Consider the following 72,089-nt stretch of genomic DNA (forward strand, 5'->3'; position numbering starts at 1 on the left):
CGGGGAAGGATTAGATACAGCTTTACTCCAGGTATCCATAACAACTGATCATAGGTTTTTCACTGATATCCAAAATGAAATACACACAATCACATGACGCTTATGGACCTACACACAAACCACATACAAAATACACCAGTGCAAAATTGGACATTTCTTATGGGGCCACTACACAAGCATAAAATGTAATATACCCGTGCGAAGCCGGGTCCTCCCTCTAGTCTCCCTATATTATAAAAATGAATTTCTGTCTGTCTGTCTGTCTGTCTGTCTGTCTGTGCTCTAATGCGAACCAAACGACTGGACCGATCTTCACCAAATTTGGTACAGAGATACTTCAGGTATCCGGGAAGGTTTAGGATGAGACTCCAACTCGCTCGGACGTACCGTTGCTGAGACACAGCATTCCAAACACAGTGCCCCCCCCCATAGCCAATACAAAACTGCAAGACTTTCAATCATATTCCAACTGCAATACACACGGTCACTCCACATGTACAATACAACACTGATATCCAAACTGAGATACACGCATCAGAGGATTAGATACACAGATCAGCACACAGTATCACACGCCAGAGGATTAGATACACACGTCTGCACACAGTCTCACAAACCAGAGGATTAAATACGCACTTCTGCACACAGTTCCACACACTGAAGGATTTGATACGTGCATCTGCACACGGTTCCACATGCCAAAGGATTAGATACAGGCGTCTACACACAGTTCCACACTCCAGAGGATTAGATACGCGCATCTGCACACATTTGTACACACCATAGGATTAGATACACGCGTCTGCACAGAGTACCACATGCCGTAGGATTAGATACACACAACTACACATAGTTCCACACTCCAGAGGATTAGATACGCGCATCTGCACACAGTTGTACACACCATAGGATTAGATACACGTGTCTGCACACAGTACCACATGCAGTAGGATTAGATACACGCGTCTACACATAGTTCCACACGCCAAAGGATTAGATACGCGCCTCTTCACACAATACCACACAAGGGAGTATTAGATACGTGTGTGCGCACACAGTACCACACTTTGGAGGATTAGATACATGCCTCTGCACACAGTACCACAAGCCAGAGAATTAGATACGCGTCTCCGCACACAGTATCACACGGGGGAGGATTAGATACGTGCGTGTGCACACAGTACCACACGGGGGAGGATTAGATACGCACGTCTGCACACAGTACCACACGGGGGAGGATTAGATACGCGCCTCTTCACACAATACCACACAGAGGAGGATTAGATACACGTGTCTTCACACAGTTGAACACGCCATAGGATTAGATACAAGCGTCTGCACACAGTAACACATGCCGTAGGATTAGATACGCGCATCTACACACAGTACCACATGTCGTAGCATTAGATACGCGTGTCTGCACACAGTACCACTTGCCATAGGATTAGATACGCGCATCTACACACAGTTCCACACTCCAGAGGATTAGATACGCGCATCTGCACACATTTGTACACGCCATAGGATTAGATACACACGTCTGCACAGAGTACCACATGCCGTAGGATTAGATACATGCGTCTACATACAGTTCCACACTCCAGAGGATTAGATACACGCGTCTGCACACAGTACCACATGCAGTAGGATTAGATACGCGCGTCTACACATAGTTCCAAACGTCGAAGGATTAGATACGCGTCTCTTCACACAATACCACACAAGGGAGGATTAGATACGTGTGTGTGCACACAGTACCACACTTTGGAGGATTAGATACATGCCTCTGCACACAGTACCACAAGCCAGAGAATTAGATATGCGTCTCCGCACACAGTATCACACGGGGGAGGATTAGATACACGCGTCTGCACACAGTACCACATGGGGGAGGATTAGATACGCGCATCTACACACAGTACCACATGCCATAGGATTAGATATACGCGTCTGCACACAGTACCACATGCCAGGGGCTTGGATACGTGCGTCTACACAAAGTTCCACATGCCATAGGATTAGATACGCGCCTCTTCACACAATACCACACAGGGGAGGATTAGTTACACGTGTCTTCACACAGTTGTACACACCATAGGATTAGATACAAGCGTCTGCACACAGTAACACATGCCGTAGGATTAGATATGCACGTCTACACACAGTACCACATGTCGTAGCATTAGATACGCGTGTCTGCACACAGTACCACTTGCCGTTGGATTAGATACGCGCATCTACACACAGTTACACACTCCAGAGGATTAGATACGCGCATCTGCACACATTTGTACACACTATAGGATTAGATACACACGTCTGCACAAAGTAACACATGCCGTAGGATTAGATACACGCATCTACATACAGTTCCACACTCCAGAGGATTAAATACGCGCGTCTGCACACAGTTGTCCACGCCATAGGATTAGATACACGCGTCTGCACACAGTACCACATGCAGTAGGATTAGATACGCGCGTCTACACATAGTTCCACACGCCGAAGGATTAGATACGCGCCTCTTCACACAATACCACACAGGGGAGGATTAGATACGTGTGTGCACACAGTATCACACTTTGGAGGATTAGATACATGCCTCTGCACACAGTACCACAAGGCAGAGAATTAGATATGCGTCTCAGCACACAGTACCACATGGGGGAGGATTAGATATGCGCGTCTACACACAGTACCACATCCCGGGGGATTGGATACGCGCGTCTACACACAGTTCCACACGCCGTAGGATTAGATACGCACCTCTTCACACAATACCACACAGGGGAGGATTAGATACACGTGTCTTCACACAGTTGTACACGCCATAGGATTAGAGACACGCGTCTGCACACAGTACCACATGCCGTAGGATTAGATACGCGCGTCTACACACAGTACCACATGCCGTAGGATTAGATACGCGTGTCTGCACACAGTACCACATGCCGTAGGATTAGATACGTGCGTCTACACACAATACCACACAGGGGAGTATTAAATACGCGCGTCTGCACACAGTACCACACGCAAGAGGATTAGATAAGCGCGTCTGCACACAGTACCCAATTCCGTAGGATTAGATACGCGCGTCTGCACACAGTTCCACATGCCGTAGGATTAGATACACGCCTCTTCACACAATACCACACAGGGGAGGATTAGATACGTGCATCTGCACACAGTACCACACGACCGAGGGTTAGATGTGCGCGTCTGCACACAGTTACACATGCTGAAGGATTAGATACGTGTGTCTGCTCTAAGTACCACACGGGGGAGGATTAGATACGCATATCTGCACACAGTTCAACACGCTGGAGGATTAGATACGCATGTCTTCACATAGTACCACCGCCAGAGGATTAGATACGCATTTCTACACACAGTATCACACGGGGAAGGATTAGATATGCGCATCTGCACACAGTACCACACGCCAAAGGATTGGATATGCACATCTGCACACAGTTCCATACGCCGGAGGATTAGAAACGCACGTCTGCACACTGTACCACATGCCATAATATTAGATACGTGCGTCTGCACACAGTTTGACACGCTGGAGGATTAGATACGCGCGTCTGCACACAGTACCATACGCCGGGGGATTGGATACATGCGTCTGCACACAATACCACATGCCAGAGGATTGGATACGTGCATCTGCACACAGTTCCACACACCAGAGGATTAGATAAGCAGGTCTGCACACAGTACCACATGCCGTAGGATTAGATACGTGCGCCTGCTTACAGATCTACATGCCAGAGAAATAAATACACGCATCTTCACACAGTTGTACACGCCATAGGGCCATAGGATTAGATACACACGTCTGCATACAGTACCACATGCTGTAGAATTAGATACGCGCGTCTACACACAGTTCTACACGCCGTAGGATTAGATACGCGCCTCTTCACACAATACCACACAGGGGAGGATTAGATACGTGCATCTGAACACAGTACCACACTTTGGAGGATTAGATACAGGCCTCTGCACACAGTACCACATGCCAGAGAATTAGATACACGTCTCAGCACACAGTTCCACATGGGGGAGGATTAGATACGCGCATCTGCATACAGTACCACACGCCAGAGTATTATATACGCACATCTGCACACAGTACCACACGCCAGAGTCATTAGATACGCGCGTCTGCACACAGTTTCACTTACTGGTGGATTAGATATGCGCCTCTTCACACAATATCACATGGGGAGGATTAGATATGTGCATCTGCACAAAGTACCACACCAACAAGGATTAGACACTTGCATCTAAACACAGTACTACACGGGGAAGGATTAGATACAGCTTTACTCCAGGTATCCATAACAACTGATCACAGGTTTTTCACTGACATCCAAAATGAGATACAAATAATCACATTACGCTTATGGACATACACACAAACCACATAAAAAATACACCAGTGCAAAATTGGACAATTCTTATGGGGCCACTACACAAACATAAATTGTAATATACCCGTGCGAAGCCGGGTCCTCCCTCTAATATATATATATATATATATATATATATATATATATATATAGGGGTTGGGTGTGTGGAGAAGTGAGTTGTCTGTGCTTCAAACTTTAGAGTCAAGTCACAGCTGAAAGAAGTGGTCATGGCGGTCCAATGGGAAGAGACAGAAGACAGGAAATGTGGTGAGACGTCTCCTGTGAGTATTACTGCATTGTATTTATTGTAATGTTACCCTCCAGTGTCTGTGACTATAGGTGATAGAATTAATAAGCTTTCTAATGCAGAAACATAGTTACAGTCATATATTTATTGTCAGTGCCTCAATTGGGTGGAACATATGGCCCAGATTTTGTTGGGCCATAACTATCAAGTGCAAATGTCCAAAAGTCCAAATTAGAAAAACCCTGCCCATTGTAAACAATAAAAGTCAAGACATGATTGATGTATTTAATATAACAACTAAAAGACTCTGAAACTTTTCACTCCTTATTTACTCCCAAGGTATAGGTGTCTGCTACAGACCTCTATGCAGAAGACCTGACCACTTATTTCCATGAAAAAAAAATGATAAGATCCGTCAGTAAATAATTGCTCAATCCACAGGCAGCATTGATCCCCTTGCAGCAACCCAGCAGGAGCTGCCGAACGTTTTGTGTTTGTCATTGGTACCTGCAGGTTGTCTTGTTTTTTATATATCTATGGTAAATGTAAAATGTCTGCCATTTCTCTGTAAAAATGCATTTTACTACAATTTGATAAATGCTGTACTACCTCATGACCAATCACAGGCCACTGGGTGGGGTTGAAGAAAAGGTTTATATTCTCTGGTAGCTGTTGTCAAGGTTAGTCCAGGATTAGCTCAAGTTCAAGTACAGGATTAGTGCAGATTCAGATGCACATCCAAGTCCAGGGCCAGGTTCAGGTCTAAGGCCAGTATTCAGTTGCAGAGTGCAGGGTTCAAAGTCAAGACAAGCCTCGTCTCGTTAGTGGAGAGTTGAAGCCATCTTATGCCAGGTATATCCAGAGGCTGCCCCAGCATTAGTGAGAGAACTTGGGGTGTCACCGAGCGACAACTGTGTCCGTGCCATTAGGAGCTACAGCAGAATCCGACAGGAGTATTGAACGTGGGCCTAACTTCCAGGTACCCAGGTTTCCCTAAGAGGACTCTTAGCCCCGCTACAGCCCCTATCTGCTGAGTTAGGGAGTGGTACGAGAGGAGGAGAGGAGTAAAGTACATCTAGTACTGCAGAGTCTACATTACCCTTGGCGAGTCTCTTAAGTCTAAGACATTGCATCTTGAACTATATGCTGTAAACCATCTTACAAAGCTGCTGGATAATCTGTTGGTGTTGTTAAATAAAGAGTTATTTGCTTTATCCTTCAATCCTGGACTCCTGAGTCCGGGGGAGAACAAGGACTCTACCATATCCAACAGGTAGAACTGCAGGACTCCCATATGGCTTCACAGCCCTGGAGAGGGTACGGAGTGTGTGAGTACCATACCAGGCCTAGCAGTCGGCACAGCCCGTGTCATTTTGATCTGCACTCTCTGATCTCCTCCACTGGGTTGCTGCACCCTCACCTATCGCACATCATCCTGTTCACTCTAATCTTTTCATCAAGTTACAGAAGAAGAAGTCTTTGATCTCTATTCTTTGCTCCACTACCTGCAGTAGTGACCATTTTCCCTCACATCTTTTCCAGTCTCTGTTGCCTTCTGTCACTACCTACCTTACTAAAATATTTAACCTCTCTCTCTCTTCTGGAATCTTTTCCCTCCTCTTTTAAACATGTTGTCATAACCCCAATACTAAAGAAATCCTCCCTTGATCTGTCCTATGTTGCTAACTACTGACTCATCTCTAACCTTCCATTCTTCTCTAAAATCTTGGAGCACTTGATCTATTGTCCTTTGATCTGCTATCTTTCCACTAACTCTCTTCTTGAACCCTTACAATCTGGCTTCTGCACTCTCCATTCTACTGAGACATGCTTTGCAAAAATCTCCAACAATCCCTTTACAGCTTTAATCTAATGGAGACTATTGTTCTGAATCTCTCAGCAGTGTTTGACACTGTTGACCACCAACTCCTCAGTATGCAGCACTCTGTTGGTCTCACAGACATAGGTCTCTCCTGGTTCTCCTCATATCTCCCAGACCGCACTTTCAGTATATTGTATGCAGGCTCTGTCTCTTTCCCTCTTCCCTCTTCCCCTTGCTGTTGCAGTTCCTCAGGGCTCGGTTCTAGGCCCCCTGCTCTTCTCTCTCACAGCCCCTATTGAACAAATCATCAGCAAATTTGGCCTTTGGTATCATCTTTATGTGGATGACACCTAACTGTAGCTCTTCTCATTACATCAATACTGCACTACTACAGAATACCAGTGACTCTCAGTCTATTTGCTTTATCTGAAGCTGAATCTCTCAAACACTACTACAGCTGTTTTCACCATCAACAAATCTATCCCTGATATTTCCATTTCTTTCTGCTGTCTTAACATAACTATTAGGCAATATGCCTTATGTTTGACTCAGAACTTTCCTTCACCGACCATATCCAATCACTCACACTCTCATGTTATCTCCAACTCAAAAACATCTCCAGAAATTGCCCTTTGCTTACCATGGAAACATTAATGACCCGTGTTGACGCCTTGATTAACTTTTGAGTTGACTACTGTAACTCCTTACTAATCGGTTTTCCCCTTATTAAAATTTCCCCTCTACAATATATTCTGAATGCAGCAGCCAGACTCATCTATCAAGTGTAACTGCTACATAATACTCTTGCTCTGTGCCAATCAATAATCAATTCAGGCATTCAATAACAAAGCTTTAGATGAATACTTCATTCTCTCACTTCAGTGTTATGCAATCGTACATCAAGGAAATACAATTCAATGAAATGTTGTTAATGTTTTCGGCCCACTAAGGACCTTCATGAGACCGGATTGCCAATGAACTTAGGAGAAGATACTTTGTATAGCGGTATCCCCACACATTTTCTTCATCTAGCTCCAATTTCTTCTCCTAAATTCATTGACAATCTGGTTTACGTTTACATAACAGTGAAGTGCGAGAATGAAGTATTCACCTAAAGCTGCGTTATCAAGTGCCTGAATTGATTATTGATTTGCATTTGGGGTGAAACCCTTTCAGAGCACCATTACCATATCCTTTCTTCTGGAGTATCGTGATTAATCTAACAACTTGCTCTGTGCCACTGTATTGGCTGCCTATTTATTATAGAATACAGTATAAACTTATCATAATAGTTTACAGTATAAACTTATCATAATTCTGCAGTTCCCTACAGCTGTCCTTCTTCATCACCCAACCCGTTCTTTCCGTTTGATCAATGACTTAAGACTAACATCCTCTATTATCAGAACCTTACACTCACAGACTTCTTCCAAGTTGCACCACTTCTTTGGAATGCTCTAACCTGGACTATCAAATTAACTCACAACTTCTACAGATTTAAACCCATCCTAAGGATACATTTCTTTAGACAGGTCAGACACAATTCCTAATCTAAATCCTTCCACAGTTATAATCCCTAAAAGTAACCCTCCACTGTTACCCCCCATATGATCTGCTATGTTTCCACTATCTCTCTTCTTGACTCCTTATAATCTTCTGCACTATCCATTCTACTGAAACATAATTTACAGAAGTCTCCAACAATCCCTTCACAGCTTTAATCTAATGGTGACTATTCACTTCTTATTCTTCTGAATCTCTCAGCAGCATTTGACACTGTGGACCACCAACTCCTCCTCACTATGCTGCAGTCTGTTGGCCTCACAGACATAGGGCTCTTCTGATTCTCCTCATATATCTCAGACTACACTTTCAGCATATTGTTTTGCATTTGGGGTGAAACCCTTTGAGAGCACCATTACCATTTCCATCATATCTGCATTGGCTGTCTGTTAATTATAAAATACAATGTAAACTTATCATAATATAATGCAATATAAACTTGTTTACCTCATAGATTGTAAACTCTTGTGAGCAGGGCCCTCAATTGTATTGTGTGAATTGAATGATTACCCTGTAATGTCTCATTTTGTTTGTACTTTAAGCCTACAATTTGGAAAGTGCTGCAGAATATATTGGCATTATAGAAATTAAATTTATTATTATTATTAGAGATGAGCGAGTAGTACTCGATCGAGTAGGTATTCGATCGAATACTACGATATTCAAAATACTCGTACTCGATCGAGTACCACTCGCTATTCGAATGGAAAAGTTCGATGCAGAACCAGCATTGATTGGCCGAATGCTATACAGTCGGCCAATTAACGCTGGTTCTTCTCCTACCTTTAGAAGTCTTCTCCGTGCAGCCAGGGGTGAACCTACCCCTTTCACCGCCCGAGGCGAACTACAGAAAGCCGCCCCCCCCCCCCCGGGAGGAGAGGGCGGAGCGAAGGGGCGTGGTCGAACGAAGGGGGCATGGCAGATTGATGGGGGCGGGGCTTAGCGCCGTTCGCAGGCAGAGAGCAGGCACGGAGAGGACTTGCTCTCTGCCTGAGCGTGAGGGGAGGCTGCTGGAGCAGCGCTGCTCCAGTGGCCTCCCCAAACCACCGCTCGGTGCTAAGCCAGTCCAGGACAGCTTGTCCTGGACTGGCTTAGGTAATCAAAAATGCCTCTCTCCCTGGGGTCCTGACATAGCGCCGCCTGAAGCACTCGCTTCAGGTCGCCTCATGGGAGGTGCGGCGCTGCGTGCAGCTTCCCCGCGGCGTCTTCCGGCTCTGAATTCACTCTGCCAGGCATCGGGCCTGTGCAGATCTGACTGCGCATGTCTGCTTGTTGTGCGGGCATGCGCAGTCGGCTCTGCCCAGGCCCGATGCCTGGCAGAATGAATTCAGAGCTGGAAGATGCCGTGGGACGCTGCAAGGAGAAGACTTCTCGGAGGATCCAGCCTCACTTGTGGACTTGGTAAGTATAATTTGATCGAATGTTGCCTACCCCTGAAACAAGCATTTTCCCCCCATAGACTATAATAGGGTTCGATACTCGATTTGAGTAGTGGAATATTGAGGGGCTACTCAAAACGAATATCGAACCTTGAACATTTTACTGTTCGCTCATCTCTAATTATTATTATTAGTAATAATAATAATAATAATAATAATAATAATAATAATAACATCATGTACAGGAAATCAATGATGTCTGTACGATGTCTGTACCATGCCCTTAGTGATAGTATAGACTATGACACACAAGTGCTGGCTTCATGGTCGTTCCTCTTAAAACTGCTCACAGCACAATAAAGAAGATGAAGAGAGCAGATAAAAATATGCATTGTGATGGTCATAAAATTACAAGTGCCCAGGAGACATCTTCTTCACTGGAACTGAAGTTTTCTCCAGCCCCTCCCCTGTGGGAGTAATGGCCCTAACATCCAACCGGAAGACTGCAATAACAATCACCTAAATTAGAGGAGATATGTGTGGGATTAGTTATTTAAATGGTTTCAATAATTTAAATTGCATTTTTTCTCCCTAACACGTAGGAATAGCCTTAAGAAAAGCTATTCTTCTCCTACCTTTAGTTGTCTTCTCTGCACTGCCGTTCGGTAGAAATCCTGGTTTTCTTCTGAATGCAAATGAGTTCTCTCACAGCACTGGGGGCGGGCCCCAGTGCTCAAACAGCTCTGGGGGCATTCTCAATGCTGCGAGAGAAATCTTCAGAGACACCTCTGTCTTCGTCTTGAATGCCTCTCTACGTGTCTTCTTTCGGCACTGGGCATCAAACTTCTACGCATGCACAGTTGGATCTGCCTTCGGCCATTTTTTGCGTAGTGCTGTACCTAGAAAGTTTGATGCCCAGCACCAGAAGAAGACGTGGAGAGAGGTGTTATTGGAGATTTGTCTTGCAGCATTGGAACCTATACATTTCTTTAGTTTGTAAAGTTTGCCTTACTTTGTAGTCATTAAGCATACTGTGCCATTGACTCAATGTGCCTTCAACACCCTCAAATGCTTAGTGACCACTAAGCTACCCTAGAAGACCTGAAAGCTTTAGAAGACTTTGTTTAAAGCATCTCATGACAAGTACACTTTAAAAATGTAATAAATATTAAATAAATGACAGAATCCTAACACAATTCGGTTTGCATTAAATGTACTGTCACCCTGAAGTGAAAAACATACATTATACAAGTTTCCTTTATGTCAAGCGAAGAGAATGAAAAAAGTAGTTCTATCCAATTAAAACCTTTGTGTTCTGTGTGTGCAATGTCCCTTTTATCATGTCGAGAATTTCCGCTGAAGTCTTTTTAATCACAAGCTTAGTCTTTCCAGCTTTATGAATATTAGGTTATATTTCAGTGATATGTCTGTGATCCTCCGAATCCTTCATTTTTTTAATTATATGTGCTATTACAAATGCTCTTAGGATATGTAAATACATGAGAGTATAGTCCAAGGGCAGAAAAACCTTGTAAAGTTAATGTATTAGTACCTGGCACATATTACACTTAATTCTTAAGCAATTTGATGAAAATAAACTGATCACTAATGACATTTCTATTATTATCTATAATTTGACTGGCTATCAGAAATGTTATTTGTGTATTACATTGTCCTACCCGCTGTGTATATGGTGTCAGGGTCTGGGGTTGCTAGGTGGGGTGGCATAGACACACAAGTCCAGTTTCTTTAGTCCAAAACAAAGGTAGAGTTTATTTCACTCAAAATGCAGCAACAAAAGGAAATAATACAAAAATAAATACCTGCCGGATAGGCTCTAACTGAACATAGAATAGGTTACCTAGAATAACAGAAATCCAAAAGCCAGTAGAATCATTCAGGACACAGCTCCAAAAAATATGACCTCTCTGTTGGCTCTCCAGCCAAGCTCTGCCCCCAGTCTGCTGCTAGAGCAACTTCTTAAGCTCCCTTGACGAGGAGACTCTCAACGAGGAGACTCTTGCTGCAACAACATCCACAAAGTGTGGACGGGAGGGGGGTGGAATGACAGGTCCCACTGCCAACCTACCTGCCATTCCTAAAAATCCAGCCCAGTAACCGGAACTCTGAAATAACCCTCAGCAGACAATAGTTATCTGCTGAGAAATATTCTTTCTGGTGTTTTCTCATCTCAATCACCTTATTAATATAGCACCATTAATTCCATGGTGCTTTACATTTGAGGGTTTACATACAATGCACAAAATATATAGGTAGATATAATACTAGCAATGACTGACTGGCACAATGGGGCAGAGGGCCCTGCCCGCGAGGGCTTACAATCTATGAGGGAAGGGGGTAGAGACAGAAGGAGAGGGGGAGACTTAGTAGTCTGGATGAGATGTACACCCCCTCCATTACCTGACCAGCAATCGGCTTACAGTGGCCATAATGAGTTTCTTAGTTAACATTTACCTGTAAAGTCAGATCCAGTTCAGTTAAGATTTCAGTCATAAGAGAAACCTATCACTTGATGTGAGGCCCCTTAAAACCATCACTTTTGCATTATACCGCTAAAGAGTAGCTTATATAAGTTCCTGTATTATGTATAAAATGAACTTATAACTAATAATGGCAAAAAGTTTATGCTAGCCGCTTGAATGTGCCGAATAAAGATCAAGTGTATACTAATAGGTCTATTTTTAAGAGACTATATTTTGTGATGGACTTTTAATTTTGGGATGATATTTTAATTTAACTTTAGATGTTAGGATTAGAGATGAGCGAACACTAAAATGTCTGAGGGTCGAAATCCAATTCGAACAGCCGCACACGGTTCGACTGTTCAAACGGATTTCAAACCCCATTATAGTCTATGGGGGGAAATGCTCGTTTCAGGGGTACACAAAATTCAATAAAATCATACTTACCAAGTCCACAAGTGACGGTCGGGCTGGATTCTGCTGGAAGTCTTCTCCCGGCGCAGGGTCCCCACGTCTTCTTCCAGGTGGAATTCACTCTGCCTAGGCATCCGGCCTAGGCAGAGTCAACTGCGCATGCGCGGGCATGCATGCGCAGTCGGCTCTGCCCAAGCCCGACGCCTGAGCAGAGCCGACTGTGTATGCGCGTGCATGCCCGTGCATGTGCAGTCGGCTCTGCCTAGGCCGGATGCCTAGGCAGAGTGAATTCCACCCGGTAAAAGACACGGGGACGCAGCGCAGAGAAGACTTCGGAAAGGTAGGAGAAGAACCAGCGTTGATTGGCAGAATGTATAGCATTCAGCCAATCAACGTTGGTTCTGCATCGAACCTTAAACTTTGAACAGCTAGTAGTGTTCGATCAAGTACGAGTATTTAGAATACCGTAGTATTCGATCGAACACCTACTCGATCGAACACTACTCGCTCATATCTAGTTAGGATGGATACATCAGGTAAGAGCTCCGTACCAAAGTCACATTAGACTGGTTTGGAAAGTACTTAGATATGCCAATAATAGATGCATGTAGGGCACTCAATCCAAGGGAAAAAGATTATAGATATTTGTCTCCACTTCACTGACATATAACCAAATTGATATTATTTTACTAGTTATCATATGTTGACATGGGAAGCATCTACTTTTATAGGTTAAAGGTTGTGGTCAGATCAAGCACCAGTATACAGGGTGTGTGGAAAGTAAGTACACAAAATCAAAGGGTGGACTTTAGCTGGTGTATGAAGCGTTTTGTATTAATGAACATGTGACCGGAAATGCAGCGTTGTGGTGCTGCAGGTAGACCGAGATGTCGGTTTCCTATCCCTCGCTGTGCTATGTGAAAGGAGAATCGAAGAAGGGAAAGTGCTTTAATGGGAAACCAGTTTAATTACTGTTACTTATTTACAAGAATTTCTTGAAGTGCTGGCCACCTGCCTCGATGCAAGCAGTGCAATGCTGGGAGATGGATCATGTTCATAGACTTCTGGCATGGCCCTAACTGCGACGAACACAGCCTGGGTTTGGTTCACAAGCGTTGTGTACACAATGGACTTGACATTTCCCCACAAGAAAAAATCAAGTGGGGTCAAATCTGACGAGCAAGAGGTCCACATCACAGGTCCGCTGCATCCAATTCACTGATTGGGCCATCAGTTGTTGATATGTTCATGGATGATGCAGCCAAAATGGGGAGGTGCTCCATCCTGCTGTAACCACATCCATGCCCTGATATTCAAAGGCACATCTTCGAGCAACACCGGCAAATAATCCTGCAGAAATGCCAAGTAGTTGTTTGCTTTGAGTCTCAGTGGGAGGAAAAAAGGTCCTAGGATGTTGTCTCCCAGAATTCATGCCCGTGATTTAACTGATTTCCCATTAAAGCGCTTTGTCTTCTACGTTTCTCCTTTCACATGGTACAGTGAGGGATAGGAAACTGACATCTCAGTCTACCTGCAGCGCCACAACGGTGCATTTCCGGTCACATGTTCATTAATAAAAAACGCTTCATATATTGCCTAAGTCCACCCTTTCATTTTGTGTACTTACTTTCCGGACACCCTGCATGTATTATTGACAGTTCTGGGGGTAAATAACTTGTTTCAAAAATGTAAACTTAGGGATAATTTACTGAATGAGAATGTTTGTGTAGAAAAGATTAAGGGAGCAATTGAGGGTTTTTATGGAAGTGCACAAACAGGATCAGACTCTGCTTCCTCTTCAATAGAGGCGCTTGAATGTGTATTGAGGGGAATTTTTTATTAAACATGGTTCTAATCTAAAAAGAGAAATAGAAGCTAATATTAAAAAGTTGTTAACCTAGATTAAATATTTGGAAATGGAACAGAAAAGATCTCAGTCAATTTCTGTACTGAATGAGCTCTCTGAAGCAAAAGACCTTCTTAATGGGTTAATGACAAAGGCATATAATCGAATTAAGAAAGTTTCTCAAAGGTCGATATATGAGTCAGCTAATAAATGTGATCGTTCCTTGGCTTGAAAGCTACAACCTAAGAATAAAGATACATTTATCCCCAAATTTAGATCCCCTACGTGGTGACTTAGGATATTTTGAAGAGTTTTTGGGAGTATTTTTCTTCCTTATATAATTTGGGTGAACAGTTTGGTTCGGTGCTGTAGATGTTTTTGCATGACAAATAAAAATACTATGTCCCTAGTACTGCTTTGTCCACATTGTGGAGGGAGAAAACTAATTCATTGAATATGAGCTTTACTCAATCTGAAATACAAAGAGCAATCAAGGATTTGCCAGTGGCAAAAGAGTCCAGGCCTGATAGCTTTAGTAACAGGTTTTATAGAGTCTTTTATGAACAACTTTGCACATTTTTGGCTAGGGGGTATAATGCAATTTCACAGATATATCATTGTGTTCTCAGTCCTTAGAGACACATATTTCACTACTATCTAAAGCAGGGAAATATCTTGCAGTTTGTTGGGCTATCGGCCTATTTTCATAATCAACATGGGTTTGAAAATAATTGCTAAAATGAAATGAAATTATGACATTTTCTGTCACCTTATCTCCCTTTTTTAGTTCATGATGACCTAGTAGGATTTGTAACAGGCTGGGAGAGTAGGGATAATACCAATAAAATCCTATTAATAATGTCATTTGCCCAGAGATTTTAAATTTCCATATGTCTATTTTCTGTTGATGCCAAGAAAACATTTGGCAGAGTACTTTGGGAGTTTCTTCATAGTACCTTAAAACATACAGGGCTTGGTTCAGGCTTGTTGGAGAAAATTATGTCATTTTACTCTAAGCCATCTGTCAAGTTGAGGGTTGATGGTTTATTTTGAAAACCCATTGAGATCTTTAATGGTATGCACCAGGGCTGTCCTCTACCCCCTTTACTGTATTTTTTAGTTATAGAGAACTTGTCTGCTGCATTGAGTAAGGATCTTTCACATTGTAAGCTTGTGCCATATGCAGATATGAGGGATCTCGCATTTGCCAAGCCCCTTGGCACACCTGCAATCACCCTTCTTTCCTTCCACATACGCCTTGTGAGTGTCGGAGTTCATAGGCTAATATGAAACTAGATTTATAAATGTTATATACTTATTAAACCGAGTGGGTCAGTATTAACCACTAACATAGACAGAGTATACATCAGAGGATAGTCAAGCAAATACAGGTAAAAAACACAGTAAAATACAGAAAATAAAAGACAGGTCTTGGTTTCAGAGCAGAAATATTGAATTCCTGAAGCCAAATGGGTATAAATGAAGAAGTGAGAATAGGGCAAATAAAAAATATATGGCTGGAAATGCATAACTGGGGCTCTCATCATCAAAGTTGGTGACTTATTACTTTACATTACAGATGCATTAAGATATTTTTCTGATATAGTCAATAAGTTTAAGCAATATGGTAAGTTGAGCAATTTTAAGCTCAACTACTCAAAAACTGAAGTTTTAAATGTGTCCTTTGAGGCTGTTCATGTGGTACAAAACACCCAGGGGGACTTGAAAAAGTTATATAGTTTGAATTTTATTCCCCTTGTTAAAAGTAACTTGTAGGATTATATTAGCAAAAATCTCTAGGTGCCATCTTGGTTTGGTATTTGGTATTTCTCCTCTGACATTTTTGTGGTGTTTGTTTCTTCTTACTACTTTATTATTTTTCAATAAAATTTGTATTTGTACTTCCTGGCGCCGCCTTGAGTGGCTGCCTCGATACAGAGCTCCAAGCTGGGAGCAACCTTTATCTTCCTTTTTCACTCTTTTTCTCTGTATCTTCAAGAATCCTCTAACTAAGCAAACTAGCACTATGAATTAGCAACTATAAATCGAATGGAAGATCCTGTGGAGAATTTTGTTCCTTTTGTTTCTATTTTTAAAGCATGGACAATGACTCAAGACCTGTGTGCACATGTGCCTGTTACCATCCCCCAGGAGCTAAGGACAGCATGTCTCACCATGCGGCATGGAGGAGAGACCTGCATGGAAGTGTGGACTTCTTCTTTTCAAGGAGATGATTTTTTTGTGTCTACTGCTGATGTGTGAAGATGCCTACAGCTGACTGGTATTTCTTTCTTTTACTGTGGACACGTGGGACTCTGTTACGACCTGGGAACCTACCATCATCCACCTACCCCATGTGTTTATGGAAGCTTGGCAAGAGAGCAGCACCCTGTCTACCTGGATGGCTTCAGACTTCTCTGGGCAGTAGAATACAATGGTAAGAAGAAAGGAGGAGGAGGGCTTGTGATGAAGGACATTTGGGTCATTTTTTTGTGGTTAATGGACAATAGTGCTGATACAAGATACCAAACTATCAGCTGTGAGCAGGAGATCTCACTACCTACCAAAGGAACTACCACATGTTATCATGATAGCTGCAAATGTCCCCCACCTCTGCAATAAAATGGTTTTTTTTGCCGGTTATATCTACATGCTGTGACCCCTCTCCTCATGTCCTCCAACCACATTTGGCTGTATTATTAACAACACTTCACACAGAGAACTAAATGATCCTGCAGTGTGTCTGTGTTTCTTTCTTTTTTAGTTGCTATGATTCCTAGGATTTCTCTATCTTCCATGAGCTTGTATGTGTTTTTCTCTCTTGTCATATACTACTGTGCCATATATGAAACTGTATCACTGAAATTTCCCCATTGTTGGGCTATTAACGGATTATCTTATTTTATTCCATATATTCTGAGTGCTATTGCTTCCTTTTCCTGGGTTTTCTATGCTGCTAAAAGATGCTACAGAAAAAAATGCGGCAAAAGTGCATCATAGTTTTTTCACAGAAAGTCCAAAGAGATTTCCTGTTATACCTATTTGGGAAATGCCAGCATTTCCGTATGTATAATTAACATGACGTGATTTTTCAAAAATGCAAGTATTTTTGAAACTGCAGCTTTGCCACTGTAGATTATTTTCTGCAATGTGTGGATGGGAAAAGCCAGATTCGTTTGTGAATTGAATTAAAAAGTAACGCTTTATTATGGGTACTTAACCCTAGAAATAGATATAAATTTTTAAAAAATGCTTGTGCTATGTAGTTTTTTAAAAAAATGCTGAGGTAGGGTAGTGGTAATTGTTACTTCCTCCACCTTAGATGTTCACACTTCCCACTCTACCCTCTACTCAGCTTGTCTCAATAGGGACAGAAAACCAGGTAAATATTTATTGAGTCAACAGAAAATTCCTCATAAAAAAGTTCAATGGCTCTTCAGTAATCCTGTGCTCATATAAATAGCCTGTTACAATGTACACTGCCTAATTAGTGTGTCGGCAGGAGAAACAAAACAAAACAAAAAGGGGTAGGTACAGGGGTGATCCTTCCCCTTTCGCCGCCCGAGGCGACCTACAGAAAGCCTCCCCCCCCCGCCGGGGAGGGGGCGGAGCGGGGGAGTGGCTTAGCGCATTGGGTGGGGTTTAGCGGAGGGGGCGTGGCTTAGCGTAAGGGGCGGGGTTTATCACCGTTCGCCGGCAGAGAGCAGGCCCGGAGACTGCCTGCGCTCTGTCTGAGCGTGAGGGGAGGCTGCTGGAGCAGCGCTGCTCCAGTGGCCTCCCCAAACACCGCTCGGTGCTAAGCCAGTCCAGGACAGCTTGTCCTGGACTGGCTTAGGTTAGCAAAAATGCCGCCCTCCCTGAGGCCCTGGCATAGTGGTCGCCTCATGGGAGGTGCGGCACTGGGTAGGTATATCAGCTAAAAATGTGGCTCAATGTTCAAAGAAAAAGCTAATTCCAGGTAAAACAAAGTGCTTGTCGGTCAGACTTGAGTTTAGTTACACCTGCAGGGACGAGGATCAAGATATCACCACTCCATCACATGCCAGGTCCTAACACAAATTAACCCTTGTAGCCCTTTTGACCAGATCCACTGCACCAGCCTGGCTGTAGTTTTTCTGACCAAATGTTGCTGTTACTGCTACCACATTGCTGCCTTCCCCGTACTGTACCTAGAGCCTGTTCCTACATCTATTAGACCCCCCCTATGCGTTTCACCGGCCCTCCGGTTGGTTCATCAGGGGTATATTGGGGTAAGTATATTTGTTTCAGACTATCAAGCTAGAAAGGAGACATCAGGCGGCCACCATCTAGCCACCATCTGATCCCCCGTTCGGTACTAGTGAGACCGCAACTCGCGGCCGAGAGGACAGTGCTTCAAATAGACAAGCACTTCGCTATAGGCCCGCCCACTGGGTGGAGTTTTGGGCCCGATCAATGTCCAATCTGTGCTTGCCAACACAGACAAGCCCTGCATCATTGGAATGGTACATCCCCCTATTTGGACCCATCTCCGGAGGGGGCATGGCTTGTAACATCATCGGCATCATCAATTTAAAGAATGAAAATTTATGGGGGTTTTCAATGGCTATGAGAGTAAATATTCCTAGACATTGGAAGTCAGTGATGGGTCCTTCCAAGTCGGAGTGGATTCATGAGTTTAAGCACCTGATGAGGATGGAAGAATTGCTGACTAAAGATGTGTGTGTGGGGGGGGAAGTATTGTAAGTTTTTCTAAATGTTTAATATAAAAGGTGGGAGAGGCGACATGGTATCCTACAGGGGCTAGTACCTGCACCAATAAAGGATATGGCATATCTTCCAACTGGGAAAGCTAGAGAGTTGAAAAAGACATCCTGAGGAAAAAACAAAACAAAACATCCATCCACTTTTTACTTAGACATTTAGAATTCATAATAACAATCTTGATTATTTTATTTCAGCTTGCCTTTAAAATAACTTTCTGAGAAAGTTTTCTTATCCTGGAAAAAGTCGAAAATCATAAAAGACATTTAAATACTGAATATACAAAAATGAATGCACTCTAGTTAATATATCGGGATTGGATAAGTGAGTCCAATTGGGAGTTTACATGAATAAATGACTACATATTCCTATTTTTGTATCCACTTAACTAAACCAGTAAAAAGCCAAAGAGGTGAACATCATTAGCACATCTAAAAATATGAACATTATTCGTATTGAAACAAAATGCATTTTTATTACATTATCAACATTAGAGAAAACCATAATCATTAAGAGTAATATGCTAGAGTGTGACCCAGTTATTTCCAACTTTTCCACTGGGTAAAACATTAAGAAATTTGGATGTTTAAGTGCATCAGCAAACAATGATAATGGTTTTCTATGAAAAACTTTCATTTAAGATAGGAAAGTGGATGTATATCAATATTTGCTGGAATTAGCATATAGCGGATTATAGTCAGCATTGTTCTGGGCCAATATTTACTTTAGAAATTGGTCTGCTTTGTAATGTCTTTGTACTGCCTTGAATGGCAAAACTACCAGTATTTTGCATGTTAATGAGGATTCCTGGAGTTTTTAAGATGTAATATTCAGCTTCAGAGGGTTAATGTTCTGAAGGTTAATAGTTTCCCTTTAATACAATGTGCATTTAATATATACACACATTTATTTATATTTCTCTTTAGTTGGCTTTTTCATTTAAGTCTGTACCTGATAGAAATCCATAAAATAATGCTTGACTTGCTTTTGGGAATCTGATATACTACTAATCGCACTTTCTGGAACTCTGGTCAGCATTTACATTTCTACGTTTTGAAGCCAAGGTCTTAGATTAATGTAATTCAATTGTGTCACAAAACTAAGAACCATTTGCTGATCTAGGGAACAATAACTATTTAATATAGTAAATTATGACGAAGGAAGGTCAGTATTTATATCTCCAATCTGCTATATTTCCTTTCTAATAGTTATCATGTTACTCGCTATTTTGTTGTACTTTAAAGTGTACTAGAAATACAATGCCTACTTATCTTGAATATAGATTCATCTTAGACACATTTTTGATGTATCTGGATACATCTGATTTGATCTAAAATTTTCCAACTTTCTAGACAGTTGACCAAAGCCTTTTAAAAAAGGGGGCATGGCTTTAAATGGTAAAATGCTTCCAAATTATGCCAACAATTTGGTGAAAAATTCCAGCTCAAAGTAACCAAACTTAGACTAGGCAGTTTAAATATGGATCAGATTTAAGATCCAGCACCAGCCAATGTGATAAATCTGGTCTGCCCATCCAATATATATTAGTTATTCCAGCTATGATAAGATATGATAAGATAAGATAATCCTTTAATACTCCCACCATGGGGATATTCACTGTGTTACAGCAGCATGGATAATACAGTAATATATTACAAGAAAGAACACATACAAACTGAGAACAGGAGATAGAAAAAGATACTAGGAGTCATAGCAACTAAAAAGAAAAGAAACTTCAGGATCATTTAGTTCTCTGTGCGGCGTGCTCTCCGCTTAGGGCTCGTTCACATCTGCGTCGTCGGTCCTTATTGCAGGTTTCCGTTTCCTGCATAAAACAGATGCAGGAGACGGAAGCCTGCAGGAGACTTTCTCACCCATTCATTTGAATGGGTGAGAAAGCTGTCCGGCCGTGCGCGGCAGTGAGCGTTTTGCGCTCTCCGCCGCGAAACCGGGTTTTATAATCCGGACACAGAGTCGGACATGCAGTACTCTGTGTCCGGATAAAAAAATCCGGTTTCGCGGCGGAGAGCCTAAAACGCTCACCGCCGCGCACGGCCGGATCCGATCTATGGTTTCCGTCTTCTGCCATGCAGAAGACGGAAACCATAGTACGGAGACCCCAGACGCAGGTGTGAACCCAGCGTAAGCCTGATATTGATTATACAGCCTGACCACGGTTGGGAGGAAGGATCTCCGATAATGTTCCTTCACTCCTTCAAATCATTATATGATTTGTTCCCTATAGATCTTAAACTACAATATATGCTTTATCATTAATATAATTAGAATGATTATAAGGCCCCTAGAAATGATTGAAAGTTGCTTCAAAAACCTATTAAATGAAAGCCAGTTACAGTATATGACAAAAGAAAGTGATGGGCAAATGCCCTGACCATCAGGAAGGGAGAAAAATTCTAAGGGTAAAATTTTTATAAAGTTCACAGAGGGACAAATGACACTATTAGAGATGAGCGAACAGTGTTCTATCGAACTCATGTTCGATCGGATATTAGGCTGTTCGGCATGTTCGAATCGAATCGAACACCGCGTGGTAAAGTGCGCCATTACTCGATTCCCCTCCCACCTTCCCTGGCGCCTTTTTTGCTCCAATAACAGCGCTGGGTAGGTGGGACAGGAACTACGACACCGGTGACGTTGAAAAAAGTAGGCAAAACCCATTGGCTGCCGAAAACATGTGACCTCTAATTTAAAAGAACAGCGACGCCCAGCTTCGCGTCATTCTGAGCTTGCAATTCACCGAGGACGGAGGTTTCCGTCCAGCTAGCTAGGGCTTAGATTCTGGGTAGGCAGGGACAGGCTAGGATAGGAAGGAGAAGACAACCAACAGCTCTTGTAAGAGCTAAATTCCAGGGAGAAGCTTGTCAGTGTAACGTGGCACTGACGGGCTCAATCGCCGCAACCCAGCTTTCCCAGGATCCTGAATGGAATACACTGTCAGTGTATTCCCGTATACCCGATATATACCCCGATACCCGTTCCAACGGTGTGCCCCCCCACCTTCACCCCAGAAATACCCTGCAAGTCCCCTAGCAATAGAATTGGGGCTATATACACCCACAATTTTTACTACTGGTATACAGTGCCATTGTCTGACTGGGAATTCAAAGAATATATTGGGAATACAAATACCCTCATTTCTTGCTACTGCCATATAGTGCCAGTTTCTGACTGGTAATTCAAAGAATATATTGGGGTTACGTGCACCCACAATTTTTACTACTGGTATACAGTGCCATTGTCTGACTGGGAATTCAAAGAATATATTGGGAATACAAATACCCTCATTTCTTGCTACTGCCATATAGTGCCAGTGTCTGACTGGGAATTCAAAGAATATATTGGGGTTACGTGCACCCACAATTTTTACTACTGGTATACAGTGCCATTGTCTGACTGGGAATTCAAAGAGTATATTGGGAATACAAATACCCTCATTTCTTGCTACTGCCATATAGTGCCAGTTTCTGACTGGGAATTCAAAGAATATATTGGGGTTACGTGCACCCACAATTTTTACTACTGGTATACAGTGCCATTGTCTGACTGGGAATTCAAAGAATATATTGGGGTTATAAATACCCTCATTTCTTGCTACTGCCATATAGTGCCAGTTTCTGACTGGTAATTCAAAGAATATATTGGGGTTACGTGCACCCACAATTTTTACTACTGGTATACAGTGCCATTGTCTGACTGGGAATTCAAAGAGTATATTGGGAATACAAATACCCTCATTTCTTGCTACTGCCATATAGTGCCAGTTTCTGACTGGGAATTCAAAGAATATATTGGGGTTACGTGCACCCACAATTTTTACTACTGGTATACAGTGCCATTGTCTGACTGGGAATTCAAAGAATATATTGGGGTTATAAATACCCTCATTTCTTGCTACTGCCATATAGTGCCAGTTTCTGACTGGGAATTCAAAGAATATATTGGGGTTACGTGCACCCACAATTTTTACTACTGGTATACAGTGCCATTGTCTGACTGGGAATTCAAAGAGTATATTGGGAATACAAATACCCTCATTTCTTGCTACTGCCATATAGTGCCAGTTTCTGACTGGGAATTCAAAGAATATATTGGGGTTACGTGCACCCACAATTTTTACTACTGGTATACAGTGCCATTGTCTGACTGGGAATTCAAAGAGTATATTGGGAATACAAATACCCTCATTTCTTGCTACTGCCATATAGTGCCAGTTTCTGACTGGGAATTCAAAGAATATATTGGGGTTACGTGCACCCACAATTTTTACTACTGGTATACAGTGCCATTGTCTGACTGGGAATTCAAAGAGTATATTGGGAATACAAATACCCTCATTTCTTGCTACTGCCATATAGTGCCAGTTTCTGACTGGGAATTCAAAGAATATATTGGGGTTACGTGCACCCACAATTTTTACTACTGGTATACAGTGCCATTGTCTGACTGGGAATTCAAAGAGTATATTGGGAATACAAATACCCTCATTTCTTGCTACTGCCATATAGTGCCAGTTTCTGACTGGGAATTCAAAGAATATATTGGGGTTACGTGCACCCACAATTTTTACTACTGGTATACAGTGCCATTGTCTGACTGGGAATTCAAAGAATATATTGGGGTTATAAATACCCTCATTTCTTGCTACTGCCATATAGTGCCAGTTTCTGACTGGTAATTCAAAGAATATATTGGGGTTACGTGCACCCACAATTTTTACTACTGGTATACAGTGCCAATTTCTAACTAGGAATTCAAAATGCGCAAGGCTCCCGGAAAGGGACGTGGACGAGGCCGTGGGCGAGGTCGGGGGAATGGTTCTGGGGAGCAAGGTAGCAGTGAAGCCACAGGGCGTCCCGTGCCTACTCCTGTGGGGCAGCAAGCATTGCGCCACTCCACAGTGCCAGGGTTGCTTGCCACATTAACTAAACTGCAGGGTACAAACCTTAGTAGGCCCGAGAACCAGGAACAGGTCTTGCAATGGCTGTCAGAGAACGCTTACAGCACATTGTCCAGCAGCCAGTCAGACTCTGCCTCCTCTCCTCCTATTACCCAACAGTCTTGTCTTCCTTCCTCCCAAAATTCCGAAGCTTTACAGAACAATAACCCAAACTGTCCCTGCTCCCCAGAGCTGTTCTCCGCTCCTTTCATTGTCCCTCAACCTGCCTCTCCACGTCACGATTCCACGAACCTAACAGAGGAGCATCTGTATCCAGATGCTCAAACACTAGAGTCTCCTCCATCTCCGTTCGATTTGGTGGTGGATGACCAGCAACCCACCCTCATCGACGATGATGTGACGCAGTTGCCGTCAGGGCATCCAGTTGACCGGCGCATTGTGCGGGAGGAGGAGATGAGACAGGAGTTGGAAGAGGAAGTGGTGGATGATGAGGACACTGACCCGACCTGGACAGGGGGGATGTCAAGCGGGGAAAGTAGTGTGGATGTTGAGGCAGGTGCAGCACCAAAAAGGGTAGCTAGAGGCAGAGGCAGAGGTCAGCAGCTTAGGCGAAGCCAGGCCACACCCGGAATCTCCCAAGATGTTCCAGTTCGTACCCAGCCCCGAAAAACTCCCACCTCGAGGGCACGTTTCTCGAAGGTGTGGAGTTTTTTCAAGGAATGCGCCGAGGACAGATATAGTGTTGTCTGCACAATTTGCCTCTCGAAATTGATTAGGGGCTCTGAGAAGAGCAACCTGTCCACCACTTCAATGCGCCGTCATTTGGAATCCAAGCACTGGAATCAGTGGCAGGCAGCAACGGCAGGACAAAGGCCGCCTGCCGTTCACGCCACTGCCACTGCCTCTGCCTCTGCCTCTGCCACTGCCACTGCTGACTGTGCTGGCGATGCACTCCAGAGGACGAGCCAGGACACCACTTCATCTGCCTCCGCCACTTTGTTGACTTCTACCTCATCCTCCCCTGGTCCTGTCTTATCTCCTTCTCCTGCACCATCAAAGGCACCATCAGGCGTTTCTTTACAACAACCCACCATCTCTCAGACATTGGAGCGGCGGCAGAAATACACTGCTAACCACCCACACGCGCAAGCCTTGAACGCCAACATCGCTAAACTGCTGGCCCAGGAGACGTTGGCGTTCCGGCTTGTTGAAACTCCCGCCTTCCTGGACCTGATGGCAACTGCGGCACCTCGCTATGCCGTCCCTAGCCATCACTACTTCTCCCGGTGTGCCGTCCCCGCCTTGCACCAGCACGTGTCACTCAACATCAGGCGGGCCCTTAGTTCCGCGCTTTGCACAAAGGTCCACTTGACCACCGACGCGTGGACAAGTGCATGCGGACAGGGACGCTACATTTCACTGACGGCACACTGGGTGAATGTAGTTGAGGCTGGGACTGCTTCCCAAACTGGCCCGGTGTACCTCGTCTCCCCGCCTAACATTCCTGGCAGGGACACGAGAAGAACACCCCCCTCCTCCTCCTCCTCTACCGCCTCCTCCTCCGCCACCGCCTCCTCCTCCGCCACCGCCTCCTCCTCCGCTGTTAGATTGACCCCAGCTACGAGTTGGAAACGTTGCAGCACTGGCGTTGGTAGACGTCAGCAGGCTGTGCTGAAGCTGATCAGCTTGGGGGACAGACAGCACACTGCCTCCGAGGTGAGGGATGCCCTCCTCGATGAGACGGCAATATGGTTTGAGCCGCTGCACCTGGGCCCAGGCATGGTCGTTTGTGATAACGGCCGGAACCTGGTAGCAGCTCTGGAGCTTGCCGGACTCCAACATGTTCCATGCCTGGCCCACGTCTTCAACCTAGTGGTGCAACGTTTCCTAAAGAGCTACCCCAATGTTCCAGAGCTACTGGTGAAAGTGCGGCGCATGTGCGCCCACTTTCGCAAGTCGACAGTAGCCGCTGCTAGCTTAAAATCTCTCCAGCAACGCCTGCATGTGCCACAACACCGGCTTTTGTGCGACGTCCCCACACGCTGGAACTCAACGTTTCAGATGTTGAATAGAGTGGTTGAGCAGCAGAGACCTTTGATGGAATACCAGCTACAAAACCCTAGGGTGCCACAAAGTCAGCTGCCTCAGTTTCACATCCATGAGTGGCCATGGATGAGAGACCTTTGTGACATCCTACGGGTCTTTGAGGAGTCCACAAGGAGGGTGAGCTCTGAGGATGCGATGGTGAGCCTTACAATCCCGCTCTTGTGTGTTCTGAGAGAATCCCTGATTGACATCAGGGATAACTCAGATCACACAGAGGAGTTAGGGATAGCATCCGATCCGTCACAGCTGGAGAGTAGGTCCACACATCTGTCCGCTTCACTGCGTTTAATGGAGGAGGAGGAGGAGGAGGAGGAGGAAGAAGAGTTGTCCGATGATGTGATGGTGATACAGGAGGCTTCCGGGCAACTTCGAATCGTCCCATTGTTGCAGCGCGGATGGGTAGACATGGAGGATGAGGAGGAAATGGAGATTGAACTTTCCGGTGGGGCCAGAGGAGTCATGCCAACTAACACTGTGGCAGACATGGCTGAGTTCATGTTGGGGTGCTTTACAACCGACAAGCGTATTGTCAAAATCATGGAGGACAACCAGTACTGGATCTTTGCTATCCTTGACCCCCGGTATAAAAACAACATCTCGTCTTTTATTCCGGTAGAGGGGAGGGCCAATCGCATCAATGCTTGCCACAGGCAATTGGTGCAGAATATGATGGAGATGTTTCCAGCATGTGACGTTGGCGGCAGGGAGGGCAGTTCCTCCAGTAGGCAACCAAGTTCTCACCGGTCCACACAAACGAGGGGCACACTGTCTAAGGTCTGGGACACCTTGATGGCACCCCCTCGCCAAAGTGCCGCCACGGAGGGTCCTAGTGTCACCAGGCGTGAGAAGTATAGGCGCATGTTGCGGGAATACCTTTCCGACCACAGCCCTGTCCTCTCCGACCCCTCTGCGCCCTACACGTATTGGGTGTCGAAGTTGGACCTGTGGCTTGAACTTGCCCTATATGCCTTGGAGGTGCTGTCCTGTCCTGCCGCCAGCGTCCTATCTGAGAGGGTGTTCAGTGCAGCCGGTGGCATCATCACTGACAAGCGCACCCGTCTGTCAGCTGAGAGTGCCGACCGGCTCACTTTGATAAAAATGAACCACCACTGGGTAGAGCCGTCATTTTTGTGCCCACCTGTGTAAAGCACCCCAACATGAAACTCCATGTCTGTACTCAACCTCTCCAATTCCTCCGCATCCTCATACTCATCCACCATAAGCGTTGCACAATTCTGCTAATACTAGGCTCCCTCCACCCTGATTTCCCCCAACTCTGCTGGTTAGAGGCTCCCTCCACCCTGATTTCCACCAACTCTGCTGGTTAGAGGCTCCCTCCACCATGAATTTGCCCAAACTGGGCTGTTTAGAGGCTCCCTCCACCATGAATTGGTCCAAACTGGGGTTTTTAGAGGCTCCCTCCACCATGAATTGGTCCAAACTGGGCTGGTTAGAGGCTCCCTCCACCATGAATTTCCCAAAACTTGGCTGTTTAGAGGCTCCCTCCACCATGAATTTGCCCAAACTGGGCTGTTTAGAGGCTCCCTCCACCATGAATTGGTCCAAACTGGGCTGGTTAGAGGCTCCCTCCACCATGAATTTCCCAAAACTTGGCTGTTTAGAGGCTCCCTCCACCATTAATTGGTCCAAACTGGGCTGGTTAGAGGCTCCCTCCACCATGAATTTGCCCAAACTGGGGTGGTTAGAGGCTCCCTCCACCATTAATTGGTCCAAACTGGGCTGGTTAGAGGCTCCCTCCACCATGAATTTCCCAAAACTTGGCTGTTTAGAGGCTCCCTCCACCATTAATTGGTCCAAACTGGGCTGTTTAGAGGCTCCCTCCACCATGAATTTGCCCAAACTGGGCTGTTTAGAGGCTCCCTCCACCATGAATTGGTCCAAACTGGGCTGGTTAGAGGCTCCCTCCACCATGAATTTCCCAAAACTTGGCTGTTTAGAGGCTCCCTCCACCATTAATTGGTCCAAACTGGGCTGGTTAGAGGCTCCCTCCACCATGAATTTGCCCAAACTGGGGTGGTTAGAGGCTCCCTCCACCATTAATTGGTCCAAACTGGGCTGGTTAGAGGCTCCCTCCACAATTAATTGGTCCAAACTGGGCTAATTAGAGGCTCCCTCCACCATGAATTGGTCCAAACTGGGTTTTTTAGAGGCTCCCTCCACCATGAATTTCCCAAAACTTGGCTGTTTAGAGGCTCCCTCCACCATGAATTGGTCCAAACTGGGCTGGTTAGAGGCTCCCTCCACCATGAATTTCCCAAAACTTGGCTGTTTAGAGGCTCCCTCCACCATTAATTGGTCCAAACTGGGCTGGTTAGAGGCTCCCTCCACCATGAATTTGCCCAAACTGGGGTGGTTAGAGGCTCCCTCCACCATTAATTGGTCCAAACTGGGCTGGTTAGAGGCTCCCTCCACAATTAATTGGTCCAAACTGGGCTAATTAGAGGCTCCCTCCACCATGAATTGGTCCAAACTGGGTTTTTTAGAGGCTCCCTCCACCATGAATTTGCCCAAACTGGGCTGTTTAGAGGCTCCCTCCACCATGAATTGGTCCAAACTGGGCTGGTTAGAGGCTCCCTCCACCATGAATTGGTCCAAACTGGGCTGGTTAGAGGCTCCCTCCACCATGAATTTGCCCAAACTGGGCTGTTTAGAGGCTCCCTCCACCATGAATTGGTCCAAACTGGGCTGGTTAGAGGCTCCCTCCACCATGAATTTCCCAAAACTTGGCTGTTTAGAGGCTCCCTCCACCATTAATTGGTCCAAACTGGGCTGGTTAGAGGCTCCCTCCACCATGAATTGGTCCAAACTGGGGTGGTTAGAGGCTCCCTCCACCATTAATTGGTCCAAACTGGGCTGGTTAGAGGCTCCCTCCACAATTAATTGGTCCAAACTGGGCTAATTAGAGGCTCCCTCCACCATGAATTGGTCCAAACTGGGTTTTTTAGAGGCTCCCTCCACCATGAATTTGCCCAAACTGGGCTGGTTAGAGGCTCCCTCCACCATGAATTGGTCCAAACTGGGCTGGTTAGAGGCTCCCTCCACCATGAATTTCCCAAAACTTGGCTGTTTAGAGGCTCCCTCCACCATTAATTGGTCCAAACTGGGCTGGTTAGAGGCTCCCTCCACCATGAATTTGCCCAAACTGGGCTGTTTAGAGGCTCCCTCCACCATGAATTTGCCCAAACTGGGCTGTTTAGAGGCTCCCTCCACCATGAATTGGTCCAAACTGGGCTGGTTAGAGGCTCCCTCCACCATGAATTTCCCAAAACTTGGCTGTTTAGAGGCTCCCTCCACCATTAATTGGTCCAAACTGGGCTGGTTAGAGGCTCCCTCCACCATGAATTTGCCCAAACTGGGGTGGTTAGAGGCTCCCTCCACCATTAATTGGTCCAAACTGGGCTGGTTAGAGGCTCCCTCCACAATTAATTGGTCCAAACTGGGCTAATTAGAGGCTCCCTCCACCATGAATTGGTCCAAACTGGGTTTTTTAGAGGCTCCCTCCACCATGAATTTCCCAAAACTTGGCTGTTTAGAGGCTCCCTCCACCATGAATTGGTCCAAACTGGGCTGGTTAGAGGCTCCCTCCACCATGAATTTCCCAAAACTTGGCTGTTTAGAGGCTCCCTCCACCATTAATTGGTCCAAACTGGGCTGGTTAGAGGCTCCCTCCACCATGAATTTGCCCAAACTGGGCTGTTTAGAGGCTCCCTCCACCATGAATTGGTCCAAACTGGGCTGGTTAGAGGCTCCCTCCACCATGAATTTCCCAAAACTTGGCTGTTTAGAGGCTCCCTCCACCATTAATTGGTCCAAACTGGGCTGGTTAGAGGCTCCCTCCACCATGAATTGGTCCAAACAGGGGTGGTTAGAGGCTCCCTCCACCATTAATTGGTCCAAACTGGGCTGGTTAGAGGCTCCCTCCACAATTAATTGGTCCAAACTGGGCTAATTAGAGGCTCCCTCCACCATGAATTGGTCCAAACTGGGTTTTTTAGAGGCTCCCTCCACCATGAATTTGCCCAAACTGGGCTGTTTAGAGGCTCCCTCCACCATGAATTGGTCCAAACTGGGCTGGTTAGAGGCTCCCTCCACCATGAATTTCCCAAAACTTGGCTGTTTAGAGGCTCCCTCCACCATTAATTGGTCCAAACTGGGCTGGTTAGAGGCTCCCTCCACCATTAATTGGTCCAAACTGGGCTGGTTAGAGGCTCCCTCCACCATGAATTTGCCCAAACTGGGCTGGTTAGAGGCTCCCTCCACCATGAATTTCCCAAAACTTGGCTGTTTAGAGGCTCCCTCCACCATTAATTGGTCCAAACTGGGCTGGTTAGAGGCTCCCTCCACCATGAATTTGCCCAAACTGGGGTGGTTAGAGGCTCCCTCCACCATTAATTGGTCCAAACTGGGCTGGTTAGAGGCTCCCTCCACAATTAATTGGTCCAAACTGGGCTAATTAGAGGCTCCCTCCACCATGAATTGGTCCAAACTGGGTTTTTTAGAGGCTCCCTCCACCATGAATTTGCCCAAACTGGGCTGTTTAGAGGCTCCCTCCACCATGAATTGGTCCAAACTGGGCTGGTTAGAGGCTCCCTCCACCATGAATTGGTCCAAACTGGGCTGGTTAGAGGCTCCCTCCACCATGAATTTCCCAAAACTTGGCTGTTTAGAGGCTCCCTCCACCATGAATTGGTCCAAACTGGGCTGGTTAGAGGCTCCCTCCACCATTAATTGGTCCAAACTGGGCTGGTTAGAGGCTCCCTCCACCATTAATTGGTCCAAACTGGGCTGGTTAGAGGCTCCCTCCACCATGAATTTCCCAAAACTTGGCTGTTTAGAGGCTCCCTCCACCATTAATTGGTCCAAACTGGGCTGGTTAGAGGCTCCCTCCACCATGAATTTCCCAAAACTTGGCTGTTTAGAGGCTCCCTCCACCATTAATTGGTCCAAACTGGGCTGGTTAGAGGCTCCCTCCACCATGAATTTGCCCAAACTGGGGTGGTTAGAGGCTCCCTCCACCATTAATTGGTCCAAACTGGGCTGGTTAGAGGCTCCCTCCACAATTAATTGGTCCAAACTGGGCTAATTAGAGGCTCCCTCCACCATGAATTGGTCCAAACTGGGTTTTTTAGAGGCTCCCTCCACCATGAATTTGCCCAAACTGGGCTGTTTAGAGGCTCCCTCCACCATGAATTGGTCCAAACTGGGCTGGTTAGAGGCTCCCTCCACCATGAATTGGTCCAAACTGGGCTGGTTAGAGGCTCCCTCCACCATGAATTTGCCCAAACTGGGCTGTTTAGAGGCTCCCTCCACCATGAATTGGTCCAAACTGGGCTGGTTAGAGGCTCCCTCCACCATGAATTTCCCAAAACTTGGCTGTTTAGAGGCTCCCTCCACCATTAATTGGTCCAAACTGGGCTGGTTAGAGGCTCCCTCCACCATGAATTGGTCCAAACTGGGGTGGTTAGAGGCTCCCTCCACCATTAATTGGTCCAAACTGGGCTGGTTAGAGGCTCCCTCCACAATTAATTGGTCCAAACTGGGCTAATTAGAGGCTCCCTCCACCATGAATTGGTCCAAACTGGGTTTTTTAGAGGCTCCCTCCACCATGAATTTGCCCAAACTGGGCTGTTTAGAGGCTCCCTCCACCATGAATTGGTCCAAACTGGGCTGGTTAGAGGCTCCCTCCACCATGAATTTCCCAAAACTTGGCTGTTTAGAGGCTCCCTCCACCATTAATTGGTCCAAACTGGGCTGGTTAGAGGCTCCCTCCACCATGAATTTGCCCAAACTGGGCTGTTTAGAGGCTCCCTCCACCATGAATTTGCCCAAACTGGGCTGTTTAGAGGCTCCCTCCACCATGAATTGGTCCAAACTGGGCTGGTTAGAGGCTCCCTCCACCATGAATTTCCCAAAACTTGGCTGTTTAGAGGCTCCCTCCACCATTAATTGGTCCAAACTGGGCTGGTTAGAGGCTCCCTCCACCATGAATTTGCCCAAACTGGGGTGGTTAGAGGCTCCCTCCACCATTAATTGGTCCAAACTGGGCTGGTTAGAGGCTCCCTCCACAATTAATTGGTCCAAACTGGGCTAATTAGAGGCTCCCTCCACCATGAATTGGTCCAAACTGGGTTTTTTAGAGGCTCCCTCCACCATGAATTTCCCAAAACTTGGCTGTTTAGAGGCTCCCTCCACCATGAATTGGTCCAAACTGGGCTGGTTAGAGGCTCCCTCCACCATGAATTTCCCAAAACTTGGCTGTTTAGAGGCTCCCTCCACCATTAATTGGTCCAAACTGGGCTGGTTAGAGGCTCCCTCCACCATGAATTTGCCCAAACTGGGCTGTTTAGAGGCTCCCTCCACCATGAATTGGTCCAAACTGGGCTGGTTAGAGGCTCCCTCCACCATGAATTTCCCAAAACTTGGCTGTTTAGAGGCTCCCTCCACCATTAATTGGTCCAAACTGGGCTGGTTAGAGGCTCCCTCCACCATGAATTGGTCCAAACAGGGGTGGTTAGAGGCTCCCTCCACCATTAATTGGTCCAAACTGGGCTGGTTAGAGGCTCCCTCCACAATTAATTGGTCCAAACTGGGCTAATTAGAGGCTCCCTCCACCATGAATTGGTCCAAACTGGGTTTTTTAGAGGCTCCCTCCACCATGAATTTGCCCAAACTGGGCTGTTTAGAGGCTCCCTCCACCATGAATTGGTCCAAACTGGGCTGGTTAGAGGCTCCCTCCACCATGAATTTCCCAAAACTTGGCTGTTTAGAGGCTCCCTCCACCATTAATTGGTCCAAACTGGGCTGGTTAGAGGCTCCCTCCACCATTAATTGGTCCAAACTGGGCTGGTTAGAGGCTCCCTCCACCATGAATTTGCCCAAACTGGGCTGGTTAGAGGCTCCCTCCACCATGAATTTCCCAAAACTTGGCTGTTTAGAGGCTCCCTCCACCATTAATTGGTCCAAACTGGGCTGGTTAGAGGCTCCCTCCACCATGAATTTGCCCAAACTGGGGTGGTTAGAGGCTCCCTCCACCATTAATTGGTCCAAACTGGGCTGGTTAGAGGCTCCCTCCACAATTAATTGGTCCAAACTGGGCTAATTAGAGGCTCCCTCCACCATGAATTGGTCCAAACTGGGTTTTTTAGAGGCTCCCTCCACCATGAATTTGCCCAAACTGGGCTGTTTAGAGGCTCCCTCCACCATGAATTGGTCCAAACTGGGCTGGTTAGAGGCTCCCTCCACCATGAATTGGTCCAAACTGGGCTGGTTAGAGGCTCCCTCCACCATGAATTTCCCAAAACTTGGCTGTTTAGAGGCTCCCTCCACCATGAATTGGTCCAAACTGGGCTGGTTAGAGGCTCCCTCCACCATTAATTGGTCCAAACTGGGCTGGTTAGAGGCTCCCTCCACCATTAATTGGTCCAAACTGGGCTGGTTAGAGGCTCCCTCCACCATGAATTTCCCAAAACTTGGCTGTTTAGAGGCTCCCTCCACCATTAATTGGTCCAAACTGGGCTGGTTAGAGGCTCCCTCCACCATGAATTTGCCCAAACTGGGCTGTTTAGAGGCTCCCTCCACCATGAATTTGCCCAAACTGGGCTGTTTAGAGGCTCCCTCCACCATGAATTGGTCCAAACTGGGCTGGTTAGAGGCTCCCTCCACCATGAATTTCCCAAAACTTGGCTGTTTAGAGGCTCCCTCCACCATTAATTGGTCCAAACTGGGCTGGTTAGAGGCTCCCTCCACTATGAATTTGCCCAAACTGGGGTGGTTAGAGGCTCCCTCCACCATTAATTGGTCCAAACTGGGCTGGTTAGAGGCTCCCTCCACAATTAATTGGTCCAAACTGGGCTAATTAGAGGCTCCCTCCACCATGAATTGGTCCAAACTGGGTTTTTTAGAGGCTCCCTCCACCATGAATTTCCCAAAACTTGGCTGTTTAGAGGCTCCCTCCACCATTAATTGGTCCAAACTGGGCTGGTTAGAGGCTCCCTCCACAATTAATTGGTCCAAACTGGGCTAATTAGAGGCTCCCTCCACCATGAATTGGTCCAAACTGGGTTTTTTAGAGGCTCCCTCCACCATGAATTTGCCCAAACTGGGCTGTTTAGAGGCTCCCTCCACCATGAATTGGTCCAAACTGGGCTGGTTAGAGGCTCCCTCCACCATGAATTTCCCAAAACTTGGCTGTTTAGAGGCTCCCTCCACCATGAATTTGCCCAAACTGGGCTGTTTAGAGGCTCCCTCCACCATGAATTGGTCCAAACTGGGCTGGTTAGAGGCTCCCTCCACCATGAATTTCCCAAAACTTGGCTGTTTAGAGGCTCCCTCCACCATTAATTGGTCCAAACTGGGCTGGTTAGAGGCTCCCTCCACCATGAATTTGCCCAAACTGGGGTGGTTAGAGGCTCCCTCCACCATTAATTGGTCCAAACTGGGCTGGTTAGAGGCTCCCTCCACCATGAATTTCCCAAAACTTGGCTGTTTAGAGGCTCCCTCCACCATTAATTGGTCCAAACTGGGCTGTTTAGAGGCTCCCTCCACCATGAATTTGCCCAAACTGGGCTGTTTAGAGGCTCCCTCCACCATGAATTGGTCCAAACTGGGCTGGTTAGAGGCTCCCTCCACCATGAATTTCCCAAAACTTGGCTGTTTAGAGGCTCCCTCCACCATTAATTGGTCCAAACTGGGCTGGTTAGAGGCTCCCTCCACCATGAATTTGCCCAAACTGGGGTGGTTAGAGGCTCCCTCCACCATTAATTGGTCCAAACTGGGCTGGTTAGAGGCTCCCTCCACAATTAATTGGTCCAAACTGGGCTAATTAGAGGCTCCCTCCACCATGAATTGGTCCAAACTGGGTTTTTTAGAGGCTCCCTCCACCATGAATTTCCCAAAACTTGGCTGTTTAGAGGCTCCCTCCACCATGAATTGGTCCAAACTGGGCTGGTTAGAGGCTCCCTCCACCATGAATTTCCCAAAACTTGGCTGTTTAGAGGCTCCCTCCACCATTAATTGGTCCAAACTGGGCTGGTTAGAGGCTCCCTCCACCATGAATTTGCCCAAACTGGGGTGGTTAGAGGCTCCCTCCACCATTAATTGGTCCAAACTGGGCTGGTTAGAGGCTCCCTCCACAATTAATTGGTCCAAACTGGGCTAATTAGAGGCTCCCTCCACCATGAATTGGTCCAAACTGGGTTTTTTAGAGGCTCCCTCCACCATGAATTTGCCCAAACTGGGCTGTTTAGAGGCTCCCTCCACCATGAATTGGTCCAAACTGGGCTGGTTAGAGGCTCCCTCCACCATGAATTGGTCCAAACTGGGCTGGTTAGAGGCTCCCTCCACCATGAATTTGCCCAAACTGGGCTGTTTAGAGGCTCCCTCCACCATGAATTGGTCCAAACTGGGCTGGTTAGAGGCTCCCTCCACCATGAATTTCCCAAAACTTGGCTGTTTAGAGGCTCCCTCCACCATTAATTGGTCCAAACTGGGCTGGTTAGAGGCTCCCTCCACCATGAATTGGTCCAAACTGGGGTGGTTAGAGGCTCCCTCCACCATTAATTGGTCCAAACTGGGCTGGTTAGAGGCTCCCTCCACAATTAATTGGTCCAAACTGGGCTAATTAGAGGCTCCCTCCACCATGAATTGGTCCAAACTGGGTTTTTTAGAGGCTCCCTCCACCATGAATTTGCCCAAACTGGGCTGTTTAGAGGCTCCCTCCACCATGAATTGGTCCAAACTGGGCTGGTTAGAGGCTCCCTCCACCATGAATTTCCCAAAACTTGGCTGTTTAGAGGCTCCCTCCACCATTAATTGGTCCAAACTGGGCTGGTTAGAGGCTCCCTCCACCATGAATTTGCCCAAACTGGGCTGTTTAGAGGCTCCCTCCACCATGAATTTGCCCAAACTGGGCTGTTTAGAGGCTCCCTCCACCATGAATTGGTCCAAACTGGGCTGGTTAGAGGCTCCCTCCACCATGAATTTCCCAAAACTTGGCTGTTTAGAGGCTCCCTCCACCATTAATTGGTCCAAACTGGGCTGGTTAGAGGCTCCCTCCACCATGAATTTGCCCAAACTGGGGTGGTTAGAGGCTCCCTCCACCATTAATTGGTCCAAACTGGGCTGGTTAGAGGCTCCCTCCACAATTAATTGGTCCAAACTGGGCTAATTAGAGGCTCCCTCCACCATGAATTGGTCCAAACTGGGTTTTTTAGAGGCTCCCTCCACCATGAATTTCCCAAAACTTGGCTGTTTAGAGGCTCCCTCCACCATGAATTGGTCCAAACTGGGCTGGTTAGAGGCTCCCTCCACCATGAATTTCCCAAAACTTGGCTGTTTAGAGGCTCCCTCCACCATTAATTGGTCCAAACTGGGCTGGTTAGAGGCTCCCTCCACCATGAATTTGCCCAAACTGGGCTGTTTAGAGGCTCCCTCCACCATGAATTGGTCCAAACTGGGCTGGTTAGAGGCTCCCTCCACCATGAATTTCCCAAAACTTGGCTGTTTAGAGGCTCCCTCCACCATTAATTGGTCCAAACTGGGCTGGTTAGAGGCTCCCTCCACCATGAATTGGTCCAAACAGGGGTGGTTAGAGGCTCCCTCCACCATTAATTGGTCCAAACTGGGCTGGTTAGAGGCTCCCTCCACAATTAATTGGTCCAAACTGGGCTAATTAGAGGCTCCCTCCACCATGAATTGGTCCAAACTGGGTTTTTTAGAGGCTCCCTCCACCATGAATTTGCCCAAACTGGGCTGTTTAGAGGCTCCCTCCACCATGAATTGGTCCAAACTGGGCTGGTTAGAGGCTCCCTCCACCATGAATTTCCCAAAACTTGGCTGTTTAGAGGCTCCCTCCACCATTAATTGGTCCAAACTGGGCTGGTTAGAGGCTCCCTCCACCATTAATTGGTCCAAACTGGGCTGGTTAGAGGCTCCCTCCACCATGAATTTGCCCAAACTGGGCTGGTTAGAGGCTCCCTCCACCATGAATTTCCCAAAACTTGGCTGTTTAGAGGCTCCCTCCACCATTAATTGGTCCAAACTGGGCTGGTTAGAGGCTCCCTCCACCATGAATTTGCCCAAACTGGGGTGGTTAGAGGCTCCCTCCACCATTAATTGGTCCAAACTGGGCTGGTTAGAGGCTCCCTCCACAATTAATTGGTCCAAACTGGGCTAATTAGAGGCTCCCTCCACCATGAATTGGTCCAAACTGGGTTTTTTAGAGGCTCCCTCCACCATGAATTTGCCCAAACTGGGCTGTTTAGAGGCTCCCTCCACCATGAATTGGTCCAAACTGGGCTGGTTAGAGGCTCCCTCCACCATGAATTGGTCCAAACTGGGCTGGTTAGAGGCTCCCTCCACCATGAATTTCCCAAAACTTGGCTGTTTAGAGGCTCCCTCCACCATGAATTGGTCCAAACTGGGCTGGTTAGAGGCTCCCTCCACCATTAATTGGTCCAAACTGGGCTGGTTAGAGGCTCCCTCCACCATTAATTGGTCCAAACTGGGCTGGTTAGAGGCTCCCTCCACCATGAATTTCCCAAAACTTGGCTGTTTAGAGGCTCCCTCCACCATTAATTGGTCCAAACTGGGCTGGTTAGAGGCTCCCTCCACCATGAATTTCCCAAAACTTGGCTGTTTAGAGGCTCCCTCCACCATTAATTGGTCCAAACTGGGCTGGTTAGAGGCTCCCTCCACCATGAATTTGCCCAAACTGGGGTGGTTAGAGGCTCCCTCCACCATTAATTGGTCCAAACTGGGCTGGTTAGAGGCTCCCTCCACAATTAATTGGTCCAAACTGGGCTAATTAGAGGCTCCCTCCACCATGAATTGGTCCAAACTGGGTTTTTTAGAGGCTCCCTCCACCATGAATTTGCCCAAACTGGGCTGTTTAGAGGCTCCCTCCACCATGAATTGGTCCAAACTGGGCTGGTTAGAGGCTCCCTCCACCATGAATTGGTCCAAACTGGGCTGGTTAGAGGCTCCCTCCACCATGAATTTGCCCAAACTGGGCTGTTTAGAGGCTCCCTCCACCATGAATTGGTCCAAACTGGGCTGGTTAGAGGCTCCCTCCACCATGAATTTCCCAAAACTTGGCTGTTTAGAGGCTCCCTCCACCATTAATTGGTCCAAACTGGGCTGGTTAGAGGCTCCCTCCACCATGAATTGGTCCAAACTGGGGTGGTTAGAGGCTCCCTCCACCATTAATTGGTCCAAACTGGGCTGGTTAGAGGCTCCCTCCACAATTAATTGGTCCAAACTGGGCTAATTAGAGGCTCCCTCCACCATGAATTGGTCCAAACTGGGTTTTTTAGAGGCTCCCTCCACCATGAATTTGCCCAAACTGGGCTGTTTAGAGGCTCCCTCCACCATGAATTGGTCCAAACTGGGCTGGTTAGAGGCTCCCTCCACCATGAATTTCCCAAAACTTGGCTGTTTAGAGGCTCCCTCCACCATTAATTGGTCCAAACTGGGCTGGTTAGAGGCTCCCTCCACCATGAATTTGCCCAAACTGGGCTGTTTAGAGGCTCCCTCCACCATGAATTTGCCCAAACTGGGCTGTTTAGAGGCTCCCTCCACCATGAATTGGTCCAAACTGGGCTGGTTAGAGGCTCCCTCCACCATGAATTTCCCAAAACTTGGCTGTTTAGAGGCTCCCTCCACCATTAATTGGTCCAAACTGGGCTGGTTAGAGGCTCCCTCCACCATGAATTTGCCCAAACTGGGGTGGTTAGAGGCTCCCTCCACCATTAATTGGTCCAAACTGGGCTGGTTAGAGGCTCCCTCCACAATTAATTGGTCCAAACTGGGCTAATTAGAGGCTCCCTCCACCATGAATTGGTCCAAACTGGGTTTTTTAGAGGCTCCCTCCACCATGAATTTCCCAAAACTTGGCTGTTTAGAGGCTCCCTCCACCATGAATTGGTCCAAACTGGGCTGGTTAGAGGCTCCCTCCACCATGAATTTCCCAAAACTTGGCTGTTTAGAGGCTCCCTCCACCATTAATTGGTCCAAACTGGGCTGGTTAGAGGCTCCCTCCACCATGAATTTGCCCAAACTGGGCTGTTTAGAGGCTCCCTCCACCATGAATTGGTCCAAACTGGGCTGGTTAGAGGCTCCCTCCACCATGAATTTCCCAAAACTTGGCTGTTTAGAGGCTCCCTCCACCATTAATTGGTCCAAACTGGGCTGGTTAGAGGCTCCCTCCACCATGAATTGGTCCAAACAGGGGTGGTTAGAGGCTCCCTCCACCATTAATTGGTCCAAACTGGGCTGGTTAGAGGCTCCCTCCACAATTAATTGGTCCAAACTGGGCTAATTAGAGGCTCCCTCCACCATGAATTGGTCCAAACTGGGTTTTTTAGAGGCTCCCTCCACCATGAATTTGCCCAAACTGGGCTGTTTAGAGGCTCCCTCCACCATGAATTGGTCCAAACTGGGCTGGTTAGAGGCTCCCTCCACCATGAATTTCCCAAAACTTGGCTGTTTAGAGGCTCCCTCCACCATTAATTGGTCCAAACTGGGCTGGTTAGAGGCTCCCTCCACCATTAATTGGTCCAAACTGGGCTGGTTAGAGGCTCCCTCCACCATGAATTTGCCCAAACTGGGCTGGTTAGAGGCTCCCTCCACCATGAATTTCCCAAAACTTGGCTGTTTAGAGGCTCCCTCCACCATTAATTGGTCCAAACTGGGCTGGTTAGAGGCTCCCTCCACCATGAATTTGCCCAAACTGGGGTGGTTAGAGGCTCCCTCCACCATTAATTGGTCCAAACTGGGCTGGTTAGAGGCTCCCTCCACAATTAATTGGTCCAAACTGGGCTAATTAGAGGCTCCCTCCACCATGAATTGGTCCAAACTGGGTTTTTTAGAGGCTCCCTCCACCATGAATTTGCCCAAACTGGGCTGTTTAGAGGCTCCCTCCACCATGAATTGGTCCAAACTGGGCTGGTTAGAGGCTCCCTCCACCATGAATTGGTCCAAACTGGGCTGGTTAGAGGCTCCCTCCACCATGAATTTCCCAAAACTTGGCTGTTTAGAGGCTCCCTCCACCATGAATTGGTCCAAACTGGGCTGGTTAGAGGCTCCCTCCACCATTAATTGGTCCAAACTGGGCTGGTTAGAGGCTCCCTCCACCATTAATTGGTCCAAACTGGGCTGGTTAGAGGCTCCCTCCACCATGAATTTCCCAAAACTTGGCTGTTTAGAGGCTCCCTCCACCATTAATTGGTCCAAACTGGGCTGGTTAGAGGCTCCCTCCACCATGAATTTGCCCAAACTGGGCTGTTTAGAGGCTCCCTCCACCATGAATTTGCCCAAACTGGGCTGTTTAGAGGCTCCCTCCACCATGAATTGGTCCAAACTGGGCTGGTTAGAGGCTCCCTCCACCATGAATTTCCCAAAACTTGGCTGTTTAGAGGCTCCCTCCACCATTAATTGGTCCAAACTGGGCTGGTTAGAGGCTCCCTCCACTATGAATTTGCCCAAACTGGGGTGGTTAGAGGCTCCCTCCACCATTAATTGGTCCAAACTGGGCTGGTTAGAGGCTCCCTCCACAATTAATTGGTCCAAACTGGGCTAATTAGAGGCTCCCTCCACCATGAATTGGTCCAAACTGGGTTTTTTAGAGGCTCCCTCCACCATGAATTTCCCAAAACTTGGCTGTTTAGAGGCTCCCTCCACCATTAATTGGTCCAAACTGGGCTGGTTAGAGGCTCCCTCCACAATTAATTGGTCCAAACTGGGCTAATTAGAGGCTCCCTCCACCATGAATTGGTCCAAACTGGGTTTTTTAGAGGCTCCCTCCACCATGAATTTGCCCAAACTGGGCTGTTTAGAGGCTCCCTCCACCATGAATTGGTCCAAACTGGGCTGGTTAGAGGCTCCCTCCACCATGAATTTCCCAAAACTTGGCTGTTTAGAGGCTCCCTCCACCATTAATTGGTCCAAACTGGGCTGGTTAGAGGCTCCCTCCACCATGAATTTGCCCAAACTGGGCTGTTTAGAGGCTCCCTCCACCATGAATTTGCCCAAACTGGGCTGTTTAGAGGCTCCCTCCACCATGAATTGGTCCAAACTGGGCTGGTTAGAGGCTCCCTCCACCATGAATTTCCCAAAACTTGGCTGTTTAGAGGCTCCCTCCACCATTAATTGGTCCAAACTGGGCTGGTTAGAGGCTCCCTCCACCATGAATTTGCCCAAACTGGGGTGGTTAGAGGCTCCCTCCACCATTAATTGGTCCAAACTGGGCTGGTTAGAGGCTCCCTCCACAATTAATTGGTCCAAACTGGGCTAATTAGAGGCTCCCTCCACCATGAATTGGTCCAAACTGGGTTTTTTAGAGGCTCCCTCCACCATGAATTTGCCCAAACTGGGCTGTTTAGAGGCTCCCTCCACCATGAATTGGTCCAAACTGGGCTGGTTAGAGGCTCCCTCCACCATGAATTGGTCCAAACTGGGCTGTTTAGAGGCTCCCTCCACCATGAATTTCCCAAAACTTGGCTGTTTAGAGGCTCCCTCCACCATTAATTGGTCCAAACTGGGCTGGTTAGAGGCTCCCTCCACCATTAATTGGTCCAAACTGGGCTGGTTAGAGGCTCCCTCCACCATTAATTGGTCCAAACTGGGCTGGTTAGAGGCTCCCTCCACCATGAATTTCCCAAAACTTGGCTGTTTAGAGGCTCCCTCCACCATTAATTGGTCCAAACTGGGCTGGTTAGAGGCTCCCTCCACCATGAATTTGCCCAAACTGGGCTGTTTAGAGGCTCCCTCCACCATGAATTTGCCCAAACTGGGCTGTTTAGAGGCTCCCTCCACCATGAATTGGTCCAAACTGGGCTGGTTAGAGGCTCCCTCCACCATGAATTTCCCAAAACTTGGCTGTTTAGAGGCTCCCTCCACCATTAATTGGTCCAAACTGGGCTGGTTAGAGTCTCCCTCCACTATGAATTTGCCCAAACTGGGGTGGTTAGAGGCTCCCTCCACCATTAATTGGTCCAAACTGGGCTGGTTAGAGGCTCCCTCCACAATTAATTGGTCCAAACTGGGCTAATTAGAGGCTCCCTCCACCATGAATTGGTCCAAACTGGGTTTTTTAGAGGCTCCCTCCACCATGAATTTCCCAAAACTTGGCTGTTTAGAGGCTCCCTCCACCATTAATTGGTCCAAACTGGGCTGGTTAGAGGCTCCCTCCACAATTAATTGGTCCAAACTGGGCTAATTAGAGGCTCCCTCCACCATGAATTGGTCCAAACTGGGTTTTTTAGAGGCTCCCTCCACCATGAATTTGCCCAAACTGGGCTGGTTAGAGGCTCCCTCCACCATGAATTTCCCAAAACTTGGCTGTTTAGAGGCTCCCTCCACCATTAATTGGTCCAAACTGGGCTGGTTAGAGGCTCCCTCCACCATGAATTTGCCCAAACTGGGCTGTTTAGAGGCTCCCTCCACCATGAATTTGCCCAAACTGGGCTGTTTAGAGGCTCCCTCCACCATGAATTGGTCCAAACTGGGCTGGTTAGAGGCTCCCTCCACCATGAATTTCCCAAAACTTGGCTGTTTAGAGGCTCCCTCCACCATTAATTGGTCCAAACTGGGCTGGTTAGAGGCTCCCTCCACCATGAATTTGCCCAAACTGGGGTGGTTAGAGGCTCCCTCCACCATTAATTGGTCCAAACTGGGCTGGTTAGAGGCTCCCTCCACAATTAATTGGTCCAAACTGGGCTAATTAGAGGCTCCCTCCACCATGAATTGGTCCAAACTGGGTTTTTTAGAGGCTCCCTCCACCATGAATTTCCCAAAACTTGGCTGTTTAGAGGCTCCCTCCACCATGAATTGGTCCAAACTGGGCTGGTTAGAGGCTCCCTCCACCATGAATTTCCCAAAACTTGGCTGTTTAGAGGCTCCCTCCACCATTAATTGGTCCAAACTGGGCTGGTTAGAGGCTCCCTCCACCATGAATTGGTCCAAACTGGGGTGGTTAGAGGCTCCCTCCACCATTAATTGGTCCAAACTGGGCTGGTTAGAGGCTCCCTCCACAATTAATTGGTCCAAACTGGGCTAATTAGAGGCTCCCTCCACCATGAATTGGTCCAAACTGGGTTTTTTAGAGGCTCCCTCCACCATGAATTTGCCCAAACTGGGCTGTTTAGAGGCTCCCTCCACCATGAATTGGTCCAAACTGGGCTGGTTAGAGGCTCCCTCCACCATGAATTTCCCAAAACTTGGCTGTTTAGAGGCTCCCTCCACCATTAATTGGTCCAAACTGGGCTGGTTAGAGGCTCCCTCCACCATGAATTGGTCCAAACTGGGGTGGTTAGAGGCTCCCTCCACCATTAATTGGTCCAAACTGGGCTGGTTAGAGGCTCCCTCCACAATTAATTGGTCCAAACTGGGCTAATTAGAGGCTCCCTCCACCATGAATTGGTCCAAACTGGGTTTTTTAGAGGCTCCCTCCACCATGAATTTGCCCAAACTGGGCTGTTTAGAGGCTCCCTCCACCAAGAATTGTTCCAAACTGGGCTGGTTAGAGGCTCCCTCCACCATGAATTTCCCAAAACTTGGCTGTTTAGAGGCTCCCTCCACCATTAATTGGTCCAAACTGGGCTGGTTAGAGGCTCCCTCCACTATGAATTTGCCCAAACTGGGGTGGTTAGAGGCTCCCTCCACCATTAATTGGTCCAAACTGGGCTGGTTAGAGGCTCCCTCCACAATTAATTGGTCCAAACTGGGCTAATTAGAGGCTCCCTCCACCATGAATTGGTCCAAACTGGGTTTTTTAGAGGCTCCCTCCACCATGAATTTCCCAAAACTTGGCTGTTTAGAGGCTCCCTCCACCATTAATTGGTCCAAACTGGGCTGGTTAGAGGCTCCCTCCACAATTAATTGGTCCAAACTGGGCTAATTAGAGGCTCCCTCCACCATGAATTGGTCCAAACTGGGCTGGTTAGAGGCTCCCTCCACCATGAATTTCCCAAAACTTGGCTGTTTAGAGGCTCCCTCCACCATTAATTCGTCCAAACTGGGCTGGTTAGAGGCTCCCTCCACCATGAATTTGCCCAAACTGGGGTGGTTAGAGGCTCCCTCCACCATTAATTGGTCCAAACTGGGCTGGTTAGAGGCTCCCTCCACAATTAATTGGTCCAAACTGGGCTAATTAGAGGCTCCCTCCACCATGAATTGGTCCAAACTGGGTTTTTTAGAGGCTCCCTCCACCATGAATTTCCCAAAACTTGGCTGTTTAGAGGCTCCCTCCACCATTAATTGGTCCAAACTGGGCTGGTTAGAGGCTCCCTCCACCATGAATTTGCCCAAACTGGGCTGTTTAGAGGCTCCCTCCACCATGAATTTGCCCAAACTGGGCTGTTTAGAGGCTCCCTCCACCATGAATTGGTCCAAACTGGGCTGGTTAGAGGCTCCCTCCACCATGAATTTCCCAAAACTTGGCTGTTTAGAGGCTCCCTCCACCATTAATTGGTCCAAACTGGGCTGGTTAGAGGCTCCCTCCACCATGAATTTGCCCAAACTGGGCTGTTTAGAGGCTCCCTCCACCATGAATTGGTCCAAACTGGGCTGGTTAGAGGCTCCCTCCACCATGAATTTCCCAAAACTTGGCTGTTTAGAGGCTCCCTCCACCATTAATTGGTCCAAACTGGGCTGGTTAGAGGCTCCCTCCACCATGAATTGGTCCAAACTGGGGTGGTTAGAGGCTCCCTCCACCATTAATTGGTCCAAACTGGGCTGGTTAGAGGCTCCCTCCACAATTAATTGGTCCAAACTGGGCTAATTAGAGGCTCCCTCCACCATGAATTGGTCCAAACTGGGTTTTTTAGAGGCTCCCTCCACCATGAATTTGCCCAAACTGGGCTGTTTAGAGGCTCCCTCCACCATGAATTGGTCCAAACTGGGCTGGTTAGAGGCTCCCTCCACCATGAATTTCCCAAAACTTGGCTGTTTAGAGGCTCCCTCCACCATTAATTGGTCCAAACTGGGCTGGTTAGAGGCTCCCTCCACCATGAATTTGCCCAAACTGGGCTGTTTAGAGGCTCCCTCCACCATGAATTTGCCCAAACTGGGCTGTTTAGAGGCTCCCTCCACCATGAATTGGTCCAAACTGGGCTGGTTAGAGGCTCCCTCCACCATGAATTTCCCAAAACTTGGCTGTTTAGAGGCTCCCTCCACCATTAATTGGTCCAAACTGGGCTGGTTAGAGGCTCCCTCCACCATGAATTTGCCCAAACTGGGGTGGTTAGAGGCTCCCTCCACCATTAATTGGTCCAAACTGGGCTGGTTAGAGGCTCCCTCCACAATTAATTGGTCCAAACTGGGCTAATTAGAGGCTCCCTCCACCATGAATTGGTCCAAACTGGGTTTTTTAGAGGCTCCCTCCACCATGAATTTCCCAAAACTTGGCTGTTTAGAGGCTCCCTCCACCATGAATTGGTCCAAACTGGGCTGGTTAGAGGCTCCCTCCACCATGAATTTCCCAAAACTTGGCTGTTTAGAGGCTCCCTCCACCATTAATTGGTCCAAACTGGGCTGGTTAGAGGCTCCCTCCACCATGAATTTGCCCAAACTGGGCTGTTTAGAGGCTCCCTCCACCATGAATTGGTCCAAACTGGGCTGGTTAGAGGCTCCCTCCACCATGAATTTCCCAAAACTTGGCTGTTTAGAGGCTCCCTCCACCATTAATTGGTCCAAACTGGGCTGGTTAGAGGCTCCCTCCACCATGAATTGGTCCAAACAGGGGTGGTTAGAGGCTCCCTCCACCATTAATTGGTCCAAACTGGGCTGGTTAGAGGCTCCCTCCACAATTAATTGGTCCAAACTGGGCTAATTAGAGGCTCCCTCCACCATGAATTGGTCCAAACTGGGTTTTTTAGAGGCTCCCTCCACCATGAATTTGCCCAAACTGGGCTGTTTAGAGGCTCCCTCCACCATGAATTGGTCCAAACTGGGCTGGTTAGAGGCTCCCTCCACCATGAATTTCCCAAAACTTGGCTGTTTAGAGGCTCCCTCCACCATTAATTGGTCCAAACTGGGCTGGTTAGAGGCTCCCTCCACCATTAATTGGTCCAAACTGGGCTGGTTAGAGGCTCCCTCCACCATGAATTTGCCCAAACTGGGCTGGTTAGAGGCTCCCTCCACCATGAATTTCCCAAAACTTGGCTGTTTAGAGGCTCCCTCCACCATTAATTGGTCCAAACTGGGCTGGTTAGAGGCTCCCTCCACCATGAATTTGCCCAAACTGGGGTGGTTAGAGGCTCCCTCCACCATTAATTGGTCCAAACTGGGCTGGTTAGAGGCTCCCTCCACAATTAATTGGTCCAAACTGGGCTAATTAGAGGCTCCCTCCACCATGAATTGGTCCAAACTGGGTTTTTTAGAGGCTCCCTCCACCATGAATTTGCCCAAACTGGGCTGTTTAGAGGCTCCCTCCACCATGAATTGGTCCAAACTGGGCTGGTTAGAGGCTCCCTCCACCATGAATTGGTCCAAACTGGGCTGGTTAGAGGCTCCCTCCACCATGAATTTCCCAAAACTTGGCTGTTTAGAGGCTCCCTCCACCATGAATTGGTCCAAACTGGGCTGGTTAGAGGCTCCCTCCACCATTAATTGGTCCAAACTGGGCTGGTTAGAGGCTCCCTCCACCATTAATTGGTCCAAACTGGGCTGGTTAGAGGCTCCCTCCACCATGAATTTCCCAAAACTTGGCTGTTTAGAGGCTCCCTCCACCATTAATTGGTCCAAACTGGGCTGGTTAGAGGCTCCCTCCACCATGAATTTGCCCAAACTGGGCTGTTTAGAGGCTCCCTCCACCATGAATTTGCCCAAACTGGGCTGTTTAGAGGCTCCCTCCACCATGAATTGGTCCAAACTGGGCTGGTTAGAGGCTCCCTCCACCATGAATTTCCCAAAACTTGGCTGTTTAGAGGCTCCCTCCACCATTAATTGGTCCAAACTGGGCTGGTTAGAGGCTCCCTCCACTATGAATTTGCCCAAACTGGGGTGGTTAGAGGCTCCCTCCACCATTAATTGGTCCAAACTGGGCTGGTTAGAGGCTCCCTCCACAATTAATTGGTCCAAACTGGGCTAATTAGAGGCTCCCTCCACCATGAATTGGTCCAAACTGGGTTTTTTAGAGGCTCCCTCCACCATGAATTTCCCAAAACTTGGCTGTTTAGAGGCTCCCTCCACCATTAATTGGTCCAAACTGGGCTGGTTAGAGGCTCCCTCCACAATTAATTGGTCCAAACTGGGCTAATTAGAGGCTCCCTCCACCATGAATTGGTCCAAACTGGGTTTTTTAGAGGCTCCCTCCACCATGAATTTGCCCAAACTGGGCTGTTTAGAGGCTCCCTCCACCATGAATTGGTCCAAACTGGGCTGGTTAGAGGCTCCCTCCACCATGAATTTCCCAAAACTTGGCTGTTTAGAGGCTCCCTCCACCATTAATTGGTCCAAACTGGGCTGGTTAGAGGCTCCCTCCACCATGAATTTGCCCAAACTGGGCTGTTTAGAGGCTCCCTCCACCATGAATTTGCCCAAACTGGGCTGTTTAGAGGCTCCCTCCACCATGAATTGGTCCAAACTGGGCTGGTTAAAGGCTCCCTCCACCATGAATTTCCCAAAACTTGGCTGTTTAGAGGCTCCCTCCACCATTAATTGGTCCAAACTGGGCTGGTTAGAGGCTCCCTCCACCATGAATTTGCCCAAACTGGGGTGGTTAGAGGCTCCCTCCACCATTAATTGGTCCAAACTGGGCTGGTTAGAGGCTCCCTCCACAATTAATTGGTCCAAACTGGGCTAATTAGAGGCTCCCTCCACCATGAATTGGTCCAAACTGGGTTTTTTAGAGGCTCCCTCCACCATGAATTTGCCCAAACTGGGCTGTTTAGAGGCTCCCTCCACCATGAATTGGTCCAAACTGGGCTGGTTAGAGGCTCCCTCCACCATGAATTGGTCCAAACTGGGCTGGTTAGAGGCTCCCTCCACCATGAATTTCCCAAAACTTGGCTGTTTAGAGGCTCCCTCCACCATTAATTGGTCCAAACTGGGCTGGTTAGAGGCTCCCTCCACCATGAATTGGTCCAAACTGGGGTGGTTAGAGGCTCCCTCCACCATTAATTGGTCCAAACTGGGCTGGTTAGAGGCTCCCTCCACAATTAATTGGTCCAAACTGGGCTAATTAGAGGCTCCCTCCACCATGAATTGGTCCAAACTGGGTTTTTTAGAGGCTCCCTCCACCATGAATTTCCCAAAACTTGGCTGTTTAGAGGCTCCCTCCACCATTAATTGGTCCAAACTGGGCTGGTTAGAGGCTCCCTCCACAATTAATTGGTCCAAACTGGGCTAATTAGAGGCTCCCTCCACCATGAATTGGTCCAAACTGGGTTTTTTAGAGGCTCCCTCCACCATGAATTTGCCCAAACTGGGCTGGTTAGAGGCTCCCTCCACCATGAATTTCCCAAAACTTGGCTGTTTAGAGGCTCCCTCCACCATTAATTGGTCCAAACTGGGCTGGTTAGAGGCTCCCTCCACCATGAATTTGCCCAAACTGGGCTGTTTAGAGGCTCCCTCCACCATGAATTTGCCCAAACTGGGCTGTTTAGAGGCTCCCTCCACCATGAATTGGTCCAAACTGGGCTGGTTAGAGGCTCCCTCCACCATGAATTTCCCAAAACTTGGCTGTTTAGAGGCTCCCTCCACCATTAATTGGTCCAAACTGGGCTGGTTAGAGGCTCCCTCCACCATGAATTTGCCCAAACTGGGGTGGTTAGAGGCTCCCTCCACCATTAATTGGTCCAAACTGGGCTGGTTAGAGGCTCCCTCCACAATTAATTGGTCCAAACTGGGCTAATTAGAGGCTCCCTCCACCATGAATTGGTCCAAACTGGGTTTTTTAGAGGCTCCCTCCACCATGAATTTGCCCAAACTGGGCTGTTTAGAGGCTCCCTCCACCATGAATTGGTCCAAACTGGGCTGGTTAGAGGCTCCCTCCACCATGAATTGGTCCAAACTGGGCTGGTTAGAGGCTCCCTCCACCATGAATTTCCCAAAACTTGGCTGTTTAGAGGCTCCCTCCACCATTAATTGGTCCAAACTGGGCTGGTTAGAGGCTCCCTCCACCATGAATTGGTCCAAACTGGGGTGGTTAGAGGCTCCCTCCACCATTAATTGGTCCAAACTGGGCTGGTTAGAGGCTCCCTCCACAATTAATTGGTCCAAACTGGGCTAATTAGAGGCTCCCTCCACCATGAATTGGTCCAAACTGGGTTTTTTAGAGGCTCCCTCCACCATGAATTTCCCAAAACTTGGCTGTTTAGAGGCTCCCTCCACCATTAATTGGTCCAAACTGGGCTGGTTAGAGGCTCCCTCCACAATTAATTGGTCCAAACTGGGCTAATTAGAGGCTCCCTCCACCATGAATTGGTCCAAACTGGGTTTTTTAGAGGCTCCCTCCACCATGAATTTGCCCAAACTGGGCTGGTTAGAGGCTCCCTCCACCATGAATTTCCCAAAACTTGGCTGTTTAGAGGCTCCCTCCACCATTAATTGGTCCAAACTGGGCTGGTTAGAGGCTCCCTCCACCATGAATTTGCCCAAACTGGGCTGTTTAGAGGCTCCCTCCACCATGAATTTGCCCAAACTGGGCTGTTTAGAGGCTCCCTCCACCATGAATTGGTCCAAACTGGGCTGGTTAGAGGCTCCCTCCACCATGAATTTCCCAAAACTTGGCTGTTTAGAGGCTCCCTCCACCATTAATTGGTCCAAACTGGGCTGGTTAGAGGCTCCCTCCACCATGAATTTGCCCAAACTGGGGTGGTTAGAGGCTCCCTCCACCATTAATTGGTCCAAACTGGGCTGGTTAGAGGCTCCCTCCACAATTAATTGGTCCAAACTGGGCTAATTAGAGGCTCCCTCCACCATGAATTGGTCCAAACTGGGTTTTTTAGAGGCTCCCTCCACCATGAATTTCCCAAAACTTGGCTGTTTAGAGGCTCCCTCCACCATGAATTGGTCCAAACTGGGCTGGTTAGAGGCTCCCTCCACCATGAATTTCCCAAAACTTGGCTGTTTAGAGGCTCCCTCCACCATTAATTGGTCCAAACTGGGCTGGTTAGAGGCTCCCTCCACCATGAATTTGCCCAAACTGGGCTGTTTAGAGGCTCCCTCCACCATGAATTGGTCCAAACTGGGCTGGTTAGAGGCTCCCTCCACCATGAATTTCCCAAAACTTGGCTGTTTAGAGGCTCCCTCCACCATTAATTGGTCCAAACTGGGCTGGTTAGAGGCTCCCTCCACCATGAATTTGCCCAAACTGGGGTGGTTAGAGGCTCCCTCCACCATTAATTGGTCCAAACTGGGCTGGTTAGAGGCTCCCTCCACAATTAATTGGTCCAAACTGGGCTAATTAGAGGCTCCCTCCACCATGAATTGGTCCAAACTGGGTTTTTTAGAGGCTCCCTCCACCATGAATTTGCCCAAACTGGGCTGTTTAGAGGCTCCCTCCACCATGAATTGTTCCAAACTGGGCTGGTTAGAGGCTCCCTCCACCATGAATTTCCCAAAACTTGGCTGTTTAGAGGCTCCCTCCACCATTAATTGGTCCAAACTGGGCTGGTTAGAGGCTCCCTCCACTATGAATTTGCCCAAACTGGGGTGGTTAGAGGCTCCCTCCACCATTAATTGGTCCAAACTGGGCTGGTTAGAGGCTCCCTCCACAACTAATTGGTCCAAACTGGGCTAATTAGAGGCTCCCTCCACCATGAATTGGTCCAAACTGGGTTTTTTAGAGGCTCCCTCCACCATGAATTTCCCAAAACTTGGCTGTTTAGAGGCTCCCTCCACCATTAATTGGTCCAAACTGGGCTGGTTAGAGGCTCCCTCCACAATTAATTGGTCCAAACTGGGCTAATTAGAGGCTCCCTCCACCATGAATTGGTCCAAACTGGGCTGGTTAGAGGCTCCCTCCACCATGAATTTCCCAAAACTTGGCTGTTTAGAGGCTCCCTCCACCATTAATTGGTCCAAACTGGGCTGGTTAGAGGCTCCCTCCACCATGAATTTGCCCAAACTGGGGTGGTTAGAGGCTCCCTCCACCATTAATTGGTCCAAACTGGGCTGGTTAGAGGCTCCCTCCACAATTAATTGGTCCAAACTGGGCTAATTAGAGGCTCCCTCCACCATGAATTGGTCCAAACTGGGTTTTTTAGAGGCTCCCTCCACCATGAATTTCCCAAAACTTGGCTGTTTAGAGGCTCCCTCCACCATTAATTGGTCCAAACTGGGCTGGTTAGAGGCTCCCTCCACCATGAATTTGCCCAAACTGGGCTGTTTAGAGGCTCCCTCCACCATGAATTTGCCCAAACTGGGCTGTTTAGAGGCTCCCTCCACCATGAATTGGTCCAAACTGGGCTGGTTAGAGGCTCCCTCCACCATGAATTTCCCAAAACTTGGCTGTTTAGAGGCTCCCTCCACCATTAATTGGTCCAAACTGGGCTGGTTAGAGGCTCCCTCCACCATGAATTTGCCCAAACTGGGCTGTTTAGAGGCTCCCTCCACCATTAATTGGTCCAAACTGGGCTGGTTAGAGGCTCCCTCCACCATGAATTTGCCCAAACTGGGCTGTTTAGAGGCTCCCTCCACCATGAATTGGTCCAAACTGGGCTGGTTAGAGGCTCCCTCCACCATGAATTTCCCAAAACTTGGCTGTTTAGAGGCTCCCTCCACCATTAATTGGTCCAAACTGGGCTGGTTAGAGGCTCCCTCCACCATGAATTTGCCCAAACTGGGGTGGTTAGAGGCTCCCTCCACCATTAATTGGTCCAAACTGGGCTGGTTAGAGGCTCCCTCCACAATTAATTGGTCCAAACTGGGCTAATTAGAGGCTCCCTCCACCATGAATTGGTCCAAACTGGGTTTTTTAGAGGCTCCCTCCACCATGAATTTGCCCAAACTGGGCTGTTTAGAGGCTCCCTCCACCATGAATTGGTCCAAACTGGGCTGGTTAGAGGCTCCCTCCACCATGAATTTCCCAAAACTTGGCTGTTTAGAGGCTCCCTCCACCATTAATTGGTCCAAACTGGGCTGGTTAGAGGCTCCCTCCACCATTAATTGGTCCAAACTGGGCTGGTTAGAGGCTCCCTCCACCATTAATTGGTCCAAACTGGGCTGGTTAGAGGCTCCCTCCACCATGAATTTCCCAAAACTTGGCTGTTTAGAGGCTCCCTCCACCATTAATTGGTCCAAACTGGGCTGGTTAGAGGCTCCCTCCACCATGAATTTGCCCAAACTGGGCTGTTTAGAGGCTCCCTCCACCATGAATTTGCCCAAACTGGGCTGTTTAGAGGCTCCCTCCACCATGAATTGGTCCAAACTGGGCTGGTTAGAGGCTCCCTCCACCATGAATTTCCCAAAACTTGGCTGTTTAGAGGCTCCCTCCACCATTAATTGGTCCAAACTGGGCTGGTTAGAGGCTCCCTCCACCATGAATTTGCCCAAACTGGGGTGGTTAGAGGCTCCCTCCACCATTAATTGGTCCAAACTGGGCTGGTTAGAGGCTCCCTCCACAATTAATTGGTTCAAACTGGGCTAATTAGAGGCTCCCTCCACCATGAATTGGTCCAAACTGGGTTTTTTAGAGGCTCCCTCCACCATGAATTTCCCAAAACTTGGCTGTTTAGAGGCTCCCTCCACCATTAATTGGTCCAAACTGGGCTGGTTAGAGGCTCCCTCCACCATGAATTTGCCCAAACTGGGCTGTTTAGAGGCTCCCTCCACCATGAATTTGCCCAAACTGGGCTGTTTAGAGGCTCCCTCCACCATGAATTGGTCCAAACTGGGCTGGTTAGAGGCTCCCTCCACCATGAATTTCCCAAAACTTGGCTGTTTAGAGGCTCCCTCCACCATTAATTGGTCCAAACTGGGCTGGTTAGAGGCTCCCTCCACCATGAATTTGCCCAAACTGGGCTGTTTAGAGGCTCCCTCCACCATGAATTTGCCCAAACTGGGCTGTTTAGAGGCTCCCTCCACCATGAATTGGTCCAAACTGGGCTGGTTAGAGGCTCCCTCCACCATGAATTTCCCAAAACTTGGCTGTTTAGAGGCTCCCTCCACCATTAATTGGTCCAAACTGGGCTGGTTAGAGGCTCCCTCCACCATGAATTTGCCCAAACTGGGGTGGTTAGAGGCTCCCTCCACCATTAATTGGTCCAAACTGGGCTGGTTAGAGGCTCCCTCCACAATTAATTGGTCCAAACTGGGCTAATTAGAGGCTCCCTCCACCATGAATTGGTCCAAACTGGGTTTTTTAGAGGCTCCCTCCACCATGAATTTGCCCAAACTGGGCTGTTTAGAGGCTCCCTCCACCATGAATTGGTCCAAACTGGGCTGGTTAGAGGCTCCCTCCACCATGAATTGGTCCAAACTGGGCTGGTTAGAGGCTCCCTCCACCATGAATTTCCCAAAACTTGGCTGTTTAGAGGCTCCCTCCACCATTAATTGGTCCAAACTGGGCTGGTTAGAGGCTCCCTCCACCATGAATTGGTCCAAACTGGGGTTTTTAGAGGCTCCCTCCACCATGAATTGGTCCAAACTGGGGTTTTTAGAGTCTCCCTCCACCATGAATTGGTCCAAACTGGGGTTTTTAGAGTCTCCCTCCACCATGAATTGGTCCAAACTGGGGTTTTTAGAGGCTCCCTCCACCATGAATTTGCCCAAACTCTGCTGGTTAGAGGCTCAATCCACCCTGATTTTCAAAACAAATGTTGGTGCCAACCTCAACTTACTACAAGGGCCAAATTCACTGCTGGTGACAAGCTCTCCTCACTGCAAGTGCCAAATACACATGTTTCAAGGTGTTTTCCTACTGTCAGAGAGGTGGTATTGAGTGTGTAAAGTGTGTAGTTGTTAGGCTGTGATGTTGGGGTAATAGAGGGTCTTTGGTGTGTTAGATGCCCCCAGACATGCTTCCCCTGCTGTCCCAGTGTCATTCCAGAGGTGTTGGCATCATTTCCTGGGGTGTCATAGTGGACTTGGTGACCCTCCAGACACGGATTTGGGTTTCCCCCTTAACGAGTATCTGTTCCCCATAGACTATAATGGGGTTCGAAACCCGTTCGAACACACGAACATTGAGCGGCTGTTCGAATCGAATTTCGAACCTCGAACATTTTAGTGTTCGCTCATCTCTAGACACTATCTGCCCAAAAAAAATAAACACATAAAATTTCACTTTTATTGACATCCTTTAAAACCAATCCAAAAAGTAAAACAAAATGATTGTGTTCCACCTGTTCAGTCCATACAAAAGTGAAGAAATAACTAGGGAGGGGCAATTGTATATACACCTATATATGCCCTATAGGATATTGAAACCCTCACTCCCTAATAAACCACAGTGGCTTTTTTCCAAACAGCAACTTATGAACAGGACCCAAAGCGTGAACTGCCAGCAAATTACTCCCCCCCTCTGAGGTTACTGGCCTATTGCCACGCCAACAGAGAGAAGAGAGGCACTGACAGTCAGGTCACCGTACAACTGCTGAACTGGATGATAAGTCCACTGACTAACTGGGAATTTATAAGTCATATAAATTCTTATAAATACTTATAAGACTTATAAATTCCCAGTTAGTCAGTGGACTTATCATCCAGTTCAGCATTTGTACGGTGACCTGACTGTCAGTGCCTCTCACCTCTCTGTTGGCGTGGCAATAGGCCAGTAACCTCAGAGGGGGGGAGTGATTTGCTCGCAGTTCACGCTTTGGGTCCTGTTCATAAGTTGCTGTTTGGAAAAAAGCCACTGTGGTTTATTAGGGAGTGAGGGTTTCAATATCCTATAGGGCACATATAGGTGTATATACAATTGCCCCTCCCTAGTTATTTCTTCACTTTTGTATGGACTGAACAGGTGGAACACAATCATTTTGTTTTACTTTTTGGATTGGTTTTAAAGGATATCAATAAAAGTGAAATTTTATGTGTTTATTTTTGGGGGGGCAGATAGTGTCATTTGTCCCTCTGTGAACTTTCTAATATACACACATTTGTTTGAAATCAGTGAATTTTTAAAATTTTTATAACTACAGTATTTATATATATTTTTTAAACTTGAGACACTTACAAGTGTGTGAGCAATTTTAGGTGCTGGAAAATACACTTAAGGCTCTGTTCAGATGACTTTTTGTATCCATTTATCTGCCTATCCATTTGACAGATGCAAAAAACGGATGCAAACAGATGTAAATGGATGGTCCCCTATTTACATAGGCAACAATGTTAAAAAAAAAAAAAAAAAAAAACGGATCGGTTTCTGTCTATTTTATTTCATGGACACAAAAGTATGGGATACTGTTTTTGTGTCTTTCAAAAAAAATGATTAGATATTGCATTTGTTAAATGGATATGATAAACAGGTGTAAACAAAAAAAAGTGATGTGACTAGAGCCTTCAACGGATATACAAATTGTGATTTGAATGGAGCCTAAAATTGATGAGTAAAACTAATGATCAAAATGTGATGTGAACAGCCCTAAGATAGGAATAGTATATTATGCGCTCAGGTCAAAACCAGTCCTAAAAAAAAGTTGGTGATATACTGTAAACCAAATAGTAAAATAAGTAAATAACATGCATTATTTTTGCTACGGGGAATAACTGATATTTGTTGGATTTTTGTTTCCTTATTAATAAAATTGGAGGAAAAATGTTGGAGCCACAGTATTCATAACATAAAGTGTTTTTTCCTAACTAATCAGACATTTATACCTGAATAAGCAGGAGTTATTATGAACATTGTCAAAATATAATAGAATTTTCTTCCACAGCACAATAAAACAAAACAACAGCTACTTAGAATAATGTTTTTATGTGGAGACGAATATAAACAAGTATATTATTAATATGCTATAAGGCTCCCTTTCATTTCCTGTAGAATGTTGCAGTAAATATTCACTTCTCAGCAATACTCATTTCTCGGGTGGTGATGGTGTAAATGGACAAAATGCAGGAAAATATTTCACTGTCTATAACCGCTTCGATGTATTCATGTGCTTAAGAAAATCATTACTTTTGTGTCTGTTGCAATTACAGCATTATGGACATATCACTTTTTCTCAGTTGGACCATAGCCCTGTACAGAATACAAGGTCATTACATTAGTCACGCATATACCTTAGAATGAATTGTTCGAATTGAATTATAGATCTGAAACAATGGGCAAGAAGCCATTATCTCAACAGTAGGAATATTGACAGGAGATCCAAATGGCCCTGAAAGTTTTAGAATCCCTACATTCTAAAACATTACCTCCATAATGCAATTGATCATACTTTGTTTCCTAATTGTTATTGTTATTAAAGGCATTTTACCAAAGATATTTTCCAGAGAATGGAAAAATCCATTTTTCTGCGCACTTATCTGAGCAATCTCTATAAAGAATTTGTATTGCTTAATTGCAGTATGGGAGAAGATATTTTACTTAGCATCTATTTTTAATGGTTACCAGAAAAACAGTGATAGTTTGTAAAAGAAACTTCACATATTAATGATACATTTGCAATGACTGTATAATCCTAGAAATAGATGGAACAGTAGAGGAGAAGATTGCTAATACACAAGGCTGTAGCAGGCTTTAAACTATATTTAATGTGATAATCTCATCATCACATTTGTTTTGTAATGAAATATCTATACACTGTTATTTTATGTCTTTTATATGTCTTTATATACTGACCCCACAGTATTTTCATGGCTGCATCATATTAAAGCTGTCTTGAATGGGAAGGGCAAAGTGATAATAGAAAAGAGGAGGGGTCACTCATAACAGGAAAACAGTCCTTGGGACTATGGCAGAAAAGTCAAACCTCCAGTTCTTGTCATTCAACTCAATGTATTTGCCGATAAAAAGGGACTTACTATGACAATAGTTATTTACAGAGTAGTTAGGTGCTTAATAGCTAGCACTAGCTAGGACGCAAGGACGTAGAGGTTTTACAATTTAACAGAGGGGCACCTAGTTCGAGAGATCCATTAAGTGAGTTATTCCACATAAAACATTTATCACTAGGGAGGGGCAAAACAGCTTGGAATGATAAGGGTTTGGACCAAACCAAACTCCCAGGTATGTGGTTATAGCAAAGGAGAGTAAACAATGAGAGGAATAAGGTCACATTGCAGGCAAACAAAGCAGACTTTCTAAAGCAATGTATTAAGAAAAAAGGCTTCAATTTACATAAGCTACCTGTATAGATAGGATCCTTGAGATGAAACAACCCCTTTAAGGGATCTCCTCATAATGCCTTGCAAGCAGCCATCATGACAGGAGACAACCACTCATGAGGAACTATAGGTTATTGGTTATTGATGTCTCATATGCAGTATAAACAGCTCATAGCCATATCTGTTGCTGTAACTATGACCTTACCAACACTATGTGTGTATTATGGAAACAAAAAGTGCGTAGAGTGCTAGGAGCACTTACAGTATTATACACAACTTTTTAAAACAATATATTTGCACCACTAGCTTGGAAAAAATCAGTCCAGACTGTACCAAACTTGTGGTCTAAACTGACAAACCCAACACTAAATTGAATCTTGAAAAGTTTGCTTAAGTCTATTTATCTACTCTGAGGATGGGTGATACAAATATTTTTAGTGCTGTGAAGGAAATCCCTTTAATTATGAACTTAGTAGCAGAATTAATTGTAGAATTAATATTGTGAAATTTCTTAAGTGCTCAATAAATAATCTAAATATAGAGATTGAAGAGGATCATGACTTTGCATAAACCACTACTTAGAAGCCTTTTGGAAGTAGGATAAGCAGAGTGCATGGTGACAATTTGGAAAGCGAGCGTTACAAGTTATCAAAAGTGCATATTGAAAACTAACTAATTACAATAAGACTCTGGACGAGTATTAATCAATGGAATAGTACTTTGAGTACTTTCAGAAGTTACACCCGTTACACCCTGTTGTGAGTCTATAAATAAATGGTTTGACCCAACCCCAAGTGGGAATTTTGATGGGTACCACACTTGCTAATGGACTCTGTTATTCATCTGTCCCAACATCATAGACTGGCTAGACAAGATCGCCTCCTGGGCCAATTGCTCAGAGTTTGCTGTGTGAACAGACCCTGCCTCTGGCCGCCGCTGGCTCCTATAAAGGAAGGTTGAAGAATCTATTCTAGCTGAGGCTGAGAGAAGTGGCAGTTTCTAAAACTGTCCAGTAAAATTGAATAGGGACCCTGCAGTTCCTGACTGGTACTCTTAGTGAAGAGTCTCAGGACAGGATAGCGTCATGTGTCTGTGTGTCATGTGTTGAGTGCCTACTAGTCTTGAATAAGGAAGAAGTTCAGCAGTTGTTAGAACAAATGCTTAATATGTGGATATTATGATACTGGTCTTGATTGGTTGGTGGTAATAGTAATATTTCTGATTGGAGTGTTTGTGTGCTTCCATTGTATAGAAAGAACATGGAGGGCTTTAAGGAGTTTTCAGTGAAGAAATCCCAAGATGATGTATGAGTTACTCTTTGTATGATGCAACACTAGGTTGAATTATTGCCACTAGTGGGTACACACTGTAATTGTACACAGCGATACTGTGACCCACAAAGTGTGTGGACACTTGAGTGAGAGGGTTGAAAGCAACCATCCAGGATTCGAGCCACACAGACTAAAAATTACTCTAAAGAGGGAGGAGATACATTGGGTCTCTGCAAAGGATACTGTACAAAATGTGGAAGAGTGTGGACAGATGTTAAAGAAATGTGGACACCGAAGAGTGTGGACAGATGTTAAAGAAATTAGGGGCAGATGTGAATGGAGTTCTCCATGAGTATGTATGGCATAAGTTCATATGTTTAGAACAACATAACAAATATGACTAAGCCACAGTGCGGTATGAAGTAGCTCAGGGTATGACTATAGGAAATGTTATATGTACAGGGGCACTGAGTATGAGATGTATGGAAAAATTAAGTTATCAGCAGGGAAAAGTGATCATCCTGATGATAAAAGACCTAATAGTGCCCATAAACCACAATTTCCAAAGGTACCACCTCCGGCTAGCAGCCTGGAGGGGTAAGCAATTCCCATGTGTGGACAATAGAATCAAGACTGGAGGGAGACATGTTTAGCTTGTGGAGGGCCAAGACCTTCCATAACGGTAAACATGTATAGACTTATTAACCAAAGCCCATATTACTCTTGGTCATGGAAATGCAGAATTTAAAGAACACACAGATTCCTAGTGAATTACTGGATATGTAAAATACTTTTCCAGATCCCTGCACTTTCCCCAGTACCTTAATAAACTGGAAAACTGGAATGGATTCTGAGGGCATATAAGAAAACACAGGTGGATTTGGAGAGTCTTATAGAGAAGAAGGGGGGGGGGGGGGTTAAAGAACCATAGTTTAGTAAATGCACCAGGTGTTGTCCCATTTGATAAGCCCACAAAAGGGACAGGGGAGATGTTTTTTCTTGCTATTGAGAGAACTACTGGATAATCAGACTCAACTTCCACTAGTCAAACAGAAAGAGGTAGCCTTGGCAAATCAATTATTTTTAAAATAGGCTGGGGAGGCGAAAAAAAAAATCATAATCACCTGTCTTTGGTGCTCCAGTGTCCTCCCATGGTAGTCCAGTCCTGCAGCTCAGTTTTCTTTTTGCTGTGGAACTTTTCTCTGGCTATGACATCCTGGTTCCCTTCAGGTGACCACTTAGCTTGTAGATATTGCATTTCATTCTCAAATTTTCAGGGATTTAAGCATGATTTGAATTACATGACAACAGTATAGTAGGTCCATAAAAGGGTTGCCCCATCAACTGATCACCCAGATTCCTTTTCTTCTAACAAACAACTTATTTTATTGAGGAAACCACAGCCAACCAGGGCATCGCAGCCACAAAGATAAATGGCAATGTACTTGAAGGACATCTTGAATTTACACAGAGCATAAGAAAGGGTCCCCTTACCGATAATGTCCCTATGTCCTCACAGGGATGATATATGAACAGAGGCATTGTTGGTTTTTGTTTTTGCCTCCCCATCTTTCAAACCACTTAACTTTATTATTTTTCCATTCCCAGAGCCATATTAGGCTTAAAGGGGTTGGCCACTTTCAGACCAATATTGACAAACAAATGTACAATAAAAAGATATACAATGTTCCAATATACTTTCTGTATCAATTCTTCACAGTTTTCTAGATTTCGGCTTCCTATCATTCATTCTGTTATTTCTAGAGGATAAAACTCTGACCATAGTCATGTGATTTACGGTCTATGGTCATGTGATGAGTACACAGGTGCTGCTCGTTACAGTCACAGCACAATATTCAGACATCTGGCTGGTAATCAGCTGTACACCTGTGTGCTCATCACATGACCATGGACTGTAAATCACATGACCATGGTCAGAGTTTTATCCTCTACAAATAACAGAATGAATGACAGGAAGCAGAGATCTAGAAAACTGTGAGGAATTGATACAGAAAGTATATTGGAAAATTGTATATCTTTTTATTGTACATTTGTTTGTCAATATTGGTCTGAAAGTGGCCAACCCCTTTAATGTTTGCAGAAAAAATTGTACTTCATAATGCAATACTCCATACGATGTACTGAGAAGCTGGAAAAAAATTCAGAATGGGGAAGGGAATTGAAGCAATCCAATTTGAAGCTGTAGAAATTGGGAAGTAATCTGATTGTCTGGGGTAGAGCATTCCAGAGAAGTAGTGCAACTTCTGGAGAAGTCTTGGATACAGGAGTGGGGGGTTCCGATAACAGAGGATGTTAGTCTTAGGTAATTGAATGAATGGAGAGCATGGGTTGGGTGATGAGGGAGGAAATGTATGAAGGTGCAGCATTATGGAGAGCCTTGTGGATGAGGGTGATAACTTTATATTTTATTCTATAATGAATAGGCAGCCAATGTAACGACTGGCACAGACCAGAGGCATCGCTGTAGTGTCTAGACTGATAGATGAGCCTGGCCGCTGCATTCAAAATAGATTGTAGAGGGGAGAGTTTAGTAAGGGGAAGACCGATTAGTAAGGAGATACAGTAGTCAAGGCGAGAGTGAATCAGGGTGACAATAAGAGTCTTCTCAATTTACAGATATGTCCTTCATTACCTTCCCGTATATGCCCAGATGTATGTGTCAGGAGATGAGCAGCTTTTCAAACTACAATTTCACAAAGTAATATCCAACAATATCACAAGAGTGTTATTTTGTTACGGTCATCTAGCAATGACTATCTGTATATGTAACATTTGGTCTTCCTATGGAGCACTGTCAATTCACAATGACAATACTTACTTATGGGAATAATGATAACAAATGGCCATTTAACTATGAGAAAACATTGTGCATTGTGGAAACTGCAATTTTCCAGAAATATCCCTAACCTTAGATTTCCATTCGGTAATATAAATTTAATTCTAATGCTTACTGTAGTACCCAACAATGCTATATCCTATTAATATTATAAATGTGAAATGTTTGTGAGTTTGTGGGTTTGTGACTTTGGATGTTCGGATGTTTGGCGGTCAATCACGCAAAAACCGCTCCACCGATTTGGCTGAAATTTTCCACAAACATAGTCACTACACTCGATTGCGCAATAGGCTACTTTTTGTCACAATAGCGCACATATGTTTTTCCCAGGACCCCCACAAAATCCAAACTCACATCACTATCTCTGCAATCTCACACACTTTGGACCCCGATTTGGCTGAAATTTTCCACAAACATAGTCCCTACACTCGATTGCGCAATAGGCTACTTTTTGTCACAATAGCGCACATACGTTTTTCCCAGGACCCTTTGGATGTTTGGATGTTTGGAGGTCAATCACGCAAAAAACGCTCCACCGATTTGGCTGAAATTTTCCACAAACATAGTCCCTACACTCGATTGCGCAATAGGCTACTTTTCATCACAATAGCGCACATACGTTTTTCCCAGGACCCCCACAAAACCCAAACTCACATCACTATCTCTGCAATCTCACACACTTTGGACCATAGCAAGCCACAAAATTCATATTACCCTCTACAGCAGAGGTCAGCAACCCCTGGCACACATGCCAAGAGTGGCACTCCTGCCATATTTCACTGGCATGCCAGCAGCACAGGACCTGCAAGAGTTAAATGAAGTCTCTGCTACAGCTGAGGCATAAGGACACTCCCCTTTGAGAGGGGTGCAGGAAACCCAGGGGGTGGAGCATAATCGCTCAAGTCTCTGCCTGCTATAGTGATAGCTCCTGCCAAAGCTGCTAGCAAACTGAAAGTAAGAAACACACAGCTCCCTTCCTTTACTTCCTATTCTCATTAATGTCAGGCATTTGGGGTTATTAGTTTAGTGTTAGTAACTCCATGTGCCTCACATTAATAGGAATAAACCCCATCATGTCCCTCATATTAACCCCTGTGTGCCCCATATAAAGGTTACTAATATGTGAGACATATGGAGGTACTAATAAAAGACCTCAGTAATGAAGATACTTAATTATTACCTCCAAGTCTCTCACATATCAGTAACTAGAGATGAGCGAGTACTGTTGGGATCAGCCGATCCGAACAGCACGCTCCATAGAAATGAATGGATGCACCTGGTACTTCCGCTTGGACGAATCCAGGGCGCTTAACCCCCCGCGTGCCGGCTACGTCCATTCATTTCTATGCGAGCGTGCTGTTCGGATCGGCTGATCCCAACAGTACTCGCTCATCTCTATCAGTAACTCTTACACTGGGGTTAATGTGAAGGACATGATGGGGTTAATTGCTATTAATAAGAGGCACATGGAGTTACTAAACTGTCATGCACAGGGCCAGACATTATGTTGCTTGCTCAAGAGTATCCTGTGCCCAAAACTTACATGTACTGTCGCAAAATAACAACTCATACAATGTCGCATATCAAAGTATATTAACCTGAAATACTTCTGTCCCAAAGACACTATGTACAGTTTATACCAACACCGTATAGCGGCTGAAATACAAATTACATTCAACACAAAAGTCTCATGTGCTCTCAGAATTACAACAAAAACAAGATACACAGTTACATTTTATATCCCATACCTTATACACAGTACGAAAACCTTACCCGCGCCTGTATATACCCACTTCTACAATCACCGCAGATGAAGTCGCGGGTACCAGCTAGTGCTTAATATATCCAACATTTGTTGCAATAGATACATAGATTACTTTTCAGTATTTATAAGATTTTATCCTGAGCTTTTGCAGATTTCAATGTAATTTACGAGAATATTGTTTTGCCGCTATTGAATTAATATGCTGGCAAGACATATTGATTATGATTAAAGTATGATACTATAAATGCATGTTTTTTTCAAAATAACCATCATCTTTCTATAAATAATTAAAGAAAGGGCTACACCACAGGATACAGTCGTTCAGTGATTGCAAAGTAGTTTGAGCCATTATTACATTGTATCGCATACTTAAGCTGATTGAAAGATTTTATTACTTTATATTTTGGGGGTTGGTTCACTTTTTCATTCTTATGCATTATGGAATAATTGCAATCAGTACTGAGTGTCCTGATTTATAATGTAAAAAAAAAAGCAAATTTGATCATTTTCCAGATAACCTTCCTCAAACAAATGTTTGTGTCTAGACCTGTTGGGAATTGATATTACATATATTAGTCAAAATCCGCAGGCAACTTAATTGACCAGATGAAAATATGATCTGCAGTATGTGATAGCAACTGTTTTAAGATATTCAACAGAACTATGGAGTACATTTTTCCTACCATGTTGTTTAATGAGCCGTTCAATTAAAACAGCAAGCACAACTAAGCATGTGAAGTTATAACAGTTGGATGGATTGCAAGAAAATGGAATCTACTTCTCCTTTGAATCACTAATTGTCTTTTTATGCAGCATTGTGTTAATAGAGTACAGGCTTGTATCTATTGCTTGAAATTAATCCCTGGGAAGATTTACTTGATAACAAATAGCACATCTCTATAATTATTAAAACCTTTTACAATTTATTACTACATTAGAGCTCAAGCACTTAAGAATGTTATAGGTTTTTACAACCTCTGAGATATATAGTAATGGTGGAAAACTATGGCATCCTCAGAGTCCTTCTATCGGGTCCTACACTATATCTTTATACGTCTGAATTCATTTGTATAATGTGAGCATCCATATGTATATTATCATGACATACAAAATAGGTGGCATGCTCCATCAGATGCTCTATTACATAGTTACTCTCACATGGAAGGTTTATTCTAGTATTAATTTATTCCATAATTCTGTGCCATATGGAGTACCATATGGTGGCCTATGGAGTGCCTATGGCTCTGAATTATGGAGTCACTTCATTATAATCAATATTTATATAAAATATATTTTAGGAGTCAATAAGATCTCCAAATCTTCAATTGGGTTTGTTAAAGAATCACAAACGTTGATGTTTATTTTCTTTACTAAATGATATTTTATTTTGAACATACATAGCTGTGCCCTTGTGTTAGGATAGGTTCAAAGGATAGTTAGAATTAAGAAGGCAACAGACCAATAAAACTGTGAATTTATTTTGATTAAGTATAAACACAGCAGAGAAACAATAAGCAGTCAAATGAAACACGGCCCAAGTGATGATGATTTCCATATAATATAACAGAATATAATAGATACACACATACAGAATATATATAGGTAGGTATCTTCAGGTCAGGGCTTTCTTATGGAGCGCAAACATTGTGCGTGTCAAGATATCAATGTAATTCAATGGTAGCAGCAAACTAGTAGGATATCTAAATTAGATTAACCTAGCTAGTATGACACACACAGGGCTGATATATCTCCTTAGGCCTCCTGATGTATTCCTGTGCACTAGGTATAAATAAAATTAGATATACTATATATATATATATATATATATATATATATATATATATATATATATATATATATAGACGTGACGTCTCCCCGCCCTGTACCCGCCCACACTCTCCTAACCCGCCCACACTCTCCTAAACTGGCAGGGAGGGGGCAGCGAAGGGAGAAGAAGACTGCAGCTGGAGCGGCAGTGAGGTGAAGAGCAGCGGAGCAGCCATCTCTGGAGGTAAGTAGCTACTAGAGATGCTACTTTAGTTTCCCATTAGAATGAATGGAGGCAGCCGGCGCACAGGGGGTTAAGGCTGTGTGCTGGCTGCTTCCATTCATTCCTATGGAACCGCAGCGGAGCCTTCACACTGAGTATACGCTATATACTCAGTCTGAAGGCATTGTGGGAAATACTACCAATCTCGATCCCACCTAAAAAGATCGTGTTCGGAATTCCGATCGCGATCGTGAAATTTTCGGAATCCGATTTTTTCCGAACACGATCGCTCAACCCTAGTCTTTATCCAACCTCATCTACTATGTAACTATGTATCTATGATAACACCACCTGCAACACTGCTGAATACCTTCTCTGACATTACAGTGGAGACCAAACAAAACAGTAGTCATACAGCAAACTGGACCAGTTACTGTCAATGGTCCTATATGCTGTCCCAAACTTCAGTGGGATAAGAGCTCAACAAAAGGGCATCTGCTGGAGTAAAGCCACAGTCCACATATGACTAAATCTAGTTGTGCAGTGAGCGGTTGTGCATAGCTCTTTGCTCATCTGCTTCAGGTTGATGAGTGTCCCTGTTCAGTGTCCCTGTTGATAAAAAAAAATGAATTGATTCATCATATTTCTGGACCTTTATTGGTTGCTGCTGCCTCTATGGGCTTCCCTACCTGCATGTGGTTGACACTGACAAGTGTCTGTTCACAAAATTTATGATGAGCTGGTTATACAATGTTTTCTTGTGTTATGCCAATTTTGTGTCCCTTTCCGAGGGAAGAAAATTCCACCATTTGCCTATTATAGTAAGGGTTTAAAAGCACAATTATCCAATAGTCAACACTTTTATTGATGCTAATGATACACTTATCAGCATGCAAGCAGTAAAACAAGCATCTTGTCAGTTTAGCTTTCTACTCTCTACCGCCATATTTTGCCCTGGTCAGGGTCCTCATCATCACCACCACCATCAGCAGCACCAAAATATGGATCCTCCCTTACAAGTCCATAACTTATACTCCAATTCTTCACACATTTTGCCCATCCTGGACCCCAATAGCCCCAGTGAAGTCAGCTGATGAAGATGTGAAAACTGTTTTTCCTTCATCCCTTGTTGCATGAACTTGTTTGTTTCCTTAAATATAAATATCTGGGGGATGACAATACTGATACTGCACCTTTTCCTACACAGGGTGTAACATACTTCCCTCATGTGCTTCTATTGTCTGATCTCAAAATAATAACACATTATTCCTGTGGTCTGCTTCTGCATGGTATAATCATTGACCGCTTTCACTGGCTCATACTTATAGTCAAGCCTATACAACATGGAATTCCAGCATGTTTTTGTGTTGCATTGCAATTGGTAAAAAAGCCAATCATTCTCTAATGTCAAGTCCATAAAGGTGTTCTCAGCCACACAAGAACAGATCAGACACCTTCTTGGACATGCACAGCACCTCCTTCAAACCACTACATGTTTTTATAAAACATATCTCCACCATATTTATACACCAAGCAGAGACAATGTGTTCTTTTACTCAACTGTAGCAGACTCCATAGACTATAATGTGGTCTGCTGTGCAGGAGATATCTCAACGCCGATTTTTGGTGAAACCTGCAATGGATCATCAGAGATTTGGTGGTTCATTGTTACTACTGTAACTAAAATAATCAATCCAGTGGCCCAAGATATTTACTATCCCTTCCTATAATTACTACTCCATGTGATAGATTTCTGCACCTTGCACACAGATAAAATTGCATGGAATGGCCTGCATTTCCTGCCACATGAGAGTATAACACAAAGACATCATTCTTAGAGAAATAATGGCAGCTAGGTACCCCCCATCAAAAGCAGTGGAATCCACTAATTTGAGTAGTATCGACTGCTCCACCAACAGCTTGGCTAGATGTGAGAATGTTGAATATGTGGATGGCTGGGCCCATATTATTGTTTGCCTGCAGTTTTCAACTAATAGTAAGAGATAGTGATGGTGATAATAGTGTGACACTCTCTCTCCCCCTTCTAAAGGTATGCTTTAATTATTGCGATATGTGATCTTGGATTGTTTGTAACAACACCGTTTGGTGTGCCTTGATGGTGCATGATTTGACTGGTAAGTGACGCGGCAGGCCCCAAAAATACTATTATTATACTCAGGAGTCTTTTCAGACCCTCGAGCATAATGATCATAGGCCTGTAAAAGGTAAGGGAACATAAAAAACAGTGTTACTTACCTCTCCGGGCAGGCTTCGCACCTAGTTGTGTGACGTTCATGATGTCACATGACCGGTCCCTGCGTCCCAGGTCCCTGCGTCCCTGTGTGTTTTCCGCCTGGTGTCCACACAAGTCATGCGGATCGAAAAGTGCTTCAAGAACTACTTTTGTCTCCAGAGGGTTTGTACGGGCTCCGGGTGAAAAACACATGGACCCTATCATAGTCTATGGGGTCCATATGCTTTCATTGCTCACCTCTTTTTAATGCTAGTACTTTCCCTAGAGCAACATATGTAGGAATCTAGTGATTACGAGCTATGCTATGCTATAGCCATAAGCCTACTAGAGATCAGCCTACTTGCACACCCTAAAATGATTAAGAGGAGAGCTGTATATATTTTCTTGTGAACACTGGATATATTATGGGTACCATTCCATGTCTTGTGATACACCACATCTGAAAAACTGCTGAATGATGTAGACTGCCATGAGGAAGTGTCTCTTTGGTTCAGAGTGTCTGACAATTGTTGTTGAGAATACCAGACAGTCCAATGCATACTACCTCTACCATTAAGAATAACCACAAAGTTGAGTGCCTCTGTTACACATTTTTGTACTGCAGCCATTATGCAGATGTCCTTAGTGAGAAAAGTTGTTGCCTGTATGTAAGACTGTAACCAACAAGTTTGTTTACCTCAATACTGAGTTCAGTTCTGTTCCAGTTAATCTGTTATGTTTGATCGGGTCACTGTGTCATACTCAAGTGGTGCCCTGAGTGCAACACACAACTAAAAGGCTAATAAACCATTTAATGGGATTCCTTATAATACAGTGAAGGAAAATTAATTAAATATTTGTAATCATAAAGCTGTGCCCCAGTGAGGTACAGAAGGCATGTTAAATGGGCACATTTACTATATACATAACATACTGTACAATGAATATTCCCTGATTCCTTTATTATCTTTCATTTTCATTTTAATGACGCTTCAGCATCTGCTGTTCCAGGTTTTTAAGATGTGTCCTTGTACTGAAAAGGCTTACTCATCAATGTTAACTTTCCAATATTAGAACATGCACAGCCATAACAATGTAAATTGACTCTGTACCTTATATTACTGTACATCGTAAATGTCCTTACAGAGCACAAGCTTTTGCTAAATTATTAGTGAATGAAATCATAACTATAATACAAGCAGGCTTTTGACTTTGTTCTATACTAACCTTCTTATATGTATACTGTATATACATATATATATACACGCACATATTAATATTTAAACAAAGGTAGATGTTTATAACAGTTCATTTCTATATTTATTTCCCAATTTATATTTAATTCCAATTATAAGAAATTATTGACATTAAAACAGAAATTTTTTGTTTCACATCTTACAATTTTACAGTTAGTCCACTACATTTCACATGATTCTTAGACCAATTCTTAGACAAGACAGAAGTCACACAGAAAGCCATATATTCTTATTTACAAAATCTAGTTTAAGTATTTTAAGAAAAGGGACCAAAATTGAGTCCCATTTTCACACTATCTTAACCCCTTCCTCCTATGTTGCACTGAGGGTATAGTTCCTGTCCCTGCAGCATGACTTCCCCGGGATTAGACGCTAGAGTCAGAAAATGCTAAAACTACGGTGGGTAAAAGGGCAAAAATTCTTTCAGGATAAAATTGGTCTGACCATTAGTGTACAGGGCTAAAGAGGTGTTCTTTTTCCACGCTGAAGTTGTGATTGGTACAACCACCGCCGGCACCGCCATACATCCCCTACAGCTTTTTCCATCATGTTCTATTCCATACTGTACTGCTGCTCATATTGCCACTACTATCACCACCATTACCACCACCCAGCCTTAAACTTCTGCTGCATAGTTTTGCATGTGCAAGTCCCCAAAATTGGCTGGAGCACTAGTAAAAGCCATTACTACTTTCAATAAAATCATTGTGTGTGAACACATGGTCAGGAATCTTCCCTTAAAAAAAACTATTTGTTGAAGCATTTTTAATTTCAAAAAGCGCAAAAGAAGTGAAAGTGCAGTGGATGGTTACACGAGCTGCATATTTCCACTGTCTACACCTGCCACTGCCTTTTCCCATAAACTGGTTTAGCTTTAATCCAAGACCGTGTCACTAGGTTTCTTAGAAAGCCATGCATTGATCTATAGGGAGCTACATTCCAAAAGGAGAACTTATTTACTTTTTCTTTTCCCAGAAAAGAATGTACATTCTGGAGAGCATGTAGTACGGTCACACTCTACACACCGAAAGGTGGCCTACATTGACAGTCTCCTTAAGGAGCTCTAGTAGTCCTTTTGACTTAAGTCTAAGTCACTCAGTTAGAAGTTCTGAACTGATTTCTACTTACAAAGTGAAATGTTAGGCATTGGGTCCTCTTATTTATTTTTGTAATGGAGCACAAGAGCTTGAAGATAAGGCCTGCTTCACATCTGCTTTCGGTATTCCATTCGGGAAATCCGCTTGGGAACCTCCCGAACAAAATACCAAACGCATTAAAAAGAGGAGAGCAATGAAAACACACGGACCTCATAGACTATAATGGTGTCTGTGTGTTTTCTGTCTGGTGTCCGCACAAGTCATGTGGAGAGAAAAGTGCTTCAAGAACTACTTTTGTCTCCAGATGGTTCGTACGAACACCGCGTGGAAAACACATGCACCCTATTATAGTCTATGGGGTCTGTGTGCTTTCGTGGCTCACCACTTTTCAATGCATTTGGTATTCCATTTGGGGGTCCCCAAACAGACTCCCCGAACAGAATACCGAACGCAGATGTGAATCTGGCCTGAGGCTCGAAATATAATGAATAGTATACCTTGTACTTAGATGATTCATGTATTAATACTAGACTGTATAACATACTGTAGATGGATAGTTCTACTTATGAGATAACAATATTCTTCAAGAGTTACAATGTAATACATTGTTACATTTTTTCCTTGTATGAAAAAGTTTGCTATAGTAAATTACACGTGTATGCTTGATATTTCACCTTATTTCTTGACTTGTATTAATTCTTTCATTTCTGTTCAGTTTTATTGCATATTATTGCTTTCTTGAAGTTCCCTTTTTGTTAAAAAGAGGAGTACTGATAATATTTTTGACACAAAGCTATGTATTTTTCTGCATTGAAATGAATCTGATGATATCTGACCTTCTGTTCCAAGGTGATTTGCAGACAAAAGCAACTACCGTTTATAAAGTTTGGAAATTACACCTAGAGAAGATTAGATCTTGTAACATCTTGGCTTCAATCCATTTTATTACTCTCTATGTTTCCATTTACTGTAATGATTAGTATCATTAAAATTTAATTAACAAGTTCCAACTGCCAAAATATATACATAATGATAATCAATGTCAAGTATACATCAAAGAACTGCATGACACAAATGTATGTTAACTAGAAGAACAACATATTAACAAAAAAAGAGAAATGTCATAGAAATTAGAACAGGTGTATGTACACATCTGTACACATAATATACACATAACTGATTGTCTTTCAGCAAGGATCAGTCAAATGTAGTTATTAGAGGGTTTCTTTCACCTGAATCCAGTATATCAACCCAGCCCCGCAGATAGATGAAAGTCACCTAAATCAAACATTCTTTTTCTTTTTTCAAGATATTGCTGTTTTTTTTTTTTTTTTTTTTTTTATATGCAAATAATATATTTGAACCAATGAGGACATTGCTATTGCTCCAACAAGGTAAGCGGCAACTCCCTCAACTACCTCCCTGCTCCAAACAGCTCAATCTATCTGTGGGGCTGGGTTAATATGCTGAGTTCTGGTGATAATACTGTAAAAGGAAATATTTAAAAGACCATGAACCATTTCTATCCATTTTTCAGTATCTTAAAATGATTGTCTGGATTTTTGTTTACTTTAAGAGGGCATTAATACAGGCTTTCCCTTTGTCTAAAAGTTTATCCGTCTGAACCAGAGTATGGCTAAATAAAGGTGTTAAAGACTTAAAATTGTAGACTTGCTCAATTCCTTCTGTCTCTTGATGCAATCCCAAACACAGTCCAGTTTGGGCCCCTTCCCCCACAGCAATTTTCTCCCCTTTTGCACTATGACTTCCCTCCTAGAATCGGTCCTTGCCTAAATTCTGACCAGTTGCTCAATTTGGCATGAAAAGGTTAATTTTCTCTGACAGTGAAAGGTTGTCATAAATCGTATCACTCGAGTTCACCAGTACTCCTTCAAAGTAGGAATCCTTGACTGTTAAGAAGGAGCCCCTGTACTGCGGTCCACAGTCAAGTCATGATGGCGAGTTAGTGAGTGCAGGGTCTCCTTCTTCTAACAGGAAGGGAAAGTATTCATATAACTAGTTTTTATGCAACCTTCAGGGTCTTTTATTCCAATTATTGTGGCCACCCTTCAGTCAGGAATGTTCATATAAGTCCATGACTGGAGCTAGGAATTTACTTGAAAACTAGTATTACGAACCCCAGCGTGTGCTTGAAATAGCAGGAACTGTGTGAGCTAAGTGTGACTCCTGCATGAAGCGGAAAACTTATGTATTTGGCAATTTCTATTCTTTTCAATAGAATTGTATGCAAATGTGAGTTAGTATCAGGTATATCATATGCAATTTTATAGAGATACAACTGCATAAAATGTATATTCCTTAGCACTGGATATAGTTCAGAAACATGGTATAAGGAAAATGTGTATTTTTGTACCGTGTTAGCCAGTGCGTAGGAAATATAAAAACAAAAAACTTGAGAGCCTTCAGTAGTTGATATCTTTTTTAATG

The sequence above is a fragment of the Leptodactylus fuscus genome, chromosome 1 (genome assembly GCF_031893055.1).
Source record: "Leptodactylus fuscus isolate aLepFus1 chromosome 1, aLepFus1.hap2, whole genome shotgun sequence".
Lineage (NCBI taxonomy): Eukaryota > Metazoa > Chordata > Amphibia > Anura > Leptodactylidae > Leptodactylus > Leptodactylus fuscus.